General features: G+C 40.7%; 1 protein-coding gene and 1 long non-coding RNA gene across 2 annotated transcripts; one reads left to right on the top strand and one right to left on the bottom strand.

The window, feature by feature from the left end:
• The first annotated feature begins 19,517 nt into the window (after positions 1-19,517).
• Positions 19,518-61,598, top strand: LOC123645634 (methylthioadenosine phosphorylase). Its single transcript, XM_045562089.1, has 8 exons — positions 19,518-19,663; positions 30,528-30,614; positions 32,333-32,391; positions 33,529-33,696; positions 48,147-48,249; positions 51,849-52,088; positions 56,215-56,337; positions 59,265-61,598. Exons 1-8 carry the CDS (start codon positions 19,631-19,633, stop codon positions 59,301-59,303), a joined length of 852 nt encoding a protein of 283 aa, XP_045418045.1. The 5' UTR covers positions 19,518-19,630; the 3' UTR covers positions 59,304-61,598.
• On the bottom strand, positions 26,030-64,816 carry LOC123645635. The gene is made up of 4 exons (XR_006737688.1): positions 64,722-64,816; positions 59,204-59,313; positions 33,498-33,640; positions 26,030-26,144 (listed from the first exon to the last, which is right to left on the bottom strand). It is a non-coding gene; the product is annotated as an uncharacterized LOC123645635 (long non-coding RNA).
• Positions 64,817-72,089: the final 7,273 nt, after the last annotated feature.

Here is a 72,089-nt window from a genome sequence, read left to right as displayed (position 1 = left end):
ATGATAAAAACTTTTGTTAAAAGCTGAAAACAATTTAGCATCTTGTCCCTCAATCCTTCCTCTGCACAAAAATGTAAATCATATCACAGTAGAATCTCCAGCTTAAAACACCTCAAAGCTTTGCATGCCCTATAGAATAAAACTAGAACTCCTTAGAGTGTAATATAAAGATCAGAAAGTACAACATTCACAGGTAAGGAGGAGGAGAGGTCTGGGACAAACTGGGCTGGGCACATGTCATTCATTGACACTATACTGGAAGTAGAGAATGATCTGTCCAGACACTCCAAATTTTCTAAAAAGCCTGGAAATCCAGGTTTTTCATGTATAATAAGATGCTAAATTTTAAATATGGACACCTTATTTTTAAAAACAAATTGAATGAGCCAATGAAACCCATCTAAATTCCCGCCAGGAGTCCCTGGTAGCAATGCTGGACTCTGACCTTCATCTCTCACTCTGTCCCCTTCCACAACCCATGCTCTGATCATATTCCAATACTGGCAGCTCTGGAAATGTAGCACACCCGTTCTTACTTTGGTGCCTTCGATCATGTGTCCCCAACCCCCACCATCAGTCACATGTTCAAAAGCTCCTCCCGTCCCCTTTTGTTTACCTGTAAACACATATTACACAGTTCAGCTCAAGGGCCTTTCTTCAAGGCACCCCCCCCAAGCCAAACTCACCATACTATCCTTGTTGCCCCCACCTCCAAAATCTATATAACCTCCTTATTACACCTATAATAGTCTGTTCTTATTTATTTTTCTGACTCCTATTTAAAGACTCTAAGTTCCCCAAAGGCAGGAATAGCATCTTATCAATCTCTGTATTCTTAGCCTCTAATGTAGTACCTGGCACACCATCATCATCATCATCATCATAATTAACATATATAATACTTACCATGTTCCAAGTGTTTTACAAGTATTAACTTGAATCCCATACCAACCCAGCATAATCATCCTAATTTTACAGATGAAGACACTTATGCAGAGTGTGATGAGATTCCACACCAAGTAGTCTAGAGTCAGACTATGTTGCGACCATGCTTCTCTACCACATTTCCTCCCAAATGGAGCAGTGTTATTTTTTTGAAAAAATAATTTTGTCTAAGGATCATTTCCTAGTAGTTGACCACTCCAGTATTTCCAATCCCTTTCCTATGTATCTTTCAGTTGCTAATCAAATAGAAGGGCTCAGAGATAATTTTGCCAAGAAGGATTTTATTAAAATAGTACTGTTGAAAGACTCTAAACCCACCAAGCCTTCCTGAATTCATCTGCCCTTGATTCAGCTCTGGTGAAAAATAGAGTGCAGCCTGACCCAGTGATAACCCCATTAGGCAGTTTCTTTTGATGCAAACAGCAATTTAAGCAAATATGCTCTTTTGTTTTTTCTAGCGCTCTTTGTTATTGTAGTAAAATCCGAGTTGGGCTTCATGTGGGAAATCAAAGAGCCAAAGACAGAGGGACTTTTCATCATACACAGAAGTGCAACAGAATGCTTTTTATTCCCATTCAAGCCGTTATTACTTATCTGCATGACTAAGGAATGGAAGATCTAAAAAGAAACTAAGTGCTAAACTGGCCTCTGCTCCTTCACTCAGGTGGAAGTTTCACAAGGGTATTTGAAGTTTCGGGTCAAGTGCTGTCACTCTCAAAAACCGGTGAGTCTGCATTTTCCTTTACACTGCAAGGACTACAGACATTGTTCCTGTTTTTATCTGATTATAAATATCCAGCTGAAGTAGTTAAATGTTTAAAAATGGTGAAGAACTGATAATACATAAGAGAATCTGAGGTATTCTGTTGACACTAACATAATGTAACCAAGGACAACCGGAGAAATCATTTAGTGCTATTAATCAGTAATCTAAAAGCATTGTGTATGTGGACAATTGTTTTTCTCTTGACTAACATCTGTGAATTAGTTGATCATTGAAAAATCTGATAAAGGAATATTCTACAAGTATACATTAAAATCCAAATGATTTCTATCAATTACAGCTCACCTTTTGTTAGGCTTAAACTTGACATTTAAAAACATTTTAGTTATCACCTTGCTTCAAAATGAATAATGTACCTGTGGTTAAAATTCTACCTTCCGTTCATTAAGATATTTGAGACTTAGGAGGTTTAATCCTTTACTTAATATTTATTTTGTTTCTGTATTTTTTCTGCAGAAAGGGTGTGAAAGATTTCATTCCCTAGATATGCTTTATTATGCCCCCAAATTTGGTCCTGGTACTGTATTCCTGACCCATGGGGAGTGCTGCCATCTGCTGGTATATAATTGTAGGAACAGCGTGGGGTCCTTCAGGAAAGCACCATGAAAAACCACATGCATTGTTCTAGAAGCAACAAAAGTAAATTACAGTAAAATACAATTATCACTTTAGAATTGACCTTTAAGTTATAACTTCTCTTCCTCCTCCTCCCCCTTTTCTCTCTTTCTTTCTCTTATGGAGCCAATATGACTCAAGGATTAGACCACGTAGACCTGCAGGTTTGAAAAAAAAGCAAACTTTGGCTGCCCCCTGCTGTTCAGGTTCCTTAGCGTTTCTAAGCTTTCATTTCCTTTCACTGAAACTAAAAACACAATAATTAACTAATGTGTTCTTCATTCATTTAGTCATTCACTCATTTATTGATTCAACAAATAGATATAAACCATACCAGGAGCCTATGAATTATGCTCTATTTGAGCCGACCAGATACAAAATAGTGGCCAATGTGACAAGGACAGAAAAACGAAGAATCTCAAGACGAATTTACACGAAAAATCTGTTTTAAAGTGTCCCTAGAGCCCCTCAGTTCAGTTGTGCCAAATCTCCCATGGCTGTCCTTAGTAATAGCCTTTGGCAGAGAGGGAAGGAGGGTAGAGGGGAACGGAAAGCTGAGGGAAGAGAGGACAGACGAGGGGAGGGAGGGGCAGAAGGAAAAGGCGGCCAGCAAAGTGAGCAGGACTTAATCCACTCACAACTGCACAAAGAAGACAACCCGTTGCTTCTTCTTTATTTTAAGTACATTATAACCACAAAACTTTGAAAAAGAGAGCTAGATAAGATTAATGAACAATATTACTTTAGGAGCATGATTTATATCTAATGTTTTAACTTAATTGTGGCAATTACTGTCAGAGGGGCTAGAATAAAATTTTGTGTTTGGTACAAGATCTTTGCAGGGCCCTGTGAAGCTCTCAGCTACACCTTGTTTCCCTTCTCTCATCTCTGCTCCACTGGCCAGCCAGGTATTTTTGCAGTGGGATCAGACACTTCTCCACCGGTCGCCAATACTCCATACCTACTCCTCAATCTAGCCACTTGGAACAACTGGCAGTACCACAGAAGTGCCATATCCCTCTGAAATACTATCTCTTGGCTTGAAACTTGGGCACTTACCTCTCCCTGCCCTCCTCCCTCCCCCTTTACAAGTTACTTAAAGACCACCATCACTTACCACCTCCTTGGGGAAATTTGCCCTGATTCTTCCCAAGCTACTGACATGATTAAGACTCTTCTTCCTGTTAATACCATGAATCACTTTTACTGGTTTGCGTATGTTAAACCATCCTTGCATCCCAAGGATAAATCTCACTTGATTATGGAGAATGTGTCTTTTTAATGTTCTGTTGAATTCAGTTTGTCACCATGTGATTTATCATATTAACAGAATGAAGGACAAAAGCCATAGAATCATCTCAATTCATGCAGTAAAAGCATTTGGCAAAATGTAGCATACCTTAAGGATAGAAAGCCTCAACAAATTAGGTACAGAAAGAATGTTCCTTAATATAATAAAGGCCATATATAACAAATTCAGTGGTAAAAATTTGAAAGCTTTTCCTCTAACATCAGGAACAAGATAAGAATGCCCACTCTCATCACTTCTTTTTTTTCTTTTGTTTTTTTTTTTCTTTTTTTAGAGAGGTGGGGGGGGGGTCTCACTCTTGCTCAGGCTGGTCTCCAACTCCTGAGCTCAAGCAATCCTCCTGCCTCGGCCTCCCAGAGTGCTAGGATTACAAGCGTGAGCCATCACGCCCAGCCTCTACTCTCATCACTTCTATTCAACAAAGTACTGGAAGTCCTAGCCGGAGCAATTAAAAATAAAAAGAAATAAAATGCAACAGAATAGGAAAGTGTAGGGACTAAGGTCCTTGGCCTTCCAAAGGTTTGCTAAAAAAATCACTGACATGAGGCAGATTGATTAATAACAGAAAAGTATACGAATTTATTTAATGTGTGTATATAGGAGCCTTCAGATGAAGACCCAAAGATACAGGGAAAATTGTCCATTTTTATGCTTAAGTTCAATAAAGTAGGCACAGCCATGTAGAAATATGACTGTACAAAAAGAGTATGATCTAATGCTAATAGACTCAGTGGGGAAACTCAGCAAAGACTGTGCGTCTAGATTCTTCTTGGCCTATCTGAGCACCCATTGCTTCTTTCTGGGTATGGGGCAGGACGCTCACTGGAATAGGAGACTTATGACCTACAAACAAGGTATGTCAGATAATTTCTTTATGGCCAGTTTTTACACAGAATGATTTTAGGTTTTATTGTTTTGAGGGGGAAGAGGGAGGGAGTTCTGGCTTTTATGATTATGACCCGCCTGGGGGAGAAAAAGGATTCTACTTTCTCTGGCTAGCCTCAGGGGAGAATGGGACTGAGAGACAGGAAGATATGAGAAGGTCAGAGAAAAACATTTGCTTCTGAGGCCCTCGTCCTGGGTACTGCTTTCTGAGCCTCAACAAAAGGAAAAAGTGAAAGTGTGCTAAAGATTTCACCAAAAAAAAAAAAACTGTTATGACTAATAAATTCAGTAAAGTTGCAGGATGCAAAATCAATGTACAAAAATCAATAGCATTTTTATACACACTAACAACAAACTATGTGAAAAAGAAATTTAAAAAACAATTCCATTTACAACAGCATCAAAAAAAAAAATACTTCTGGGTAAATTTAGCCAAGGAGGTAAAAGATCTGTATACTATAAAGCTACCAAGCATTGATAGAATGTTTAATAGAAGAAATTGAAAACAGAAGCTTTTTAATTTGATCAGGTACCATTTATTAATTTTGTTGCTGCTGTGATTGCTTTTGGGGTCTCCTTCATAAATTCTTTGCCTAGGCCAATGTCTATAAGAGTTTTCCAACATTTTCTTCTAGATTTCTTATGGTTTCATCTCTTAGGTTTAAGTCTGTTATCCACTGAGTTGATTTTTGTGAGTGGTGTGAGGTGCAGATCCTGCTTCAGTCTTCTCCATGTGGCTATTCAATTTTCCCAACACCCATTTATTGAACAGGGATTCTTTTCCCCAGTGTATGTTTTTGTCTGCTTTGTCATAGTTCAGATGGCTGTATGAGGATATTTTTATATCTGGGTTTTCTCTGTTCTGTTCCATTAGTCTATGTCTTTCTTCATGTGCCAGTACCATGCTGTTTTGGTTACTATAGCCTTATAGTATAGCTTGAAGTCTGGTAAATGGTTGCCTCCCAATTCATTCTTTTTTCTTAAGGTTGCTTTGGCTATACGGGCTCTTCTCTGGTTCCATACAAAGCGTAGAATTATTTTTTCTAGATCTATGAAAAATGATGTTGGTGTTTTAATAGGGATTGCATTGAACCTGTAGATAGTAGTAGTACAGACATTTTAACAATGTTGATTTTGCCGACCCATGAGCATGGTATGGTTTTCCACCTGTTTAGATCCTCTGCTATTTCCTTCCTCAGTGTTTCGTCGTTCTCCCTGTATAGCTCTTTCACCTCCTTAGTTAAATATATTCCAAGGTATTTTATTTTCTAGTTTTAGGATGACTTATTACATAAAATTTGAAAATACTAAATGAAGAATCAGAGAGTTAATTCCAGTTCTGCCTCAGCTATTGGTCAGAGCAATGAACTTAATAATTTGTTTAACCTCTCCGCGTCTCAGGACCATCATGCATGTTTGTTGGTCAAACTTGGTGTTTTCAATCTCCATTTTAAGCTCCTTTAAATTTAAGATTCCAGTAAGCAAATGTAGGGGGCAATGAGTGACTAAAATGTTTCTAACACTGCATATCCTGGGCTTCATGTTGAGCAGGCTGTTTACTTCCATTAACTCACATTTATTAAACACCTACTGTATGCTAGGCAATGTAGATATAAAGACACAAAGAGAGACTGCGTTCTCCAGGAGCTCCTACTCTGGCAGAAGAGAGAGTAATGTGGATAACTTACCACACTGTAGAATTGAACAACACAAAAGATGCTGCTAGGGGTGTGTGTGTGGTCAGGATCAGAGAAGATTCTGGGTGGTTCCCTGAGTGAAATTTGAAGAATGAATGTTAAGCATTTAGGCCATTCTACAATCAATAAAATTCATAAATAAATGAACTTGCTATCTCTCTCAGTTCATGATCTCATATGAATCTGTGTGAAGTGGCTCCTTTGATGATAAGACAACCCTTTGGATGGTTGCTACTCAGTAAATAGCTTAGAGCTGCCTCCAGGCAATTCATGTAGGACTATATTTATAAAGTTTTGCAAACTTTATAACAAGACAAACCTTCCACTGCCACTACGGCCTTGCTTATACAGGACTCAATTCCTCACCACTCCCACTAGGCAGGAATAGGGCAGACTCAATGCTATTTTCAGCCAGCAGCCTCTCTCAGATGAGTTACAAAGCAAGGCAGAGCATAGATTCAAAAACAGTAGTCAGAACAGCAAACAGTTCGTATGTGCTATTTTTCAAAGAGCCTAAATTGCTTCAAGTACTACAGGAATGCCACTTAAAATTGACAGGGATAGTGTCTCTTACACTCCAGAAAGCTAAAACCCCTCTCATAACCACCAGTCTCTTCTACAGCCATTGACTTTGGTCTCAAATAGTTTAAAAAAACAGATTACTTGAAAGATGATTTTTCTTTTCAAGCAGTTGTTTCCCCTATTCTAGGCAGAATATTAGAACCCAGGAAGATGTATTATAGTCTGTCTCCTCCCAAGTAGAAGATAGTTAGTAAAAATAATGATAACTACCAATTTTGGAGTCCTATTTCTGAGTCAGTCTCTTTCACAGACATTAGTTAATTTAATTTTCTTGATTATCTGCAATAGCAGGTACTATTTTCCTTGAAGACTATGGCTCAGAGACATTAATTGATCTAATAGCAAGAATATGGTAGTTAAGATATTAAGATATTTATATAGCTAGGAGTCATCCTAAATGCTGGTGGGGTGTTTAGGTTTCTTAGGGTGATATTTCTGGGAATGTGAGCTGGGAATACAGGTTCATCAAAGACCTTATGTTTCCTCTGGAGAGGAGTCCTCTGGAATCCAGTTCCACTGGAGCTGGAGCCAGAGACAGATACAGGCCAGGTAGGATACTTTGGCCAGGCAGGAAAATCTCTGTACATTTTTCATACATGTTGTTAATCTTGCCTTTGTAACTGTTCATATTATCTGTGAATCATGTCCTTCAACTAAGAATACCCTCAACCAAGAGCCAATATTCCATGCATGTTGGCTTTCAAGTGCATTTTCCCATTGCTTGTCAGTGCTAAAAATGGAAATGTATTTAGATAAAGAGAAAAAAGTTTGGATTTTGGACGTAATCAAATGATACTTCAGAGTATATTATACTTTTGAAGAAAGACCCTTCTTAAAAATAATTGCTTGTTTAAAATAAACTATAACACTTCATATATACATGAGAACCCAGAGGGATGTACAAAAATAGCTACAAAAGTAAAATCAATGATATTTAAACTATGAAATTTTCTTATCTTTTCATTTTTAGTTCCTATTTCATATTGCATTTTCCGTAGTGGTAGCAATAAAGGTGTAAAAATTTAGCCAGACTCAAAACACCTCAATGTTTTAAACATTTATATGTATTTTTCATTAGTTTGCTTAGCCTATACTTGAAATTGCATCACTAGATCTTGTCATGACACCCTTTCACAAGAACACCTGTAAACTCTATTTGTTTGTTTTTTATGTGTGTTTAATTATATTCTGCCTTTTCCCTAATGCATAGCAGGAGATTTACAATGGGTACATAAAATGTGATTAAGTACCATAAGTTAGAGATAGAATAAAAAAGTAAAATCAGGGACAAAGAGTAGACAGAAATAGAACAAAAAGTTCATATCACTGTGATCCACCCGTATATTGCGGTAGGGGATAACTTAGGGAGGCAATTTGGCTTGCCAACGCCTAGGTGAAGAAAATGTGGTCAGTTATATGCTTCAGAGGTCATGAGATAAAAACAAACTGACTACTCAGAATTACATCTGTTTTGGGTAGTGAGATCAGGCACGAATTTCTCCCAGGAGTCCTCAAAAAGAGGATGATGTGTGATGTGGAAAATACATTCTCAATAGCAACATTAGAATCCGAGGCTCTTTCTTATAAAGACCCTCAATATAAACTGATGGGATCCCACTGAAGTTCAATTTACTAAGATTACTTGGAAGATCTTTAAAATAATTTTTTTGAGTAGAACAAAATAAAAGCACAGAAAATAAAAAATTGAAGGTTTTGATCCTTCCTTGGCAATAAAGACTCATTTCAATGTCTTTTGTTTGATCCATGTCCAAAAGCTTCCAGGGACCATGTGAAGTTTTCTTTACAATTACTTATTGGTTGCTGTGGTCATTAGAACGATGATTTTTTAATACAGGTAAAATGATGTATCATTGGATGTCACATTGTTAGACTTAATGTTGGGTAAATGTAATGTATTGGAAAGGAGTACACTCAGCTGTATCATTGGATATACAGTAGTTGTGGTGGTTAGAATCTCTCCCCTTCATTACTCTGTTTACAATGCTGGGACTGGGTCTCTGCAAACCACAATTCTCCTTCCCCAGCTCTGTCAACAGGCAGCCCAAAAGGGAGATGAGAAGGCTGAAGGAGGAAGAAGGGACTTGCTCGTTCCTGTATGTTTGCTGTTTCTGCCTGAAATAATTCTCTATCTAGCAGCAGCAGTTGATTCCACAGCAGCAGTTGATTCCAGCTTGCAAATTTCCCTACCTTCCTAGACCCACAAAGTACCCCCTCTCTGAGGTACCAGCACAAGCGTGCAGTGCTCCCTCCTCAGAGAGCTGAGTCTCAGAGCTACCAGGTTCCAGTCACACAGTACCTTCTCCTCAGAAGTTGCTCCAAGCTGCTAACTTCTAATAATCCCAACCTGTTCTTTTCTTCTTCCCAGCCTTAGTGGTGGTATTAATACTATACTTTGTTGAGAAAATTGGGCCATCAGGAGTAATCTCCTTTAGGTCCACAACACCTACTCTTAAATTTTCCAGCACCCACATTCTTACCTCCTTTCTTCCAGTCCTGTGTCTCCATCCTGATATAGGACTATGGTCTCTGCCAGGGCTCCTGATCCCATTCTTCTGGGCTTCTCTGGGATCTCACCCCATTAGCCATAACTCTCTACTAGGACCTCGCATTTTTTCCTCTTTATGAACTTCTTTCCACCTGCTTACAAACATGTTCAAAACTCTCCCATCATTACAAGAAAACAAAACAAGCACCCCATTGATCTCCTATCTGCTGCTAATCATCTCCCACTGTCTCCTCTGTTTTCATTCAAACTTTATGAAGAAGGTATCTGCTGTCTCTTTCCCTCACCTCCAGGCTCTTCTTCACACTCTCAAATTTGCCAGGGTTTCTGTTCTTGATGAAATAGTCAATGTCCGTTTTGTGTTGGTTATTTTTTTTTTAATTTCCCAGGGTCAAATGGAGAAAACCAAGGATTTTGAATCATCACAAATTGAATATGATGAGAAATGTCACCTTCACTTTTTCATTGATTATCGGATTAACTACTTTGGGATTAACATTTCCATGTTGATCAGAATAATTTTCCTCAATACTCTTTTGTAATTATATTCAGTTAAATATTTTCAATAATCTTTTAAAAATTTGACTTATTTAATTTTCAAGCATTTCAAGTTTTTGACAGGACAAATTTACAGCAACTATAAAGAAAATGTTTCCAAGAACTTAGATAATTCTTGAAATAGAATTCATTTACACTCAGAAAATATAACAAATCAAAATATCTTATACAATATGATATTATATAAAAACTTGGTCAAATTATTCTTGCCTTTTAGCTTAAAAATCAGAAGTAAAATCAATTGTATGTTAAATTGGAATTACAAGGATAATCTGTGAAATTCTGTGTATTTTTGCATATTTCATAAAGTTTAAATAAGAAACACCAAGCTCGTTGTGAGGGCATTCTAGCTGTGACATCTGTCACCCCATTGATTGCCAGGGTTGATCTGGCTGATCTGACTGGTTAGGCCAGTGTCCCCTTCCTCCCTCACCACTCCATGTGCGTCCCTCCCGAAGCTACGTGCTCAGTCTGAGGACAACCTTCCCTGATAGAGGAGAACCATTCTTCGGTCAAGGGTACATGAGTAGCTGCGCTCCCCTGCTAGAACCTCCAAACAAGCTCTCAAGAAACAACAAGCTTTTCTCTAAATTTAACACAAAGGTATTAATGCTACATTTGCTTTATTTCATAATTTCTATAATTAATTTAAAACCATCGCATGGTAGAAGGCAGTTATTTAGGGAGAGCATAAAATTTACTTTCTAAACTGGGACACATCTGAGGGGTAAGGGGGGAATGCTAAAAATAATTGAAATGTATTAATTGTCATATATCAGGGATAAACCAGGACTGTCCCAGTGAAGCCAGGCTGATAATCACTCCATACTCATCCAAGGATAGGGATTTGTCTACAATTAGGATGACCCAGAACACTTCCGGGGTCAGGTGTTCATGATCACAATGTGGTTATATATAAGTCAGAGATTGGAGACCAGGACGTAGGACTTGAGAGCCATCTGTTGCCTAAGTGATTTATCTGTGTCACAGGTGGACCTCTGAGGTCTTTTTATAACTGCTCCATCAACCAGGGACTTGAAGTTTACATCCTTCACAGTGATTTTGTGATTTATAACTCCCAACTTCAAGGTATACTCTTTTTTTAGCTTCATTTAAAATTTTATTTTATTTTCTTTTTTAGATTGACAACTAATAACTGTATATATTTATAGGGTGCATAGTGATATTTTGATACATATAATGTATGGTGATCACCTCTGGGTTATTAGTCTATGTATTATCTCAAATAGCCATATTTCTTTGCGTTGGGAACATTCAATATCCTCCTTCTAGCTATTTGAAATTCTAATGCATTATTTGTAACTACAGTTGTCCTATAAGTGCTATAGAACATTAGAACATATTTCTCCCATCTAGCTATAATTCTGTATCTTTTGACAAATCTCTCCCTGTCTCCCTCTTCCCAGCCTCTAGTATCCTCTGTTCTGCTTCTACGAGATCAATTTTTCTTTAGCTTCCACATACAAGTGAGAACATGGTGTTTAACTTTCTGTTCCTGGCTTATTTTACTTAACATAATGTCCTCCAGTTCCATCCATGTTGCCACAAATGACAGGCCTTCATTCTTTTTTATGACTTATTAGTATTCTATGGTGTATATATACCACATTTTTTTAATCCATTCATCTGTTGTTAGACACCTATGTTGATTCCATATCTTGGCTATTGTGATATGTTGCAATAAACATGGGGTTACAGATGTCTCTCTGATATAATAATTTCCTTTCCTTTGGATAAAGTCCCAGTAGTGTGATTCCTGGATCATAGGGTAGTTCTATTTGTAATTTTTGAGAGACCTCCATACTGTTTTCCATGGTGGCTGTACCAGTTCACATTCCCACCAACAGCGTATAAGAGTTCTCTTTTCTCTGCATCCTCACCAGCATTAGGTAACTGAGGTGGAGGTCTGTTGGGGCAGAGAGTGGGTGTGAAGAGAATTGAAGTGCTAGAGACAGTCCTTTTAGATAATTAACTACATGGTTCATTAAGATTAGGAAAGAAAACAATTGATTAGATTTAATTATTAGGAAGTTGTTGGTGACCTTTATCCTTAGCATAAACAAAAGTTTGTTGTTTCAGAGCCAGAAAAAAAAGTATGAAGGAAATACCAAAGCCAATGAGATGACATTAATGACTTTAGAGTTGTGGCCAGTTGGAAACATTAAAAGGAATCCATGATGGTGGTGGTAATGAATTCTATCTACCCAAATCAGGCAATAAAAGAGAGTAAGAAAGAATTAGGTAAGAGCATCAAGGTATACTTTCTAGCACTTCAATTCTCTTCATATCTGTTTTCCTGCACCCACCCCCCAACTGCTAATTTCTTGGCTCATCTCTCAAGACTCAGCTTAGGTATCACTTTCTCCAGGAAGACCTCAAAAGGTGCCCTACTCCGTGCTTTCACAGTATCTAGTCTCGCCCTTACCATGTTGTTTTGTAATATTTGACTTCTCTTTTTGAGTCCTCTCACTAGATTGGGAGTTTCTTAAGGGCTAGAAAGAGTACAGGTCCAACAACTTTCTCTCTTCAGCACTTAGCTTAAGGCCCAGCACATGGCAGGAAGAATCATATAGTAATTTAGAGTTCAGACTTTGCACTTAAGACAGATTTAGGACTGAATCCCAATTACATTAGGCACAGGAATTTAAGGAGACTTCTTTTTTTGTTGTTGTTTATTTTAGTTCAGCTTATTATGGGGGTACAAAAGTTCAGGTTATATATATTTCCCATGCCCCCCCATCCCCCTGAGTCAGAACATTCAAGCGTGTCCATTCCCCAAACAGTGCGCATCGCACTCATCATGCAGGTATACACACATCCCCTCCCCCCAGCCCCCACCTCTGTCTGATACCCAGTTGGTGTTATTCCCAAATGTGCACTTAGGTGATGATCAGGGAAACCAGTTTACTGGTGAGTACATGTGGTGCTTATTTTTCCATTCTTGGGATACTTCACTTAATAGAATGGGTTCCAACTCTCTCCAGGAGAACAAAAGAGATTCTATATCACCGTTATTTCTTATAGATAAGTAATACTCCATGGTATACATAGACCACATTTTGCTAATCCACTCACGAATTGATGGGCATTTGGGTTGATTCCACATCTTTGCAATTGTGAATTGTGCTGCTATAAATATTCAGGTGCAGGTACCTTTGTCATAGAATGTCTTTTGTTCTTTTGGGTAGATGCCCAATAATGGGATTGCTGGATCGAATGGTAGGTCTACTTGTATCTGTTTAAGGTATCTCCATATTGCTTTCCACAGGGGTTGCACTAGTTTGCAGTCCCACCAGCAGTGTATGAGTGTTCCTGTCTCTCTGCATCCACGCCAACATGTATTGTTTTCAGACTTTTTGGTAAAGGCCATTCTTACTGGAGTTAAGTGATATCTCATTGTGGTTTTCATATGCATTTCCCTGATGATTAGAGATTTTGAGCATTTTTTCATATGTTTGTTAGCCATTCTTATATCTTCTTTTGAAAAATTTCTACTCATGTCCTTTGCCCACTTTTTGATAGGATTGTTTGATTTTTTCTTACTGATTTTCCTGAGTTCTAAATAGATTCTTGTTATCAGTCCTTTATCTGATGTGTAGTATGGGAAATTTTTTCCCATTCACGAGAGTAAACAGACAACCTACAGAATAAGGAGACTTCTTAAATGTGTTGAGCCCCATGTTCCTAATGGGATGAGAGTGATGACAACACCCACCCTTGTGCTTTCTCACACATTACTTTCTACCTAGAGTTTGGTTACCTTAGTCAAAGCTTTAATCCTTGTAGAATTCACGGCTCTGGGTGAGGTAACACATTTTAAACTGCTTTTAAACATTTACAACTTAACAGGATTAATAGTTTGATTGACATTGTGATAGGAGAGAGAGCAGGAAGGGGCAGAGGTCCCAAAGAGACAAGGAAGCTTTTGGAAGAGGCAAATAAGCAGAAAAGAGGGCGTGAAGGTGATTCAATGTCTTCCAGTCTTCTCACCTGTAAAACAGGGATTATAATAGCATTCACATCAATAGGTATGAGGAGTAAACGAAGAATACTTGGCTCTGAATAAATATTAGCTATATAATTGTTGCTCTTGAATATGCTCAGAAGATAAACACAACCCCTTTCCCAGTTTATTTTTAGGATTTTATTTCCATACAGCACATGTATTTGGCAGATAAGGAAAGCAACACTCTTAATTTTCTATATTTTAATTTTTCTTCACTGCACACAGGTATGCCTTAAGTTCTAAAAGTGGAATGAAGAGCAAGAACCACACAAAGGATCCTGTTATGGGTCTCTCATTATTGCCCAGATCCTGACATGCTAAGGAGAGAGATTATGTTGCATGTGCAATATTAAAATATATCTGAGTACCTATAACTTTTTGGTCCTTTTCTATACAAAGTACAGAAAGTGAAAACCATGTCTCTTTAGAGCAAGATTGAACATATTCTCTCCTTCACCAAAGGAGGCACAGGATTTAGGGCTTCATCTTGCACTTTGCTTATCCTGTAATAAAAATAGTAATACCTAGCTCATAGGATGTGAGGATTCCAGGATTCCAGGATAGATGGTCATTCTGTCAGCCAGAATGTGTTCTTAATGTGCAACAATATTCTAGGAAAAGTAGAAAACTGGCAAGATTTTACTTTGATAAATCCAAATTATATGCAATGTAAGTCATTTTCAATAGGGCTCCGGAAATGAGGGGATAGATACAATTTGAAGACAAGAAAAGGTGACTTGCAATGGAAGCTATGTCTAGCTATTTCCACGGTCACATGGACTTAGAATAGAAGGAAGGAATGAAGGAAACTATAGCAGTGGAACAGGAATGGATTGTAACAAGACAAATAGAGGAATCTCCAACTATTGGAACACACTAACTTTAAAACAGACTGTCAAAATTGACCTGCTTATCTCATTTCAAAACATATGGCTCTTCCCTCAATCAGAAATACAGATGCCAACTTATGCTTTACTGTTGGACTCTCCACTTTCATTAAATGTCATTATAAGGAATTGCCTTATAATGACAATGTGCTGTCAATATTTTTTGAAGAAGTTATTATATCACTTATAATTCCTTCTATAGATTACCATGAGATAAATGTATTTTAAGAATTGGATTTAAGCAGTATTTTCTTCACCTGTGGCATTCTCCTATGCTTCATCACTCTGATAATAGGAGAATGGAGCATTTTTCTTTGTTTTTTCCTGTTTTCTAAAAATTTTAATGTAACTAATAGTCCCTCAGTGACCTATAAAGACAAGTATAAGAAATTTAGAAAGTTCCAATTAATTAGGCATTTTATGAAAAAAAATCCAAGTCTCTAGTTACTAAAATGTTAATGTTTAAATGGCATTATGATCTATACTGTATGACATCAGAGTAAAGACACATTGCTGTGCATTTTTAATTAATAAAATAATTTAATTTGTTCAGCTATTTACCACAATCAAGAATATTTTTAAAAACTTGGATTGCAGAAACATCTCTTACACATTTACCCAATAATATTCATTTTTTTTTTTTTTTTCAGAATGTTACCTTAGGGCTGGCTTGGTACATATTTGCATATCGTTTGCATCTTATCTTAATAAATACCAGCCACCATTTTCTTTTTAGTATATTTTTTCCCCTTCCTGGGCAGGGTAAGGAGAAGTTAATTATTTTGGGGAATTGCCTGTGAAAAAATTTCTCTGAACACAATTTTATTAAGAGCATTGTGTCTCTTGGGGATTTTTTCCCTAATGGCCACACTCTGTGCAATGATGGCCTTTTTGGGGGTTTTATAATTTGAATTTACACCGATTCAGACATCTTTGGGGTCCTTCCCTGGCTGGAAATTTAAAGATGCGATACAATTTTTAAAATTTAATATTGTCATTATTACCCTTAGTTTTCTTATTGTCTTCTTAAGGCATGTTGTTGACAATGTTCTGCTACATGCAAATTGACTGCTTGCTAATAGACCATTAGCTTTTTCACTAAGCTTCCAATGACAGATACTAATCCACTGACAAAAGTAGTGATGAAAACGTCCCTACCCATTATATCTGTGATATAAGAGTATGGCAAAAAGATCAAGTCGCACAGAATTAGGGATCTGCAAGGACATTCCCAGGTTGCTTATAATTTTTATTTTGGCCCAAATATCTGCAAGGCAGTGGGGAGTTATGTCAGTTGCTTAACCTATGACCGCTTGCCAGCTTTAATACCTCCAGATGAGGAGGGGTTACCAGGCAGTTTGGGACCATTTTGCGATACCCCACTGACAGACACACTGTCTGTGGCAGAGTTGCAACAATTCAATGAGAAGGCTGATAGGCTGGCTGAAGTGATACATTTCATGTATTTGTGTGAATACTGCCTCTTGAAAACTTGAAGATCACAGAATGGTTTGGAGAAGTCTTCAAAAATAGCATGTAATTTAGCCATGGCTAAAGAAGTTACTGTAGGTTCTCCCTTTACAAGGGGATTGTGGGACACTGAAGGATCATTGCTCAAGACCTGATACAGACAGCTACTGGTAACACCATCTCAGTACTTTCTTGGTTAGGAGCTGGAAGTTGGGAGGCATCTATGAGGGATTATCAAAAAAAGGCGAAACTATTGAAATATTTGTATGGTTTTACAATCAGAATTGTTGTAAGGTGGCCTGGGTAGTTCTTTAGAATTATCTTTGGAAAAATAAGTGTACAAGTTAACAGAGGGGAATTTATAGGACAAGAACAGAAGGGTAGGGCAAGATACTACTCTCACGGATACACTGTTGTGACTCCCCTTGTCTCCTTGACATACTAATCAAAAAGGGACACCACTGCCTATTTGGACTTTTGTCCTCTTTTTATTTTAGGGCTTAAGAAAAAAAAAATCCAAAACTTGGAAATAAGGCAAAACTAATACAGCCCACCTTTTTCAAAGATGCCACAGTAAAGCACTATCCAACAAGCTTGCCCAAGGGTCATTTGATTCAGGCACTGCCCTGAGTGGCAAACAATGGCCCCAAACTGCAGCCAAACCCAGCTCTCCACCCGGTTTTGTATAACTGAAAGCTAGTGGGTTTTTACTATTAAATATCTTAAGTGGTTGGAAAAATAGTAGTAGAAAAATATTTTGTCACATGTGAAATTCAAATTTTAGGGTCCATAAATAAAGTTGTATACAGCCATGTTCATTCCATGAGGTATTGTCTATGCTTGTAAGCTTCACGTCCTCCTCAATTTTTGCCTCTTGATAAGCAAGGTTTGCCAAGCCCTTTCCTAAAGGAAGTAACTTTGTTTTATTGTTTCTTATTGATAAGGGTTCAGACTCTGGTGTGTTAGATGTTGTCTCATAGAAGGTTGATAAGTTACAAATGTTTTTTTTTTTTCCCTCAGAGATGCAAATGGTGTCTGTTCATAGAAAAGAACCCTAAAGTTCTTTGTAAAACATAAGCCAGTTTTCTATCCAATTTTTCAATCTTTTCTAGCATTCTCTTTTCTGTTTACTGTTCCAGCTCATTACATCTTTCTTTCAATCAGCTTTGCCATCCTGCTGATCCCTTTATTAATGACTTAAATAAATCTGACAGGCTGACTACATATTTATTTGAATATTATGCTTTTTTAACTTTCTGAAAATGTATTTTGACATATTCTTCTAAAATGGATTATTTTATTAAAAGAATTCTGTGGTGGCCATTGTGATTTCAAATCACCTATAGCTGACCAGTCCCATGCTTCTAAGTGATTACATGATCTTTTGTCATAATACATAACGATGAAAACTGCTGGGGTCCTCTTGGGAGGTGGACCACATTTTCTTGAATTATATGTCCCCATACAGAAAGAACAAAATATCGCCTGACAATCAGCTGGCAGGATGGGTGCTTGGTTTCTTAGAAGAGGCCAGAAAATTGCTTACATTTTGTCTAGAAATGCTAATTTCTTCCCAGAAATGGCTTGAGAATTACATCACTCAGAAAACCAGACCAAATTTGAGACAATTTTCTCCTCACAGACATCACATGTTTAAGAACAAATGCTTCAGCTCTGACCTGCAGGTTATAGTAGAAAAGTCCAGAAGTCTAGTCTAGTCCCCTCCAAGTTTCCAACTCCTCTGTGTAGGGTTCTTCTATGCTCACAGGATCTAATTTGCTTACAGTTTCTAATTTTTGGCAGAGAGGTAATGCTGAGTAGAAACTGGACTTGCTGATAACTTCAGTGCGCGTATGTTGACTAAGATCCCTTACTCACGTAGCAACCATAAAACCCAGGGCATCCGTGCGCCATTCAAGGGTCCACTTCTGGTGGGCTTCCTGGTCCCCAATAGAGCAATCAATAGAGTCCCCTAGAAAAGTAAATTCTCTTCACTCATGAAGGACTCCCAGCACCTTGATCTACTTTTATTCCTGTTTTGCCATTTAATTTTATAACTTAAAAGAAATAGATACTTGTGACAGAAGAAAGAAAAGTTTACATTGTGAGGACATTTGGACCTAAAGCAAGAAATAATGAGACAGCAAAAGTCTACACTCTTTAAGTAAACAGATTACGTCCAGGCTAACAGAAGAGTTATATTTGTAATGAAATTGTACTTGCATTTTATTTCTGAGTTTTGCTGCTGTAGGGAAAGAGGAAATATCTCCTTCCTCAGCCTTCTTTCCCATCCCTAGACTAAATGCCAGCATTTCAACAGAACACCCATTGCCGCCCATGGCTTTGTTTCAGAGAGCTTAATCCATCAGGGAAGGTTAAATTGGATTATCCCGGAAGGGAAAGGATGACAGCTTTGAGAATGAGCGATTACCCCCATAAAGGGGTGGTGGTGGCGGGGGGCGGGGGGGCAAGTTGTGACTCCCACCAGCGATGAGTGACGGAGTCCTAAGTCTGGATTCTGAATCTAGGGGTGTTGGATGCTGCTCCAGGTAGGAAGAGGTAAAGATGGCCTTTGCCTGGTCGAGCCAGGCTGGGAGTCAGGCAGGATCTCCACCCCTTAAAACCTCCCCTCAAATTGAAGATGAGTAAACCGCAGTTTGTAAATCTGAAAGATTATCCAATAGCACGTTACTCTGTTGATTTCCCTTTTGTCATTCCCGAGTCTTGGGTCCCCCAAGCCAGGCCAGCTCTGTGTCTTAGGAATTAAGGGAAACGCGCAATGCCCTGGGTGGCTCGCGGCGGCAGAAAAAGCCAGCCACGCCCCCGCCGGCCCGGCCTGCGCCACCGGCCTAAGGCGCTCTCGGCACAGGGCCGTTTCCTCCCCGTGGGCTTCTCCCTCCCGCGGTGACCTCTGGAGCCGCCCCTGATTCGCCGGTGGCACGGTGAGCACCGGGCCGAGCAGGGAACGCTGCTCTCCCCTACGGGGCTTTTGTGAAAGTTAAGTAAGCTGATTAAACTGCGAAGCACAGAGTCTGGAACGATGCAGCGCTGGATAAGTGGTCTCTATTATTATGATTATTATCATGAACCCGTTAGTTACAACTGGGGATGAAATAAAACAAAAACCCAGAGAACCGGAAAGGTCTCCAAAAGGGGCGGGACGCGGGAACCTGGATTTGAGGAGGGGCAGGCGGGGGCGATCCCGCGAAAGCAGCCAATCCAGCTGTCCCGGGGAGGAAGAGGCGGAGTCAGGGCCCGCCCCGGGACTCCGCGCGGTTCGCCCCCACGCCGTGTGGCCGTCCCCGGGGCCCCGCGCGCTCGCCCACTGCAGTCTCCCCCGCGCAGACATGGCCTCGAGCGCCGCCAGCGCCGCCGTGAAGGTGAGATACGCCGTCCCGATTCGGCGGTCCGCCCTGCCCGGTGCCCTCGCGCCCTCGCCCCGGGGGACCGCGCCTCCGAGCCGCGCGCCCTGCCGGTGCGCCGCCGCCGAGGCGGGGAGGGATTGGGGCGCGGCACTCGGGGCGCACTTGCCCCGCGGGGAGAGGATGCGCTTCCAGGCTGACCCCTCCGGCTTTGGGCTCAGCTGCGTTCGCACCCCGCGGGGCGCAGGCAAGCCCTTTGCAGAGAGGGGCAGTGGGTGGGCTGGGGCTTCCCCCACGCCGCCACCACGCCGGGGCACCACTGTTCTCCGGGAACTGCGCCCGGTAGGAGCCAGCAGGTGTCCCACGTGGCCGGGCGCCTGCCGCTGCTGAGACCTCCGCGTGCCTTGCGGGACTCCGGCTTCCGCTCTCCGACTCCGCTCGCTGCCCGCGGCCCACGTGGGACACCTGCGTACTTGCTCTTTCTGTGCTTCCGGCTTCCTCCGAACTCAGGCCTCTGTGCTGAAGTTTTCCCCTGCAGCGCAACGCTGTGGGGATCCTAAGACTATTTTTTAAACACGGAAAAGGAGCACAGGCTTCCCTTCCTTAGGGCCGCTCCCTGTTTGGAGGCCTCTGGCTTAGAACCTGCTTTATCTGTAACCTTGAAAGTTAGACCTCAGTGTCCTTGTGCCCTGGCTCCTCAGAGGCCCGAGTACAAGGGATCTTTGTGCGGTGGGAAGCTTTGTCCAGAGAGCGCGAGTTCTGAGAGTTGCAGCTAGGCACCCTGGGGGCTTTTAAACACCTCTTTCCTAGTGTCTTGAGAGACTGCAGAATTACAGTACATAGGGAAAAATTGGTGCTAGAACTTAAGATCTTTTCTAGGCTGTTTATTATTGGCCCAGAACGCAGTTAAGTTGTTTGAGTTTTAGAAATTTTTGGCCAAGGGGATAGGAAGGTCTGCGGTCTTCTTCAAGCATATCTCTTGATTACATACGTTCGTCTGCAGTTCGCCCGGGAGAAAGCAAATCTCTACAGTCAGTGTATAATCAGCCAGGTTAGTCTGTTAGGCCCTTGCAGATTTTACTGAGCCACTTATGATGAGGGTGGGGATGTTGCAGTCAGACTTAGACATGAAACTTCTTTTGCCATTTTGAAAAGAATCTTGCATTTAGCAAGTATTTGTAGAGCGCTTCACACACTCCAGTCGGTGGGGACAAGGCAGAGAGGGTTTTCATGAAACTCGTGTGCAAAGTATGTGACTTCCTTGAGGTGCTTGTCCATAAATAAAGTGGGGATTTTTACTGCAAAGTTTGCTAGGATGACTAGAATTATACTGTCTTGTGTTGCACATGGTTGAAGCATATTAAGTGATAATGCTTGTAAGTGGGGTAACTGAGATTAATTTTGAATTCTTTTTTCCAACAATTTAAATTATTGTTAGGTATCATTAGGCCACAGCTTTTCACCTGTCCCTTATAGGCATGTACTTAAAGTGCCATTAAAAATAGAGAGTTATGGTATTTACAACAGTCACACTTTAATGTGGTTAGCATTATCTCTGCCACAGTTTCCCTGCAAAATTAATGCAGTGCATTTAAGTGCAGAATGGGCAATGTGATTCTCAGAGGCCTGATGTAAATATTGAGTAATGTGTATTTTTGGTCTTGGCAAGCTGCTGGGTATAAAAGTAAAAGGCACATGTGGTGCTGGCACTGCCTGCTGATTTCTCTTTTAGGTTAGAACAGATGACAGCTTTGCTGTTAAGAATCCATGATGCCAGCACCGTGTCCCCCAGACTTTAAGGCAACATTCTATGTAGAAAACGTGACTTCCTGGTGTCCAGAGCAAAATGGGTTAAGAATAACCATGTCCTCTTCCCAAATTATAAAATGGTGGAACTGAAATGGTCCTTCAAGACTATATAGCTACACAAACCCCTACAGGTAAAGCTGAGACCCAAAAAGTTCAGGTCATACGTCTAGAATTACACAGCTGGACCTAGGTAATGACAGAATTGGGCCTAGAGCTTGGCCTTCCACCAACTAGATGTGAGGCATTTCTGAAATCGGAAGTATGGTCTCTATGCCCTGTTTTATTGTATGACTTTACAGGACCACTTTATGGGTCATCGGTCCTTGAGGGAGTGCAGAGTGCGTGCATGAAGTAGGCCCCCTCCCCACATCCACTGTGTGCTCCCCAGGTATGGATGTAGGAGCCACATCTGTGTGTCTGAGCCCCATTTATGTCACTGTCAGGGGGTGTGTGTGGTCTGGGGTGGGGGGAAGAGCTGTGGAGCCAGGAGACCCAGCCTCATATCCCAGCACCATCATTTTTCACTAGAAAATTAACCCGCTTGGCCTTAGGGTCCTCAGCTGTAAGGGGAACACTAGTAACACCTGCTTTGGGAGGTCGTTGGATTTAAATACCGTAACGTGTAACACACCCAGCCTGGTTCTAGGCCCTCCGTTAATGTCAGCACCACTACCTCCCTTTTGAAAATGCAGATATTACCAGGGGTTGCACTTTAAATTCATTCCAATTTAAGAGATGCAGTTAGCTCATTCAGGTGAAAAATCCCATTGGGTTTTGTATTGGCAGTATAATATTTGGTATATTGTTCAAAACTAGCTGTTTACAAGCAGAATCCTATCCAAGTATTAACTGTATACCCCAGACACTGGGATGCATCTCTTGAGTATGACAAGGCCTCTATAACTTTATATACTAGTAGGGACAGAAAACCAATTGACACGAGAGTGAAACAACACTTGGGGAAGGGGAATCAGAAAAGGCTAGATGGATTTTAAGCTGTGCAGTGATCTCCCCCCAAAAATCGTATGTTGGAAACTAATCGCCAACGTGATGGTTTTAGGAGATGGTGCTTTTGGGGGTGATTGGGTCATGAGAGTGGAGCCCTCATAGATGGGATTAGTGCCCTTGTAAATGAGGCCCCAGAGAGCTGCCTTTCCACTTCTGCTTAGGGAGAAGTTACCACCTAGGAACCAAAAAGTGGGCCCTCAGCAGACACTGAACGAGCCGGGATCTGGGATTTGCTGGCTTTCAAACTGTGAGAAATAAATTTCTGGTGTTGGTAAGCCATCTAGTCTACGGTATTTTGTTAATGCAGCTCACATGGACTGAAATAAGTTACAGCTGAAATGAGGATACAGAGCCAGGTGAAGACCTGAGGAAAGAATTGGGCAGCTAGAACCGAGGTTCCCGCAGAAGCAGCAAGCTCGTTGGTGTAGGAACAGAAGTCTCAGTGCCGGTGCACAGCGAAAATTGAGTGAGTGCAGCTCGTAGGGCCTTCCTTGTAGACCATCGTAAAAAATTTGAATTTTATTTTAAATGTGTTAGAAGCCATTAAAGGGTTATGAGTAGAGAGGTATCATCTGGTTTCCATTTTAGAATGGTTCCTTTGGCTGCTGTATATAGAATAACCTGTGTTCGGGAGAGCTAGATCAGGCCAGAAGTCACAGCGCTCTTGCTGAAGTGCAGGGTGGGAGCCATGGAAGTAGCGAGAAATACTGGACTAGGGATAGAATTTGTAGGCAGGGCAGAGAGAGGGGTAAGATGTGGGGAGTGCCGGAAAAACAGGGTAATTCCTATTTTTAACCTGAAAAACCCAGAAGATGGTAGTACTGGTGAGTCATTTCAAACTGGGAGATAGGGGACCACCGGTGAGTCTTTGGAGCCAAGACGGGTAAGTGTTGGATTCCTTCCTCTGAGATACTGCCGGTTAGGGGGCCAAGGGTGGGAGATGCTGAGGGTTCCTTTGCTCCAGGTGCAGAGTGGATAGCGAATTGGGGGAGGGAGGAAGCCACCTTGAGTAAGAGTAATTGAGAAAGTTTTTTTGTGGTTCCCTGCAGTGAGAGGTGGTCCGGGCAGGGGGTGCAGATGCCACATGGGAGGTGGGTGGCTACGGAGAGAGGCAGTGGGAGCCAGAGGCTGTAGGAGTAACACCTGCCATTGTCTGGGAGGACCTCAAGGAGACATTGTCCTCCAGCATCAGCCATGGGCAGGTGGTATGCTTGACCACAAGGAGGCCAACAGGTCTTTGCACGCAGACGGAGGGCATTCCGGAGGGTTCCTGCAGTGTCCTCTGGCTCCCCCAGGCAGCTTCCCAGCCATCACTCCAGGAGACTAAAAATACTAACTTGTTAATCATGGTTGCCATGATAAGAAGGGGATATTGTCCCTTTGTGGGTGGGTAGGGGGCTAGAAACACAGTGGTATTAAGGGGTGTGGGTGAGTCATGTGTCTAGGCTGTGGAGGATGGGCCACTAAAGCTCTCCTTTTGGCTGTCTTGAATGTGGAGAGCAAAGGCCTTCAGACTGAAAATGCTTGTGCGGCCAGCTGAAACTGGGGACAACCCACAGGCCCCAATTGAAAATCAAATGACCTACGAGCTGTCTTTTTTTTTTGCCTAGGGACACAATGGCTTTTTAGGCAGGGCATTTCTTCCTTTTGTAGGACTGTCTTGAGCATTGCAGGACATAGAGTACATCCTTAGCCCCTTCTCATGAATGCCTGTGGCAATCCCCCCAGTCATTGTGACCCCATGTTTCCAGGTATCCCGAGGAGAGACTTTTGACACTTGGTTGAGGACCCCTGGGCTATGTCCCTGCCAGACGGGCTGCTGAGCAGAGGCAGAGGGGCAGCCGGGCTTGTGTACCGACCAGGAATAAGGGGTTTTTTGTTGCTTTGAGAAAGTTTATTTTGATTTTGTTTGCTTTTTGCTGCGGTGGTAAAATATACAGAAACAGTAATTGATATTAATGTGTTATTTCACTTGATTCTCACCATTCTATGGATTAAGTGAAAATCTTACTCTTATCAGTACAGATGAGGAAACAGATAATGTAAATTTTTCTAAGTATTGGACCCTGGATCCTCAGCTGTGATTGCGCTCATGGTATTCTAGTCTGTGCCTCGGGAGTGTCCCAAGCAGTGGTTCTCAAAGTGTGTGATGGACTTGCGTCACCCAGTAATTTGTTAGAAATGCGAGTTCTCACCCCAGTCCTACTGAATCAGAAACTCTGGGCTGGGGCACAGTGATCCAGGTTTTAGCCTCAGGATATTCAGATGCCCACTAAATATGACAGCCACTAACCTAGGGAGCTTTGAAAAGGATGGGCATCTGCATTTTTAACAAGCTCTTCAGGGATTCCTACTTTGTATATTAGTTTCCTATCGCTACTGTAACAATTACCACAAACTGAGCAGCTTAAAACAACACAAATGTACTTTCTTACAGTTCTGGAAACGAGAAGTCCAAAATGAGTCATGCAGGGCTAAAATCAAGGTGTCTCTAGGGCCAGTTCCTCTTGGAGGATCTAAGGGAGAATCCATTTCCTTGCCTCTTTCCATCTTCTGGAGGTACTAGCTTTCCTTGGCTCACGTCCCCACGTCACATCCTCTTTCCTCTCCTCTGCCTCCATCATCACTTCACCTTCTTCCTCATTTGACCTCCTGGCCTCCCCTTTACAAGGTCGCCAGTGATTACATTGAGGGCCCACCCCAATAATCCAGCATAACAGCCCCATCCCAAAATGCTTGATTTAATCACATAGAGGTGCCATTCCCAGATGCTGGGGATTATGGTATAGATAGAATCTCTTCTGGGGGCCATTATTCATTCAGCTTACCACACTCAGCTAGTCCTCGCTTCAGAAATTTATGATTTAGGCTCTAGAGCAGGATGCTCAATTCTGGGTGCACTTTAGAACCATCTAAGGAGCTTTAAAAACAAACTATGCCTTGTCCAACTAGTCAGAATTTCTGGAGTCGGGGGCCTGGGCTTTGGTATTGAATGTCCCCTGGGGAGTTCTAGTATCTAGCAGTGGACTGGAGGGAACCTGGATGCATCCTGCCATTGTTCCATAAGTGTGGGAGAGCTCTAACAAATACAGTAAGCTCTGAGGAACATTCCCCTCAAAAAATAATTGGCCATTTCAGGGGGTGAAGTGTATCTTCAAGAGAGTGTCTACCCATTAGACTAATACTCTGACTTTGCAAAAGGGGATTGATCAAATAAAAACCATGGATGTTCTGAGCCCTTAGGTCATCCAGGCTTCTCTGACTAAAATGTAGAGTCACTGTGTTAGTTTGCTAGGGCTGCCGTAACAAAGCACTGCAGACTGGGTGGCTTAGGCAACAGAAACATTTCCTCATAGCTCTGGAGGCTAGATGTGCAAGATCAAGGTGTCATCAGGGTTGGTTTCTTCTGAGATCTTTCTCCTTGGCTTGTAGATGCCCGTGTTCTCCACATGGTCTACACATGGTCTTCCCTCTGTATTTGTCTGTGTCCCAATCTCTTATAAGGACACCAGTTTTTTAGTTTTCTATTGCTATAGCAATACCTGAGACTGGGTAATTTATAAGGAAAAGAGGTTTATTTAGCTCATGGTTCTGCAGGCTGGGAAGTTCAAGATTGCAGCTTCTGGTGAGGGTTTCATGCTGTGTCAAAACATGGTGGAGAAACAGAATGGGGGCCAGGAGCCTGCGAAAAGGGACAAACAAAAGAGAGGCAACCTCGCTTTATAACAATCCGCTCTTTCAGGAACTAATCCAGCCTAAGGAGAGCAAGAACCCACTCTCGTAAGACTGCGTCAGTCCCTTCATGCAGGTGGATCCCTCATGACCCAGATGCCTGGTGAAAGTACCATCTCCCAGTGCTGCCACGTTTGGGGACCAAGCCTCAACATGAGTTTTGGTGGGGACAAACCATAGAACCAGCTATATGGCAGGAGGGCCCATCCCAATGGCTTCATTCAACCCTAATTACCTCTTTAAAAACCCCCGTCTACAAACAGCCACATTCTGAGGTACTGGGACTTAGAACTTCAACATATGAATTTAGAGGGGAACACAATTGATCCCATAACCACTACCTACAGGGGTGGCTTACCGAGGGGGGTGTCTTGTGAGAGATGGAGCCCCAGCTGTTCCTGTGGACCATATTGCAGGTTTTTAACAGTCCTCCCAGGCTGAGACATTTGGCTGCTCCCTCCCCATATGACTGGGCTTCCGGGATTTTGCAAGCACTGCCCCACCCCCAAGCCTCAAAGCCAGGCCAGCCCAATAATGAGCTAATCTCAGCTCTTTGGGGTTATGGTGTTTTGAGAATGCCATCGGAGTGCCGGGTTCCTTGAGGCAGTGTGTCCAGGTCTCGACATGATGGTGAGTGGTTTCTGAGTCTAAGCAGGGTTGGTGAAGTCACTTGCAGCCAGGTACCCGGGGAAATAGACACAGAGTAAGGGGTAGTATGCACCCTGTCCACCTTGCAGGAAATAACCATTCTGGCAGGTGAGCTAGCATTTGGGTACGATGCTTTCATAGTGTTTTTGAGAAGATTTGTTGGGTTGTCCATCTGTGGGAAAGTGTGGGTGGAACCCCTAGCTATAACATCTGGCAATCACCTTGATTGACCAGGGTGGGGGCCTGTTTTAGAACTTGTGTGTTGAAGACGTCCTGGCTGGGCAAAATTCCATTTCAGGTCTTGAACACATTTCCTAGGCAGTCGAGAATTGCCTGTACTGAGGGCAGATGTTTCTGGGCCAGGAGGCCTGGCACAAGGCCTGTCGTTGTTTCTTGAGTATGGATGAGGTCATCGAGGAAGAGTCCTCCCCTCTAGGCTGATTCACCCAGATACCCAGTTTCTGTGCTTGCTCTGTGACCTTGGTCAAGAACTTGACCTCTGTGGGCATGTTACCAAGAAACATGGAGACAAAACTTTTCTAATAGGGTAGCATTAGATAAGTTTTTTTGTTGTTGTTGTTTTAATTTTTGTGCTCTTTTGTAAAATGGATACAGTTCTATAGGGCCCACTTACCAGGGTGGTTGTGATCAAATGAGATAAGGCCACCGAAGCACTTAGCACAGTGCCTATGTCATATAAATACTCAGTTAGTTACTTCATTACCAAGGCAGGTACCGAGTTGACTATTGAACTTACAGGCTCAAGGCTCAAGGGGGTGTGAACAGAGTTGGGCCCTCAGTACTTGGGCACTTCATCCCGGTTGTACTTTTGTGTATAGCCAGCAGGTGGCGACATTGACCACATCTTGGAACTGCTGGCCTCCATCTTAGCGGGCCAGCTCCCTGCCGGGGGCGGGGGCAGTGCTGAGTTGCTACACTTGTGTTATCCCTTGCAAGAGATGGGTTTCCATAAACAGCCAGAGCCAGTTGAGTGACTGGATGGGCTTGCCTGCAGATTTTTCCAGTGCCAGAGTTCCCCTCCTGGTCTTTCTGGAGAGCAGTAGCCACTCTTGCTTTCATGTCCAGCGCTGCACATTCCTTGCTGAGGGCATAGTTGCCCCCTGATGTAGGGTCGCCATGCAGCCAGGGTGGTGTGGACTGAAGCTTGGGGCTGCTGGGGATGAGCGCAAGGACTCTGGTTAGCATTTCTTAACTACTCCTGCATTGCTGGGCTAGCTCACCTAAACTGAGAGGGTGGCTCCAAACAAAGTCATGTTTGGTTTTTGTATAAGAACCTACGGATCCAGTGTTGAACCCAGAATCTGAGATGCCATGGCCCAGTGAACATCTAGAAACAGCCAAGTCAAAGTGATAATAGTATAATAGCGAAAGTGTTGATGAGTAGCTGAATCCCTGAAGAGTGGGCTGTGAGTAATTTCAGAATCAGCAATTCACATCTGTGGCCCAGGGTGAGGACAGGGGCTGGGCCATTTATTAGCCTCCCTGGACCTGCAGTGTTTCAGAGGTACATGAAATGAAGGATGAAATGGAGAAGCCAGGCTAGAGGAAGGGTTAGGATTGCATAAAAGTGTGAGTTTAAAAAAAATTCTATTGAACTGGCATGATTTAAATGTATTGACTTAAGTGAATACTTCTGTTGATTTGAAAAACGCGGGTTAGTCTTTTGCCTGTATATAATGTTGTTACTTGACATGAAATACGTAACCTGCTGTGGTTCCAATAATGTACCACAAGGTGGCGCCAGTGTAAAAAAACTGGCTTATCCTCTTAACCAAATTGTGGGGACACTTTTAAAGTCCCAAATTATATAACCATGTCATGGGAAACTGGGAGAGTTCGTCCGTAAAATCTCACCAAATTGCCCTTATTTTCTTGTTTTGCTGATTTTTCAGGAAACTGAGGGCCAGAAAGGTGACCATTTTTCCACGCGTTGAAAGAACTCAACTGTGTAACCTGACCTAGAAATTATTTAATTTAAATGTTCAATTGATTCTTAACTCTGGAATTTTTTTCTCAAGGAGCTACTTTCTTTTATTTAGTAGAAATTTTACCCAAGTGACAGGAGATTTAAAGTTTTTCATTGAGAGGTTTTTTTTTTGTTTGTTTGTTTGTTTTGAGACAGTCTCACTCTGTTGCCCCAGATAGAGTGCAGTGGCATCAGTCAGGCTAGCTCACAGCAACCTCGAACCCCTGGGCTCCAGCGATCCTCCTGCCTCGGCCTCCCCAGTAGCTCGGACTACAGGCATGCGCCACCATGCCCAGCTAATTTTTCTTTTTTTTTCTTTTTGAGACAGAGTCTCACTCTGTTGCCCGGGCTAGAATGCTGTGGCGTCAGCCTAGCTCACAGCAACCTCAGACTCCTGGGCTCAAGTGATCCTCCTGCCTCAGCTTCCCGAGTAGCTGGGACTACAGGCATGTGCCACCATGCCTGGCTAATTTTTTCTATATATTTTAAGTTGTCCAGCTAAATTCTTTCTAATTTTTTTAGTAGAGATGGGATCTCGCTCTTGTTCAGGCTGGTCTCCAACTCCTGAGCTCAAGCCATCTCCCCACCTCAGCCTCCCAGAGTGCTAAGATTATAGGTGTGAGCCACTGCCTGGCCTTCGTTGAGAGTTTAAGAAAAAAAAAAAAAAAAACATGTCACTGTCCATTATGTTTCCAGTAAAGTGTCATATCGTTAGCCTGTGGCTGATGAAATACTTTCTCCTTTAGGAAGTTATCAGGCCAGAGAAAGTTTCCCAATGATTTCAGTGATTCAATCTTTAGTGTTAACATTTTAGTTAATATTTATGTGTCTTTGTTATTGTTCTTGTTTGTGTTTCTTGGTTATTAGTTTAGATTAACTCTTAGAGGGTAGTGCTGGGTTTCTTTAAAGCAGATTAGTCCCTGAGGACAGAGACTTTCAAGATAATCTATGAAAAATGCAATACAACGCTTGAACTTAAAAAATTTTGACTGCTTTTGAATTACTTATTTATACTCATGTAGATCTATGAATTTACAGTATATGCAGTTTATATGAATATACTGTATATATTTACTGTATGTAAACATGAATTTGCATACATGTCTGAATCATAGTTTGATTTCATAAATATGTGAGAGTAACTTCTCATGCTATTCAGTGTCCTCTGTCTGGATTCCCTTCCAGGTCTGTGATTCTAGTGGCATAGGAAAGAGGGTCTCTCATTTCTTTATCAAAAGGGGTAGTGAGGAGAAGTCATTACCAAGTCGATATACCTAATATTTTATATCCCAGTATCTTTTGAACATTCTTTATTTCATAGTCCCCATTTGGTGGAGAAAATGAAATTGGTTAGAAAGTACTTTCCATAACTGTATTTGCCTACTTTTAGGTTTGATTTTCTAACTTATGCTAGTTAAAGTATTCTTCTGTGCTTATTTGTAATTCAAACAGTCATAAATAAATGTGATATAGTCCAAAAAGGTGGCCTACATTTTGGTTATTTCTGGAATACAGGCAGGCTTCAAATGTTTCCTGATTGTTGTTTAGTAATTTTCAGATTTTTAAATAACTAGGGCTTAGCAGGAATACAGAAGAGTATATGAGTGTGAATAAGTGAATTTGCTTAAAATAATTTTGTTTCTAATAAAAAATGACCAAAAATGATAAATCTTTTTTCTCCATCTTTTTCTCCTGTAGATTGGAATAATAGGTGGAACAGGCCTGGATGATCCAGAAATTTTAGAAGGAAGAACTGAAAAATATGTGGATACTCCATTTGGCAAGGTTAATATCCAATTAGCGGAGACGTGTGCTTTTCTGTTTCTCCTTGCTTGCTTGATTTTTAAGTCAAAAAACAAATTGCTTCTTTATTGATTTGTTTTGGCCGGGGCTATCTGTTGCAGACAGAGAGAGCCAGGAGTCCCGCCGTTGGGCTCCCTCGGCTGGGAAGGTGTCCATAGGATGCCTCGGACTTCGCTGTTCTGAGAACATGGCTTGAAAAATCACTCTGCAATTCTGTTGCTAGAAGCCAGATACTCATTTCAGACATAGCAACTTTCATATTCAAATCAGCTTCTAATCTGGGGCCAGTAGGTCACACCACATAATTGCGGTGGTCCCCAGCCTTTTTGGCACCAGGGACCGGTTTCACGGAAAACAATTTTTCCAGGGACCCGGGGGTGTGGGGATGGTGCAGAGCTCAGGTGGTGATGCGTGGCCGGTTTCCTAACAGGCCACAGACTGGTACCCGGCAGCTGCCCCGGGGGTTGGGGACCGCAGATTTAGAGGACAGTTTGATGACTAATAAGATGAAGTATCATTACAAAGTTGCATTTTCTGAGTGAGCCCTGGCCCAAAGGAGGATTGTCTGGGGAATCCAGAACACGGTTGACATTTGTTGAATGTGTACCTGAACTGGAAATAAAACACTCCTGCTTTTCTGGGAGAGGCTGCTGGTTCTCCAAGCCCCTGTGCCACCCAGCCTAGGCCAGGCTGAGGGTATCTGCCTTCTCCTAATTCCATATTGCTACTTCCTGCTGTAGCTCTCCTGATCTTCCTGTGACATCTCTGCATCTGGCCTTTCTAACCACACCCTCCTTTTCCGCCAAGTTCTCAGGGTGACCTCGTGTCCTCTAAGTCCTGCTATCATCTCTTTGGCCCACTTTCTTGACCTCCTTGATTCTAAGGGCCTTTTAAGCCCCCATTACCTCAAGTCATTCCGCGGCCATATTAGACCTGGTTAACACAAGCAGACAGGTCCGCTGCTGCACAACAGTGGCCTCTTATCCTTTCTGCCTTTCACTCTTGCACCTGTTCTTTTTATTTATTTATTTATTTATTTTTTTTGAGACAGATTCTCACTCTGTTGCCCGGGCTAGAGTGCCGTGGCTTCAGCCTAGCTCACAGCAACCTCAAACTCCTGGGCTCAAGCAATCCTCCTGCCTCAGCCTCCTGAGTAGCTGGGACTACAGGCAGGTGCCACCATGCCCAGCTAATTTTTCTATATATATTTTTAGCTGTCCATATAATTTATTTCTATTTTTAGCAGAGATGGGGTCTCGCTCTTGCTCAGGCTGGTCTTGAACTCCTGAGCTCAGACAATCCACCCGCCTCGGCCTCCCTGAGTGCTAGGATTACAGGCATGAGCCACCGTGCCCGGCCTCACACCTGTTCTTGAACCTGCCGGATACCCTTGATAGATCCAAATTTGACCAGTCTACTGTCAGAGTCCCCTGGGGTACTTGCTACAAACAAGTCTTACTGTATGGAACCTACGTGGACACCCAAGTGCTTCAGAGTCCTGTGAATCTCTGTGCCTATGGAGAGCTCAGTAAATATTGATCGAATGATCATGTTGATATCAAATATATAGCCTCTTCTGTAAGCTGTATCCGTGAACTCCAAGTTTCCATGAATCCAACTGTAGTTGAACAGTTTTAATTGTTTATATACATGTTTTAAAATCACTGAGTTAAAATATAATCCTTTTTCGTTGTGTGCAGCCATCTGATGCCTTAATTTTGGGGAAGATAAAAAACATTGATTGCGTCCTCCTTGCAAGGTATGGCTTTTTTGTTGTTTTTTTTTTAAGCTATCTGATTGTTACTACTACAGGAGAATTTAAATTTAACTTAAATTTTGGAAAGAGTAATGATACAGGTATGAGTTTTTGTGTGTTGGTGTAGTTAGAACATCTTAAGTCACCTTTATTTACCATGTGTGGTTTTGGGTAAGTAATATTGACTTAGGAGATCAAAGATGTTATGCCCTCCACCTTGGATTGGAAAAGTAGATCAGGTATCTAAAGTTGAAGCTCTGGTTTCGGTTCCAGCTGCAAGAAGAAATGTTTCCTTTTTTTCCCTTCTAATTATCAAGATAAACAATGCTTCATTCATGACCCCTTGTTAGTAGTAGTTGTATGTTTATGGGAAGCGGGTTTGGGGTCTCCAAAGTGGGTTACTTGTACTGTGTACACCGTTGTTTTCTTGATAAGGCTAGTGCTGCTCCATTATAATAGAGGAGGCAATAGGGTTTTTTATCACATAGTTAGAAATTAGTCAAACTATATGTATTAGTTTTCTATTGCTGAGTAACAAATTACTGCAAATTTAGCAGCTTAAAATAGCACACATTATGCCGCAATTTCTGTGAGCCAGGAGTTTGGCACAGCTTAGTTGGATCCTCTCCTTGGGGTTGCACAATGTATACTCAAGGGCTGTGTTCTCACCTTGTTCAAGCTTATGTGGTGTGGCAGAATTCCGGTCCTCGTGGTTGCAGGACCCTCACATTGCAGGACTGGGGCCTTCAGCTCTTAGAGGTGGTCCTCATTCCCTGCCACGTGGGCCTCTTCACAGGCAGTTCACGCAATGGCAACTTGCTTCTGCAAGGCTGATAGGAGTCTCTCGAGGGAGTGGTTTCCCGTGCCTTTGCCATATTCTAATGGTTAGAAGCAAGTCTTGGGTTCACCCACACTTTACACAGGGCATAAAACAGGGACCATGCTAGGATCTGTCTGTCGCTCTATATTTTTAAAATGGAAGTGGCTTCTTAGAATCCAGTAAATCTAAATTTTTGTTTTACATGGTCACTGGGGTGGGTGTCTGTGATCATTGCTACAGAGTCACTTGATTTTTTCCAGGCTCTAGGAGGAAGCGGTGTGGTACTCACCTGTCTGCCATTTCTCCTCTCCTCCTCTTAGGCACGGGAGGCAGCACACCATTGTGCCTTCAAAAATCAACTACCAGGCGAACATCTGGGCTTTGAAGGAAGAGGGTTGTACACATGTCATAGTGACCACAGCATGCGGTTCCCTGAGGGAGGAGATTCAGCCCGGTGATATAGTTATCATCGATCAGTTCATTGACAGGTGAGCAGGATCTAAAATGCTTTAGGCCCTTGGAGCTGGTCATTCCCAGCTCAAACAGATGATATATGGGAACCAGGGGAAGCAGGGAGGGCAGGGCCACACCACAGACTTCCTTATTTTTTTTTTTTTTGAGACAGAGTCTCGCTCTGTTGCCCGGGCTAGAGTGAGTGCCGTGGCATCAGCCTAGCTCACAGCAACCTCAAACTCCTGGGCTTAAGCGATCCTACTGCCTCAGCCTCCCGAGTAGCTGGGACTACAGGCATGTGCCACTATGCCCGGCTAATTTTTTCTATATATATTTTTAGTTGGCCAGATAATTTCTTTCTATTTTTAGTAGAGACGGGGTCTCGCTCAGGCTGGTCTTGAACTCCTGACCTCGAGCGATCCACCCGCCTGGCCCTCACAGACTTCCTTTAAGCTTTTCATTATGAAAGGTTTTTTTTTTTTATTTTTTAATTGACAGATAATAATTGTGTATTTTATATGTGTATACATTTTTTGATTTGTCAATCTAATTAACATATCCTCTCAGATACTTACCATCTTTGATAGTAAGAACATTTGATTTTTACTTTCCTAGCAACTTTGAAATACATAATACATTGTTGTTAACTATAATCACCATGCTGTACAATAGATCTCAAAAACTTATTGCTCCGAACTGAAATTTTGTGTCCTTTGATCAGTATCTTCTCACCATCCCCTGGCAACCACCATTCTACTCTCTACTTCTATTTTTGACTGAATTCTGCATATAGGGGAGCTCATGCCGTATTTGTCTTTCTGTGACTGGCTTATTTCTCTTAATTGTCAATGTTGTAGCCATTGATAGAATTTCCTTGTTTAAGGCTAAATAGCATTCCATTGTGTAAATATACCGCATTTTCTTTATCCACTCATCTGTTGATGAACACTTAGGTTGCTTCCACGTATTGGCTGTGATGAGTGATGCCTCAGTGACCATGGGAGTGCAGGTATTTCATACTGATTTCACCTCCTTTGGATGCATATGTGAAAATGGGATTGCTGAGTCATACAGTGTTTCTATTTTTTTTTTTTTTTTTGAGGAAGCTCCATACTGTTTTCCAAAACGGCCGTACTAATTTATATTCCCACCAACAATGTACAAGCATTCCCTTTTGTCCACAGCTTCACCGACATTTGTTCTCTTTGATCTTTTTGATAATAGCCATTCTGACAGGCATGAGCTGACAGGCATGATTGATGGTCCTGAGCATTCTCTGTATAGCTGTTGGCCATTTGTGTGTCTTTTGAGAAATGTCTATTCAAGCCCTTTGCCCGTTTTTTAATCAGGTTGTTAGTTTCCTTGCTATTTAGTTACGTTCCTTATATATTTTGGATATTAACCCCTTACCAGATGTATAGTTTGCAGATATTTTTTCCCAATCTATAGGTTGTCTCTATACTGTGGGAGTTTTTAAACACATGTACAATAGAATAATCATGAACTCTCAAGTTCCTAATTCCCAGCTTTAACATTTATCAATTCACTGCAATGTGTAACTTAAAAGATAAGGGCATTTTTATTTTTAAAAAAGGATAAGTTAACATTTTCTTAATATTATATATGTAAGCACATATATATAGTTTTCTGTATTGTTTCATGAACTTTTTTTTTTTTTTTTTACAATTGATTTACTCAAATAAGGGTCAAGAGAAGATCTCTCGTTACACGCGTGCACTTTAATAAGCCTTCTAGTCTGGAGGTTTCTACCCTCTTTACCGTTTTTGTTTTGGCTTGTGGCACCTCCCCACATCCTGAGTTTTACTGATTGCATCCTTAGGTGTCATTTAGTGTCTTCCCCATCCCCTTAGCCCTGGAGACCTGCACAGAACCAAGTTTGAATTCTTGGCAGGAATCTTTCTGGCTGCATCATATCAGAGTCATGTAATGCCTGGTTTTCTCTTCACGGTGTGATTGATTAGGTGGCTCAGGTGCTGGGGTTTTTGTCATTTAATGGCACAAGTAATGTTCCTTTACCAAAAAAGTCAAATAATAACAGATTGCCAATTTCTTGGGCCTCTTCTGTGTTTAGAAGTAGTTGAAGAACTCACAGGGGAAGTGATGGTCTCTAGAACCACCCCCTTGCCCCATTCTTGGTGGAAGTAACTGCCTCTCAGTTGTTTTGGATGGAGGCAAGAGCCTGTGGGGTGAGAGGGTGGGAGGAGTAAGTACCTCAGTTGAACCATTTGGTGGCTCCTCTCTCTGTCCCCCATCCAGTCACCCTAACTAGCACCTCAGAGCATCTTCCTCCTCCCTCTGATCCTATTACATCCAAAGGCTGCTTCTGCCTCTGTCTGCTATGGGAGAGAGGGTTATCCAGGCCAGTTCTGTGTGTCTTCTACCTTTCAGGGACTCTTCATTTCTGGTCCATCACAAGCATTTTTGACTGTTTCTTGATGGAATGAAACCATTATGAAATTGCTCAATCTGTAGGTCAGAAATGGTTGAGTATTGGCAATTTCATGTGGTTCAACCTAATAAATAATGGGGATTAAACTAAAATCATTACATGCTCCTCAGCCTGCGTTTTTCCCCTATAATTTATTTATATCTGACACTATGTATTTATTATTGGTATCTTTCTTTTCTTCTAGAGCAGCAGTCTCCAACCTTTGTGGTACCAGGGACTGGTTTCATGGAAGACAGTTTTTCCACAGACTGACAGTGGAGGGGGAGGGGACGGTTTTGGGATGATTAAGGTGCATTACATTTATTGTGCACTTTATTTCTATTATTAGTACATTGTAACATATAATGAAATAATTATGCAAATCACCATAATGCGACCTCTCTGCTGATGACAGTCTGTATTTGCAGCTGCTCCCCAGTGCTAGTATCACCACCTCAGCTCCACCTCAGACCATCAGGCGCTAGATTCTTACAAGGAGCACACAACCTAGATCCCTCGCATGCACAGTTCACAGTGGGGTTCCTGCTCCTATGAGAATCTAATGCTGCCACTGATGTCACAGGAGGCAGAGCTCGGGTAGTGACATGAGTGACGGGGAGCGGCTGTAAATACAGAGGAAGCTTTACTCAGCCACCCACCGCTCACCTCCTGTGCGGCCCAGTTCCTCACAGACCACGGACTGGTCCTGGTCCTGGTCCTCAGCCTGGGGGTTGGGGACCACAGCTCTAGAGTATAAGCCATGCAAGGGCAAAGACCCTCTCTGTCCTATTTGTACCTAATCACAACAGTGCCTGGCCCATATTTGCTCAGTCAGTATTTTTTTGAATAATATAACTAGGCATTCAAAGCAAAGGATATGCTGTTGGTTTGTGTTTAGGAAACATCTTGATCAAAATCTCTAGGGCTACAGCCAGGCGTGGTGGCTCACACCTGTAATCCTAACACTCTGGGAGGCCAAGGCGGGAGGATAAGGAGTTTGAGACTAGTCTGAGAAAGAGCGAGACCCTGTCTCTATTAAAAAATAGAAAGAAATTATCTGGACAACTAAAAATATATAGAAAAAATTAGCTAGGCATGGTGGCACATGCCTGTAGTCCCAGCTACTCGAAGGCTGAGGCGGGAGGATTGCTTGAGCCCAGGAGTTTGAGGTTGCTGTGAGCTAGGCTGACACCACGGCACTCTAGCCGGACAACAGAGTCAGACTCTGTCTCAAAAAAAAAAAAAAAAGAAAAGAAAAATTAGCTGTGCATCATGGCACATGCCTGTAGTCAGAGCTACTGGGGAGGCTGAGGCAGGAGGATCACTTGAGCCCAGGAGTTTGAGGTTGCTGTGTGCTAGCCTGACTGATGCCACTGCACTCTATCTGGGGCAACAGAGTGACACTCTGTCTCCCCCAAAAAAAAAATCTCTAGGGCTGTCAAAGTCCATGTGTTGGGAGGTCATGACTTAAGGAAGTGATGATAATATTTAATAAAGCAGAATATAAAACTCCATATTCAGAATGATCCACATTTATAAAGTAGTATAGATGATACTGGAAAGAAAAGTCTGAATTGGGCAGTCAACCTAGGATTAATTTGTCACTTACGTGGTATAACAGTACACTGTTAACTTTTTCCAGATCTTTTACTCAACATGCTGTAAATGTAGATGTTTCACATACTGGCTCTCGCAAGAAAACAGTTTGTCCAGAAAGATGATAACTAGTAAGAGAATAGGTATTGTCATTAGATCAGGTTTCATTCTGTGTTGGCTCTTAGCCATGCGACCATAAAATCTTCCAGTATTTGTTTTGTTTTTATGAGCCAAGTGGATAACCTGCCTTCCATTTTTTTTTTTTAAATTTTTGAGAAAGGTTCACACTCTTGCCCAGGCTAGAGTACAGTGGCCTGATCATAGCTCACTGAAACCTCAAACTCCTGGCCTCAAGCGATCCTCCCACTTTGGCCTCCCAAAGTGCTAGGATTATAGGTGTGAGCCACTATGCCCAGCTAACCTGCCTTCATAATGTTTCCTTGGAAAAGTTAAAAGTCTCTAATAACTACCTTTTATGGGATCTAGGATGTGTTAACCTGCTCAATAACTGGGTACCACTATTGAGAGTGTGGGCTGGAGGGTCTGGTGGTTAACAACAGGAGGAAGAAACTGTTAAAAGGATCCCCAAGGGAATATCATTTAGCATAAAATATCAATTTTTATATTGATTACATATTACAGTGATTTTTTGATATATTAGGTTAGATAAGATTTCAAAGCTAATTTTACCTGTTTCTCTTTTACTCATTTAATGTGGCCACTAGAAATTTTAAAATTACGTATGTGGCTCATATCATGTTGTCGGATGAATCTTCTAAATACTGCCCCTGGTTGAGCTGAGTGGCTTCCATTAAGCAGGCTTGGGTATCACGTAAATGATTTACCATGTGTTTGAATATCTCACAGGGGAAGAAAATCAGAACTTTTTACTTTGTGGCTACTACCTTATACGTGTTGTCCTGATAGCACATTTCTTCATAAAGTGAATCTTGGTATGTTGAGGCAGGCACCTGATACCTCCCTCCACTTGGTGCTGTCCCCAGACACAATGGTCAGCTAAGGGCTGTGCTGTTTTTAGTCTGAGGTTCCCAGACCCATACCCACTGCCTCAACTTGTAACATTCTGTGAAGCTGGCCGGTGGATTATAGAACTCCAGGGCAGGAGCCCTTGATCGGGAGGTTGCATCTTGGCTCTGTTTGGCCTTGGGCAGATCACTTCACCCACCTGCATGTTGGTTCCGTCTTCAAAATGGAGGATTGAACTTCCCCCAGCGCTGCCTGCATGTAGATCTAGAAACATATACTTGACCTATTGCCGTAACTTTGCCAGCACATTGTCTCAGAAAAAACATCCTCATCCTAAAGTGGTCTTCAAAGGCTAGAGAGATTGTTTAACAGTATGGCTATTTCTATTTTATAGGTAGCAGAACTTAAAGCATGTTGTTTTCTCTTCCCAGTGCTCAGCATAAGGGGGTGGGAGGGAACCAACCCTATGTGTACCGTGTGATGCGCACCTTAGAGCATGTTAAGATTTAAGAGTGACAGGTGGCTCTGATTTTTAGGGCTGTTTTTAGAAACATGAGGTTTCTGCTCTAATAATGAAATACACCCTTGAAGGAATCTGACGTGGCTGGAAGCTCTTTTAAGAAAATAGGGTTATTCGTTTCTGAAAATTATATTTTTTTCCTCATGCCACCTTCTAGCCAGTGAAGTTAAAAAACCTAGGCTTGAGAAAAGAGGAGTCCTGGGTGTGACTGTCCTAGAGAAAGCAGGTGGAGAGGGCAGAGGGTCCAGGTGTGTTTGTGTGTGTGCAGTCAGTCCTTGTGTCTGTTTCTCAAACATGCAAGGAAATGCCGAAGCATTTGAAGTTAAAATCATCATTTTTCATTTGTGACTAGGGCATCTATGGAAAGCAAAGTATATGTTGGTCTACAAACAAGAATCTGTTATCTTTTTCATTTTCCTATTTTTGTTGCACAGTGACAAGTTTCCTGATTCTTCCCTTGCCCGAGGCCCTGGACTCTGTGGCACCGTTCTTCTTCACAAACCAAACATTAAAAATCAGAAAATAGGAATTCATACCAAGGACATGTAGGAAGCTTGTTCACAGCAGGTTTCTACAGTGTCTTATGCCTCCTGCTGTATTGGGTCTGATTAATCCATTTCTTTTATCTTATAGAAGGTCCCCATTGTCACAGCCACAAGTCATTTGGCATTGAGTATAAAACATGGTTAAGACCGGGATTTGTTTCACTTCTTCACGGTCATTAAACAGTTAATTTGAACTGGGGAAAGAATTGACATTTTGTACTTAAAGAAAGTGGTCAGGCTATTTATACTTTAAAAGAATCTTGTAAGATATATATTCCAAGATTCATAATTTTCGTGTTTGTCTTGTTTGTATGTGCTGGGGACACCTGGCTCTCACTGTGTCACCTATGGGGAACTGAAGCCAGATGTTCTGTAAGTGGGGAAGAAAAAAAAAAAACAAAAAGACTTCATAAGGGAGTCAAAGTAATCTGTCCTCAGAATCTGGCTTTGCTATGTGAGACAGGGTCAGCATTCTGAAACCTCAACTACTCTGACGGTTCCAGTTAGGCTTTTTAGATTGTTTCTCCATTGATCTTTGCATGTTTTTATCCTGGCATCTTGTCTTCCATGTCTATTCGCCACTGTCCAAGGAGCAGTTGGGAGAGACGTCTGTCCCCTTGCTTACTGATTGGTTCTATGGTTACCGCCTTCCCTAGTGGAAACTATTCTGTTAGGTTGGTGCAAAAGTAATTGCAGTTTTAGCATTGTTGAAATTTGCTGTTTGATATTGGAATACACTCTTAAATAAATGTGGTTATGTTATATATCACTTTAATGCACATTTCTCCCTTTTTTTTACTAATGACTTATTACTTGCTATTTATTTGATATTTATTTTAGAGTATGGAAATGATATTAGACAAAAAGCAAATTCTAATGGTAATTCTTATTCGAATTCAAAATGGGTCATAAAGCAGCGGAGACCACTCACAATATCAACAACGCATTTGGCCCAGGAACTGCTAACGAATGTACAGAGCAGTGGTGGTTCAAGAAGTTTTGCAGAGGAGATGAGAGCCTTGAAGATGAGGAGCACAGTGGCCGGCCATCGGAAGTTGAGAGCAATCACTGAAGCTAATCCTCTCAGAACTACAAGAGAAGTTGCCGAAGAACTCAACGTTGACCATTCTATGGTTGTTCCGCATTTGAAGCAAATTGGAAGGGTGAAAAGCTCGATAAGTGGGTGCCTCGTGAGCTGAACGTAAATCAAAAAAATCGTCATTTTGAAGTGTCCGCCATTTCTTGATTGGATTGTGACGTGCGAAGAAAAGTGGATTCTCTATGACAAGCGACGACCAGCTCAGTGATTGGACCAAGAAGCTCAAAAGCACTTACGAAAGCCAAACTTGTACCAAAAAATGGTCATGATCACTGTTTGGTGGTCTGCTGCCAGTGCGATCCACTACAGCTTTCTGAATCCTGGCAAAACCATTCCATCTGAGAAGTATGCTCAGCAAATCAATGAGATGCACCGAAAACTGCAACACCTGCAGCTGGCATTGCTCAACAGAAAGGGCCTAGTTCTTCTCCATGACATCACCCAACCACATGTTGCACAACCAACACTTCAAAAGTTGAACGAATCGGGCTTTGAAGTTTTACCTCATCCGCCATATTCACCTGACCTCTCTGCAACTTTCTGCAGGTAAAATGCTTCCACAACCAGCAGGATACAGAAAATGCTTTCCAAGAGTTCATGGAATCCCAAAGCATGGGACTACAGGAATAAACAAACTTATTTCTCATTGGCAAAAATGTGTTGATTGTAATGGTTCCTATTTTGATGAATAAAGATGTGTTTGATCCAGTTGTAATGATTTAAAATTCATAGTCCAAAACCCCAATTTCCTTTGCACCGACCTAATGCAAAGGGCTTTAAAGATACAACTTCCTCTTTTGAGCCCAGCAGGGTCAGTGATGGGTGTGCTATTACATGAAGCGTGGTACTCATACCTCATCCCTGCCTGTGGGTTGTCAAGGGCCCTGTGTCAACCTAACCAAATTCTAAGATGAGACTTAGAGCGATTTAGAAGCATGATTATTCATTGCTTGGCCTTTGTTTTGTTTTCACTTACCAGCCTTGTAACTAAAGAAAGGCATGATTCTCCTGCCTCTCACACCCACCCCACTTGTAAAGCTTGACTTGAACGATACATTATAAAGTGGTGCACAAGAGTGGTTTCTAAAGAGATTTTTGCCATTGGAGCAAAGCAAGACTGTTTCCCTATTTTTCAAAAAGGCATTCTGTTGTCTCTTCCTCTTTTCCTTGTACATGGTCCCTCTGTTTTCTAACCCAGTTGTTAGATATGTCTGTATATTCATGTCTGCATGGGGTAACTGATGATACGGCCTTTCTTTCACCCCAAACTGCTAAATATCCATGCCATGGGCAGAGGATTCCAGCAATTTCTACACTTGACCTTCTTCCTCTTAATTCTTCAGATTATTATAGGAATTCAATTCACCGTATTTATTATACAAGTATAAAAAGGAACAACTATCAATAGATCTGTAAACTGGAAGGGTGCCCACATTATATTAGGTTTTGGGTTTGTTTGTTTTTTTTTTAAGGATCAGAGCAGTAGGACCTACTAAACCGCATCGATTACTCTCAGAAATACCTCAAGGTGATACTGTTCTGCATGAGGCCCATGGTTAATGGCTCTGCTTCAAGAAAGCAGTGAAACAAACCTTGGAAGTGAGGACATCTAAAACGTTTCCTGGCTCTGCCCTCAAATCCCTCTGTCACTTAGTGTCCTTATCTGCTAAATGAGGGTGTTGGATTGATTCCTAAGAAGGTGTCCTCCTCCTTCAGATTATTTCTTCATCAGCTTATTTTCTTGCTAGAAGAACTGGGAGAGGCTCGAGTGAGCTTTTGTGATGCGTTCTTACTCATCAGGAAAGTCCCGCTGTAAACACACTGTGCTGATCAGTCGTGTCAGTTTGTTTCCTTCTCCCATAGAGAGGCCCTGCCTGGGGCTTCCCCCATGATGTCACAGTGCACAGCACTGGGCCCTTGGGCCAGGGCCATGCTCTGAAGTCAAGTATGTTGTCAGTATCTTTGCACCCCATGTGGACTAAAAATAGTGTTCTATGGTAAAGAATTGCCCAGCAAGCCTTTGCATGGCCTTTTCTCCCATCCCTGTCAGCAGCTATTTTTAACTCTTTCTGTTCCCACAGCTGCCTGCCAATCCCCCTCTCTCTCGGCCTAGAATGTCTCCCCCCACGTTTGTAGAGAAAACAGAAGCTGTTAGGCATAACTCACCTTCTCCCTTTGCCTTCCCTTTCACTAGTTACTTGCATCCCCTTTTGTTATCTTCCTGCCTTGAATTGGGGTCAGCTACTCCCCTGTATGAGATGTTCGTTCTTATGTTCTGTTCCATAACCTAGTTCTGTTCTTCTTACCTCCTCGCCATACATCCTATAATGAAAAATGCCAAGCTCCCGGTTTCTTAGTTCCTACTAGGTGCCACAGTCAGTTAATCCCATTTATCGCATACAACGATCATTTCCCCAGTTTAGAGTTGTGCAAACAGATCTTTCCTGTGTTTCAGACACTGCTAATTACCACAGCTCTGGGAGACATCCGCCATGTACCTTGTTATTCCCTTTTACAGGTGAGGAAACTGAGGCCCAAAGAGATTATCGTCACCACCTGTGTCAGAGCTAGGACTTTTGTTCTTGTGCTCTTGCTCAGCATGCTGTTTATCAAGACCATGAAAAATACTGGAACAGAAGGGAAAATGTGTAACCTGTTTGTGGAGCTGTCTTTCCTCACTGGGCTATAAACAGCTATTGGTGTTTCTCCTTCCTATGGCACCATAAGCGATGAGGGGCTCTCATGAGACAGGAGTGGGAAGAGCTTAATGATGTTGGTTCAAATTCATAACTTTGCGGTTCCTTCTGTTTAATAGGACAGACTCACTCCACTTCTTAACCTGTTGCTTGCTGTTTATGTCCAGATTGCCTCTGTCTTGTCGCTATCCCTGCACATTAGTACTGGACTGTTTGAATAACCTTTTAAATGAGAGTAGAATCACTTCCCTGAAACCACCTTTCTTACGAGAAGCCATCCTGGTCTGCCAGTAGATTAATTGACTCACGTTCCTGCGTGTTGAGGCTTGTGGACACAGACAGGTGTTTGCTCTCAACTTGTTTACAACTCTGCATTTCCTCAAAGGAAACATTAACAAATGGCTATCTTCAAGCTGATTTAACATCTTGATTCAAGAAACAACCTGTCGGTCAATATTTCTCTGGACTTTTCTCCCCCTCTGTGTCTGAAAGTGCCCCGTGTTCTCTCCTTGGCTGTCTTGAACTCATTTCTCTCATTTTGTCTCGCTCACTCTTCCACGGGCAGTTTTTATTTGTTTGTGCACTAACTTTTCTCAGCACATATCCCTGCTTGACAGTTGTGAGCCATTTGTTGGGTACTATGACATCAAAATGTCGTACTTTGAGGCGGGCAGGAGAGACATACAGAAGCAGATTTTCCATAAACGGTAGTTACTAGTGCCAAGCACTTGCTTCAGCTTGTCTTGTTCAGTCCTCACGTGGACCATGTAAGGTAAATGATGTTACTCTCACTTTAAATATGAGGACACCAATATCATGGAGGTGCAGAAGTGACTCTGCCAGGGGCCACAGCTAGTGAGTGGTAGAGCCCCAGATCAGTCGGTCCCCGACATCTGTGTTTTCCAGTGGGATCCCACGCTGAATAGTCTCCTTGCATAGGTAGAGGGGTTTGCTGGTAGAAGCAAGAGTAGGGGGCAGACCTTCAGCATCGGTACTTTATTACTGGAGAAACCATATCTCAAACCGTATCAGAGTGTGTATTAGCTTCCTATTGCTGCTGCAAGAAGTTATCACAAACTTAGTGGCTTAAACAAGACAAATGTATTATCTTTTAGTTCTATAGGTTAGGAGTCTAACATGGGTCTCACTGTGTTTTTTTTTAAAAAGGGTGTAGGCAGGGCCGTATCCTTTCCTGGAGGCCCAGGGGAGAATCCATTTCCTTGCCCTTTGTCACTTGCATTCCTTGGCTCAGAGCCCCTATCCATCTTCAAAGCCGGCATTGGCGGATGGGGTCCTTCTCATCACTGTGGTGTTGACACCTTTCCTGCCTCTGTCCACATGTGTGAACCCTTCTGATGACATTGCACCCACCTAGTTAATCCAGAATCAACTTTTTTTTTTTTTACCTTTCTATTTTAAGGTCAGCTTGTTAGCATCCTTAATTCCCCTTTGCCATGTGTGGTGACATAGTCCCAGGTTCTAGGAGTGGCATGTGTACACCTTTCCAGGGTGGGGTGGGCATTATTTAACATAAAATGGAGATGTCATTACATTACAGTCTGTTGGGATATAGCCACCAGAGGTTTTTGCAGCCTTGTTTTTATATTTAAACAAGGGCGTAAGTGGGTGTCTTAGTCTGTTCAGGCTGATTGAACAGAGTACCATAGACTAGGTCGCTTCTGAACAACAGAAATTTGTTTCTCACGGTTGTGGAGGCTGGGAAGTCCAAGGCAAGTTGCCGGCAGATTCCGGTGTTTGGTGAGGACTGGCTTTCTCATAGCTGGCACCGTCCCGCTGTGTGCTCACACGGTAGCCCGGAGCAACTAGCCTTCTGAGACCTCTTTTATAAGGGCATTAATCCCACTCATGAGGGCTTTGCCTAATCACCTTCAAAAAGTTCTACCTTCAAAATAGGTAGAATTAGGGATTAGGATTTCAACAGAGGAGTTTTGGAGGGACAGACCTTCAGACCATAGCAGTGGGGATGTTGCTAATACCTTGTGAAGAAAGAACTTGTGAAGTCATTTGCCCAAGACCCCACAAACATTCAGTGATAAGATTCAAATTCAGGGGCAAAACTACATTTCCTGTGTTTTCTCCATGTCACTCAGAAAACCTTGCAATGAGGGTAAACTATGGTTCTGAATATAGCAGAGCTGTTTTGGCTGGAAATGGGCAGTGAGCTGACAGGCTTAATTGGGTAACAGCCCCTGCTTTGTGGTACATGACTGGCAAGTTTATTCCAGGCTTCTTGCTGAATTGTAAGATCTTGGATTTCTCAGAAGATCCTCAGGAGGAGGACAGGTGCTATTAAAATTACACATGTTTCATTCTAGAATTTCTTTTGGGTGGTATCATCCACTCTGCTCCACTGTGGTTGTAAAACCTCATTGCTCTTGGTCAGCATTAACAATGCCTCTTCATTTCATGCCGTACTGGTATTGCTGTTTCTAGAGATTGGAGTTTAGATCACTAAACGGTTCACTGAATGTGTTGATACTCAAGTTAGCAATTTGGAACAACTCAAATAGGTTGGGCAGACTGTAAAGAGGCGTTTCTCATTTGTACCTTCCCTTCTAGTATCTTGGTAGTATAGCCCCAGAACTATTAGAAACTTGTTTCTAAGCCCTGTTTCTTCTCCGGGGCCACTTGCCCCTTTCAAGGTCATGTGCTCTGAGGCCCCATGTGGTGCTCACTCCCAATTCTGTCTCTGGCCCAGCCCACACTTCTGAGCTGCTGTAGGTTATCTGGGCATCTTGGTTGACTTAATCCTAATGCCCTTCCGAGTAGGTAGATGAATACTATGTTTTATGATTCAGATATGGGGAATCAAAAAGATATGATAATTTGCTATAAGCCACATAGTTAGTAGCTAGGGAGTTGTGTTGAAAGTAAAATGCAAAATATTCCACCTGAGAGAAGGAATTAAGACTGAAGTCAATAAGTATCACAGGTATGTGACGTAGCATAAAGGTTGTTTTAAACACATGATATGTCTTAAGGTAAAAAAAGTTCAAAGCAAAGGGAGGAGTGACAAGGCAAAGGGTGGGCACAGACAGGAGAGAGGGTGGAGATAGGTAAGGGGATGTTTCGTGTGGACATCTGTTGGGGTCTAGCCACTGGAGGGTTTTGTGGTCCTGTTTTCATAACCACAGTTGTGAGCGGGAATATTGCTAATGCTTGACTCATCAAAGGCTGAAACCAAGCCAGAGCTGGAATTAAGTGCGTGGCATCATTTTATTGATCAGTCTTTCAAAAAGAGAAAAGCCTCTATTTATACAGGCTGGAATTGTCATTTGGCCTCTTCTTCAACCCCGTCTGGAAGCGCGTGGGGGTTAACTTAGCATTTCCCCTAAGGTGGCACCTGTGACTAAGGTTTGGGAGATTCGCGCTGTTTTCATTCCTTCAGAGCCCTGAGGCCTCTTCTCCAAGGGATGGCTTCCATGCCAGCTAGTGTCCCTGTTTAGCATATGATATCATTAGAGTAACAGGTGAATTTTGGTCAGTGGACATGGAGCTGTGTAAATGGGACCAGTGAGACTGGTTCTCTGAGCTGTCCCTCACTCTTCTACCCCTGGAAGAGGACATCACATCGTCTTCCTTCCCCTGTTGGCTTCCTTTGCCCATGCCTCTCCTGTTCTCCCTCTGTAGGAAAGATTGAGGACCCCCTTTCCTGTGTTACTTGTGAGTTTAAATTTAGAACAATTTAATGGACAGAGAAAGTAGCTTGTTTGGAAAAATTCTGGCGAGAAATTTCTGGGCGACTTGTCACTGGGTTAATTTTAGCCTCTCTTTTGTGGATTCAAAACTGTTTTACCAATAACTTGAACTAAGAGACTTTAGAACTAATTATGGCTGGGAAAGGAATAAGCTCAATTATGAGGCAGCAAACAAGACAGATTCCCGAATGCGCGGCAGGATGACAGCTGCTTTCTTCAATGGGTCAGTGGCATGAAAAAATACAGATGGGGCTAAGGGCAGGAACTACCCTTAAAGACATGACAGTTAAATGCAAAGTAAGTACCTTGTTTGTGCCTTGAAACCAGTTGCTTTTAAACGAAACAACTGTTTAAAAATAATTTTCTTGGAAGACATCAGGGAAATTTGCATATGCTCTGAGTCAAAGCCTGGAATTTGCAACCATAAAAGAGCTAACAGATGAAGCAAGTTTGACAAAGTTTTAGAAATTGTTGAATCTGGGTAATGGGTATGTGGGGTTGACTGTATAATTTTCTACATAGTTGATGATGAAACATTTTCACATCCGCTTCTTAAGTCTTTTACCCGGCCTTCCTGAGCCCACAGTTGAGTTGTACCTATAATCCAAGTGGTTACCTTGTCACAGCTGCCAGGCCACAGACACTTTAACTCCCATTGAGTAGCATTTGCCACCAGCCTAGCACCAGAAAAACTGAATACCAGCCTGAAGCTGCTTTTTAAACAATTGCCTTCAGCTTATTCAGAGCTATTGATTCTGGAGTGAAGACCAAGATGTTGATCTAGATACATTTGATTTGCCAGTCCTCAGAGGATGGAGAGATGGCTTTCAAAAAAAAAGAAAAAAGATTATTTTTCCCCCACTTTATTTTGTAGGACCACCATGAGGCCTCAGACCTTCTATGATGGAAGTCATTCCTGTGCCAGAGGAGTATGCCATATTCCCATGGCTGAGCCGTTTTGCCCCAAAACGAGAGAGGTACGTAATCTTTCTGGAAGGTGTTCCAGAATAAGTCATAAGGACTTGGGGCAGCATCAGTGTTAGGTTAATCGGCTGAGCAGGTGGTCCCTCTAGCCCCCTTAAGTTTGCTTTTTATGCAAGGTTTTATGAAGAGTTGTTTCCCTGTGCTAATAATGTCTTCACTACTCTCAGTCATTTGTAAGTTGAACCATAGTTGCAATCTACCTTTTAATAAGTTTTGATTTTGCTGTCAGGATATCTTTTAAATAATTTACTATCGGACAGCGTGTTACTCAAAAGTATACAGTCAGGAGCCGGATTACTTAGGATCAAATCTCTGCTCTTCAGCTTAATAGCTGTGGGTTACTGGACAAATTATTTAATGTTTCTGGGCTTTAATTATCTCATTTGTAAAATGAAAATAATGATAGCTTGTACCTCATAGGACTGTGCAAGGGATGAAAGAATTAATATTTATGAAATGCTTTGAACCATGCCTGTCCGTTATGGAACATCCAATGACTAGGAACTGCCTTTATGAATTAGATTACTATCATTGAGTATCTGGAAATGGTCAGATTAGCATCTTTTGCCTTTGAGCTGAGCTTGGCCATTACTGCCCGACCTCCTTCAACATTACAGCAAAATGTGAGAATGTGGGGCAGCCCCCCAAGGGTGAATGGTGGCATAAGGTGAGGAGACCAAGCCATAGCTCCCCAGGAACAGAAATGGTGACCACAACTCAAAAGTCCATCATTTGGTCTAGATGCGCTACTTTTACAATCCCAGGTTTGAAAGATCAGAAGTATTGTCAGAGGTGAACTGCCTCATGAAATCTACCTTGTGAATTAGCTTAGAGACTATAAATACCTAAACATGTTAGTCATTCAGATAATTTTAGCACCTGCATGTAGAGAATAGATGATTTCTTTTAGCATTTACATTCAACACTACATAATCCTGGAAAACCTGTTTCCTTGTAGTTAAGAGCAAGGGCACTTTAACCTCACTCTGGCCTCAAACAAAAAAGATGTACCACTGCACATTGATTCTCTCTGACTTCCATGAAAGTATGTTTGTTGTTTAAAAAAAAAAAAAAGGCAGGTGAAGTTTGTATGTGTCTATATAGTACGTGTTTCTGGATAGTTCTCAACAGAATGTATCAGAATGGTACTAGTAACACAGATCTGCCCACATAATAAAGCTGCTATTGCTATCCAGGGGAAATAAAGTGTCAATAAGGCTCTTGTCCATTTCAAAATGGGGGCAGCTTGGGAAAAAAGTAGGCTAAGAAGAGAATCTGCGTTAGCATGAATCGGAGCCCTGGTGCAGTGCAGAATACAGAGACTTGGGGAACCGGGAGTGGAGGTGGGTGGGGAAAGCATGAATGAGCTATACAGAGCACATGTAAACGTGGCACTGGGGTGCTGGTTTCCAATAATCGAGTTTAGCCTCCTGTGAAACCACATTAATCTAGCTTTAGGACCCCACATAAAGACTGAGAATGTGGGGGAAGGCGGTTTAAGAAAATGACAGAAATAAGCCTTCAGAATATTTCTTTGCAAATAGAGTATTTTTGGAAAGTTAACAAAAAAAAAAAAAAAAAAAAACCCTTGGTAACCCCAGTGGTTTCCCTTGGGGAGGTGAAGTGGGTTCCTAGGACACAGGGTGGGGGAAATGTTTTTCCAGAATAATTTCCTTTTGCACTATTGAAGTTTTATACCATGTACAAGTATTACCTCTTCCAAAAATGGTGTCACTCCTATTCAGTTTTTCACTTCTATTTCATCTGAAACTTCTGAAAGTTCTGACACATTAACTATATTTAGCCTGGTGATCTAACATTGCCAGGGGATTTTTTGTGTGTGTGTAGATTGTAGTGGTTTCGGTAGTTCCATTGTGATTACTCCATACAAGAAAATGAAATCATCTCAGCCTCAGACCCAGAGGTTGCTTGTGGTTTGTATTTTCTGCTACCTTATCATGGTGTAATCCGTTCTTGTGCGAGTGCAAAGTGCTGGTTCTGGTGGCCGACCCATATCCATAGCCTCCGTCTCCTCCTCACAATCATGGCACCTATCTCCCGGGGTGGTGGTGATGACATAATGTCACAGGCCACGGTGCACAGTACTTGTGACCTTCCTTTATTCATCTCTAGAAGCACTCTGAAGTTCAGCCAACACGTACAGTTCAGTTATTCAGGATCTTTAAAGACATTTAATGAACCAGCAGGATTGGACTAGTTATGTCTTAACTTTGGGGAGAAAAGACAGGGGAAGGGAGGTAGAGATTTAGGACCTTGCATTTAAAACCTGTACTTTTTAGGGAAAAGTGTTGATGAAGCATAATCTTATTTTCAGTATTTATGAGATAAACATTATGTAGCATCAGCTGTTCATTGTCCATAGCTTGTCTTGGTTCTGAATTTGGAGTTGCTGAGGCTCTTGTTAAAATTCTTTTCCCATTGCTGTGGCATAGTATAAGTCACTTTTTAAGGAAATAAGTTAATTTGCTTATGTGATTAAGACATGTGCAGATAAGACTTTGACCTAGATTGGAGCCTTCTATTGGCTTTGAGTGACTCTGCTGTACATATGTATACACACACACACACTATCCCAGGAACTTTTACCAAACATGTGTAGAAGCTGCCAGTGTTAATAATCATTAGAAGACCAGCTTCACATTTATATATACGGTGTTTACAGTGTGCCTGGGATGATTCTGTGCTTGTATATACCTTAGTTCATTTAATCCTCCCTATATCTTGTTATGCAATATTATTATTCCTAATTTACAATTGAGAAAACAGGCACACAGAGGTTCAGTGACTTTGTAACAATGCTTCCACAGGTTAATAACTAAGTTGGTTGAAAAGACTTTTTAATTAAAAGGGAATATTGAAGCATCAGCTAAGAAAAAAATGAAATTAATGACCTGAAGATTAGATGTGTATTATTAATTAAAACACTGGAAAAACTGATCAGACGTTTTAATGGTATATGTAAAAATCTGTGCTTGGCTCTAAAGGAATGACAGAATAAATTTATCATTGAACAGAAAAAAAAATCACAACCTCATTCTGTTTTCACCTATGGTCCTTGGAGAGACAGCGGGCAAGAGAAATCACTTTGTAACCAAAAAAAGCTTTACAAAAGTCTTCAGATTCTATATAAAAAAGCAATGAAAATTAACTTCTCAGGGGCTTGGAAGTAGAACTCAGCACATTTGTATGAGGAGATCTGAGTGGTGAGAGGTTAAGACCTAAGGCTCAGGTCTATTCACAAACCAGTTAGTCTCTTAGAGTTGTTCAGAAGTAAGTGAAATGAAAGCATCTAAACAAATGCCTGGTGCACAGAAAAAGCTCAGGGTTTGCTCTTATAGCTGTGAGCTTCCTTGTGCAAAGGGCTGGGGAACAGGATTATGTAAATGAGGTTAGGGCCTAGGAAACACCAGTGTGTGGTCTTCTGGGTTCTGAGGGCCTGGCGGGTACTTGGGATTTATAGTGAAAAATCTTCTCTAATTGAGTAATTAACTTGTTAAACATTAGGGAACAATAAAATTTTGAGTTGTATATATGCTTGAATGTTTTGAGTTTCTGGTTCTTTCTTTTCTAGGTTCTCATAGAGACTGCTAAGAAGCTGGGACTCCGGTGCCACTCAAAGGGGACGATGGTCACAATCGAAGGACCTCGTTTTAGCTCCCGGGCAGAAAGCTTCATGTTCCGCACCTGGGGGGCAGATGTCATCAACATGACCACAGTTCCAGAGGTGGTTCTTGCCAAGGAGGCAGGAATCTGCTATGCAAGTATCGCCATGGCAACAGATTATGATTGCTGGAAGGAGCACGAGGAAGCAGTAGGTGGAATTCTCTTCTGAGCATGTATGGCATGGGTTTCTGGGTGCCGTAAGCTAATACGAGAATGTCTTAACTGTTTGTTTCTGTTACACTAGTTTAAGAAAGTACTTTTCAATAAGGTTTGAAGTTAGGCATTACCAGATATATTCTAGAACAGATACGTTCTATAATTGCCATTGGAATATAAGAACAAAGATCTTCATAGGCAAAGAAAGAGACCCTTTTATCCAGGATCAACAGTGAACAGTATATCGTAGGCATAGAGATGTGTTGGGAATCCTATGGAGACGTGGGCCTTGTTTTAAGGATAAAGCTGTATTTTGGTTGTAATTCCTTCTGCTATGCTGTTGTTTGTTTTCAAGGGGGGGAGGAAAAACTATTACACTTTCCTGGTAAAAGGACTCTATGCTTATATCCATCTGTTTAACCTACCATGGCTGGATTCTGTCCTCTGGCATAGAAAAGTGACAGCAAACAGACAAGACCTTAAAGAGCCAATATTCTGTTTGGGAAGATAGTGGTTAAGCAAACCAGTGTAAGAAAGCTCACGGTTATAAAGAAATAGTGTGGTGTGAGGTACAGGAGTATCTATCCAGTTGACTGAGCCAAATATTTAAAGTCTGAGAAGGCTTCCTGGTTTAAGTGTGATTGGATAGAGTGGAGAGGAGGTGGTGGATGGTGGGGGGAGAGATGCAGTGTGGCAGGGCCACATAGACCCCATGATAGGGGTTTCAGATGGGAGGTCAGGGAGGGCTTTTAGGCCGGGCAGACAGCAAGGTCCAGCTGGAATGTGAGAGCACTGGAACAATGAGGTCACCCTTCCAAAACAAACATTTTCTTTGTGGAAAACTAAACATCTGCAAAAGTAGAGAGTATAGTATAATGAATCCCAGGTACCCATCTCCCAGCTTCCACAGTTATCAAACATGGACAGTCTTGCATCATGTATGTGCCCCTACCCACTTCTCTCTCCCCTGCCCTCATTTTGAAGTTAATATTTTTCTAAAAGGCCTCTTAAAAAAAAAAAACAAAACAAAACCACAACACCATTATTGTACAAAAAATGCTGATATTAATTTCTTAATATAATCAAATATCCAGACTCTTTACATTTTCCCTCTGATCTCATAATTTTTAAGTTTGATCAAGTCAGGATCCCTGGCAATTCACACATTGCATTTAATGTAAGTCTCTTTTCAAAGGAGGAAATATAGGAGTGAGTATTCTGAAAACATCTCCAAACAGGCCCTTAATGCCATCTCAGAGAGTTGCTTGTTTCACCGTCCAGTTTCACATAAGACAGGGTTAGATATTCTTGCCCCTGTTGTCCATCCGTGTATATGGTACTTGGCCATAGATGAGCACAGGTTCTTTGTTTTTCATGAATGCCTTTTTCTGACTCCACAGCGTAATAAACTTAAGAAACAGGGTACATTTTATGCGAGAGATTTTGTAAATTCTGACTTTAAATCACAACATAATATCTGGTTTGGCAGCTTTGGCAACCTAAGGGACAGCTCAACCGCATGATGTCAAGAAGTTGCTTCTAATTAATTGGAAACTCCAGCCCCTGCCACTCCCTGAAAGCAGATTGTTTCTTCCTGCTTGTGGCTTTCTGCTCAGTCTAGTAACATGGTCCTTTCCAGAACCTGCGGTGATTTCCTTTAGTAAGCCAAATGAGGTTCAGAAAGCAGTCAGACCTATTTTATTTAAAAACAGAGAAACTAAGCTCTGTATAAGTGGTACGGCTTGAAGACGATAATGTTAACGCCACAAGGAAGGCACAGATAAAGATAGCATCGTCCCAACCAACCATGTGCGTCACTGCACTTTAAACCAGATGTGCAGCCTGGCATGGCAAGAAGGGTTTGGAATTGCCTAAAGCCACCTTCAGATTCTAGTTGCTCCATTTACTCGTGGCACTAGGCAAGTTATTGAACCTTTGTACTCTTCTATAGAATGAAGCCAGGGGTTGGAGGTTGTGTAGTTATTATTCTGACCTTGTAGTATTACTGGGAGAATTAAAGCACATGGTATATGTATAATAGAACAACTGGTATAGTGCTGACTCATAGGAGGGAGGCCATGAGATGGTAGCTGTGATGCGGGTGTGAGGGGTAGGCAGTAGCAAGGAAAGGCATCGAAGATGGTAACTTGAGATTTGAGCTGGACCTTGAACAGAAGGTTCATTGTGAGAAGGTCAGTAGGAGGGGTGGAGCCCAACAGAAGCAAAGAAGAGGGAGGTCAGTGTCTATATAGATGTATCAGTCATAGCAAAAGTGAAGGAAATGAGTAAATGTAAGGCAAATCTCTTGGATGCTTCATGTCTTTGCATTCAGAGACTCAGCTTAAAACCTGTCTTTTGCATGTACCTGGCAGATACCCAACTGGGCACTGCTATGTGTCCCCTTGGTCATAGAAACTCCCCTCTGCTACAGTGCTCATAACTTTTTTCTAAAGACATCTTGGTGTTTGTGGAAGGGATCTGGAAGGAAAGAGAAAAGTGTAATCTTTGTGTCCCTGAATGTTGGATTTCTTTTGAGCACAGTAGAGTACGACAAGTACTATGTCTCTGGTCAGTTTCTATTCATGTATTTTTTTCAGCTTTTCCTGGTGAAAGAATTTCAGTCATTTACGAAAGTAGACAACAATATGATTTTCCATTAATCCAATATCCAGCTTCAACCATTTCATATCAACTATGGGCAATCACAGTTCATCTATACTCCCATCTGTAATTTTAGGAGGTATCTAACATAACCACATTATCATGATCATATTCCAACAATAATTCTTTAATATACTTAGCCAAAGTTCAAATATCTAATTAAATGTCATAAATGATTTTTTTTTCTTGCAAGTTTTCTTTAAAAGAACCAGGTCATTTGTCCTGTTAAATTTCCCACAGTCTGAATTGCAGAAATCATCTCCTTGGTGTAGTTTAACAGGTTTCTCTATCCTCTGTATTTTCTGTAAATTGGTAGCTCGATTTAGAGATTTGATCAGATTCAGCTGTGTATTTTGTCTGTTTTGTTTTTCTATCAAGAAGCACATATAGGCTGGGGCACAGTGGCTCACGCCTGTAATCCTAGCACCCTTAGAGGCCGAAGCAGGAGGATTGCTTGAGGCCAGGAATTCAAGACCAGCCTGAGCAAGGGTGATACGCCATCTCTACCAAAAAAATAGAAAAATTAGCCAGGTGTGGTGGCACGGGCCTGTAGTCCCAGCTACTGTAGAGGCTGAGGCAGGAGGATCACTTGAGCCCAGGGATTTGAAGTTGCAGTGAGCTATGATGAGAGCCACTGCACTTGGGTGACAGAACAAGACTCTGTCTCAAAAAAAAAAAAGCAGCAGCAGCACATATGAGTGGTTTGTTGGTTTGGAGTTTTTAAAATTGGTTTGTGATGTTAGCCAACCCATTAATTCATTGGAAGCCATAAAAATGGTGACACTTTGATTCTGTAATTTTTTTTTCTTTATTTAAAAGCTGGAATACTTTTCTAAAAAGAAATGTACTTATCTTCTGTTTGGTTATCCAATATGGCAACAGTTTTAAGACTGGAATCCAGTCTACTATGGATGTGGGAAGAATAGCCACATCTTTCTAGACCATGCTTAACCCATCATGCATCTGAAATATTTTCTCAGATACCATATTGAAATCTGACAGTGCTTTTCAGAGATGTCATTGGGTTTCTCCAAGACCATCTTGCTAAGTGCAGAGGTTGAGGTCAGGGGATTGAATGGAGTAAACAGACTTCACAGGGCAGGTTTCTGAGTGTGTTTGGGCTGCTATAACAAAATACCACAGACTGGGTAGCTTCTAAACAAGTTTATTTCTCACTGTTCTGGAAGTCCAAGATCAAGGCACTGGCAGATACAGTGGAAGGGGTGAGGAATCTCTCTGGGGCTTCCTTTATAAGGGCTATAATGCCATTCGTGAGGGTTCTGCCTTTATGACCTAATCACCTCCCAAATGCCCTACATTGGGGAGCAGGTTTCAGCAGATGAATTTGAAGAAGACACAAACATTTAGACCATGGTGAGGTTGGAATGCAGGAAATGTTTTGCGAAGAACAGTGGAATTTTAAGTTCTAGTAACATCGTGTGCTGTTGTTTCTCTAGGTTTCAGTGGACCGGGTCTTAAAGACCCTGAAAGAAAATGCCAATAAAGCCAAAAGTTTACTTCTGACTACCATACCTCAGATAGGGTCCATGGAATGGTCAGAAACCCTCCATAACATGAAGGTAAGTGTCCTCAGCCATCTACAAGAAGATACTTCCATAGATCCTCAGCTGCCACTTTCTCTTATTTGCATTTTACCCTTGGTCTATGTCCTCGTGTATTTTATGGTAGCTTGTATGTTTTCAGCAAGTTTTCATGCCATCTACTACCATACCCAACCACTTGTGAAATTGACTAGTTATATTTTCCGGCTGATAATGCAAGAACATTGGAAGCAGAGGTAGAGAGAGTTTTATTATCTGGTGTACCAGGTTCTTCACATTGTCCTGCTCTGTAGTGTATCCCTCAGTCTTACATCAGAAGATTGATAATGGTTTCTATGTGTATGGCTTATTGTTGACAAAGCTATTTTTTTCTTCGGCAGATCCATGCAAAGTGGTAGCAGGCCTTTAAAGCCAAAACTCTGGCATAGCAATACCAAAATGGTGCCAGGGATTATCTGCTTAAGGTTAATGTTGCATCAAACTAAGACAGTAATTAATAGTAAATATGGGATCAGATGGATTGCAGATTAGTTTTCCAACTCTAGTATTAACTCCCAGGATATAATTTAAACTAACTGCTAAGCTCAGAGGTGCATAATTTTTATTTAGACATTTTGTGACTCTTTCACTTAACCACATGGATGTGAGGAGTTGCCTCAAATTGATCAGATATTGCATTCCCCTAGTATCCAAAGAGAAGCATATCTTGAGGTCTCCTAGAACACACCTATACTCTTGCTCTTAGGGCAGTAGTTGAGAGAGGATTTGAAAGGTTGATAGAATTTGGCCCTCCCTACCTGAATTACCACCAAGGAGATATGGAATGAGACAACCACAATTTTAATGTGATGAGAATAACTGCTGGCCATGGTGGAGCCATGATTTGCAATGCTTGCTGATTTATGTTGTATAAATGCTCCAGCATGGCCAATTTCAAGCTACCAACAACATGAAGCACTGATAAGATGGGAAGTGATAAACACACTCAAGCAGGCTACAGCACCCCACTGTCACTAAATTGTCTCTCAGCCTTTAGGACTGGCAAAGTCAGGAATGTTGGAATTCATAGTCTATCTTCCATACTAGGAAACATACCTGTTTGTTCCAAAACTGTATACTTGGGAGATAATGACAGCCCCTTTCCCCCATGAAGTATTTTATCATAATTAAAGTACAGGAAGCCCTTGCAATTATGCAGAAAAGGGAAACAAAAAATTCTGAGAATTGGGGAATGTCAGTTTAAACTAGAAACAGGTGGCCTTTTGGGTTTTATCGTAAAAGCAGTTACATTCAGCTTCATATAATGGATATAATACAGTGGGGCAGCACAGCTATAGCTTGTGTAACAGACACACGTGGGTTTGCTGGAACTATGACTCACACTTGTGCTCTTGCCGAGCCGATGTTAACACAAAAGATGTCATAAAGCAGTGGTCCCCAACCTTGTTGGCACCAGGGACTTGTTCTCATGGAAGACACTTTTTTGCATGGACTGAGGAGGGGGCAGATGGTTTCAGGATGATTCAAGCGCATTACATTTATTTTTTAATTTTTTTTTTTGAGACAGAGTCTTGCGCTGTTGCCCAGGCTAGAGTGAGTACCGTGGCGTCAGCCTAGCTCACAGCAACCTCACACTCCTGGGCTTAAGTGATCCTACTGCCTCAGCCTCCCGAGTAGCTGGGACTACAGGCATGTGCCGCCATGCCCAGCTAATTTATATATATTACATTATATATATATATTTTTAGTTGGCCAGATAATTTCTTTCTATTTTTTTTTAGTAGAGACGGGAGTCTTGAACTCCTGACATCGAGTGATCCACCCACCTCAGCCTCCCAGAGTGCTAGGATTACAGGTGTGAGCCACCGCACCCAGCCAAGCGCATTACATTTATTGTGCACTTTATTTCTATTATTCTTACATTGTAATATATGATGAAATAATTATACAACTCACCATAGGTTGGGAACTCCTGTCATAAAGGTTTATTTATTTATTTTTTAAAGGACTTCAGGAGGTTTATTTTTAGGTCTTCCAACCGACCCCACTTTGAATACAGTCTCTTGAGAACTTCAAGATAGTTTCTCAAGCAATAATGTATTGGTTTAGCTTCATTTTTAGTAAAAGTGCTTGGATGGTAGAAATCAGTGTTCTCCTTTCCTATCCTGAAGCTTCTAAAATTGTGGGTTGAAAGGGTATGTTTTCGAATGCATGCATTTTTATAGAGGCTTAGGGATGTGTACCTCTCATCTGATTTTCAAAGGGAGATATATGACCTAAAGAGAAAAAAATGAAAATTTGCTGCTCTAGACAAAATTAAGAATCGTGGCCTCCATTCTGTACCATTAAGGAACACCATACCAATAATCCCTTATTCTAGGGTAGTATTTTCAGTCCTCTAACCATTGAAATGTATATCATTTATTCACTCACTAATTCATTTCAGAAACACTTAGCGTGCATTATATATTAATGTCTGGTTTACAAAGATACTTAAAAGACTTGAAGATGATGATCCTGTTCTGTTTGGAGATAAGAGACACATTTTTTTTTTTTTTTACAGTAAGATAAGGATAAGGGATGGAGGTTGCATAAACAATAATCCTAGGTGGGTATTGGTATATAAATTGTGTCCTAGTGGATACAAAAGTAGATGTAAATCTGATTATCAGAACAAACCTGAGATCAGCATCTTTAACCTCATTTTACAGGAAAGCCAAATGAGGAACCAAGACTTTAGAATTGCACGTAAAATCCCACATTTGGTTAGTGAACATGCATATTATCTGGAGCGGTTATTTAAAATGTTAGTTTAAAGTGAATTCTCACTTTATATAATCAAAATTTGGTTTTTAACAGATACTCTAGTAACGAGTATACTCACCCACACGTGAGCATCACTGCCTACAGTTCTTTGTCATCTGTGCCCGCTTTCTTCCTTTCAGAATATGGCCCAGTTTTCTGTTTTATTACCAAGACATTAAAACAGCATGGCTGCACAGAAGAAAAGAAGACTTACTAACTCCAGTTGCTTTGAGAATTCTTGCTTAACTTGAAAAAAACATGCAGCTGTTACACCCTTGCCTGTGGAAGAACAGGTGATAAGACGAGAGACACTTCTAAAAGACTTGAACTGCTTCAGAACACGGAAGAAAAGCAAATGACCAGCAAACGTGTGGGGAGAAAATTTACATTTTAGGAAAAAACCCAAGAAGATACCATTTTTCTCCCCTTATTAAATTTGCAACAATAAAGGGTTATGGGTAATATCCAGTTTCCTGTGTTGCCAAGGAATATGAGGAAGAAATCGGACTTTGGTTATTTATTGATATGACTGTAAATCGGTACAATATTTCTGGAGGGCAGTGTGGTGAAATGCATCAAATAGCTTAAAAATACTTAGGTACAACTTATCAGATACAAAGGATTTTGTATAAAAAGGAATGGATAATGGTATTATAATAGCAAATATTTAAAATAATCTGAATACTCAACAATGGGAGGTGATTTTGATTATAATTAGATTGTGAATCAGCCAATTGAAAATCCTTTTCACATAATATTTCAATGTCCTAGAGAAATGGTTGCTCTATAATATGAAATGAAAAGGGATATGTAAGCATTTTACAGCAATGGTTTTGTTTTAAAATGCTGTGAAAATGTACAAAAGACTAGAAAGAAATATAATCTTACCATTGAGAACACTTTCTGGTATTGAAGTGAAATTTAAGGTGGTAATATTAAGGTGGCAAGTGTTGTTTAAGGGTGTTACATCTTTATTCTGTTAAAAAAAATTGATTTCTGTACAGTCAAAACAATACTTGGGTTTTGCAACAGCTTTCTGAGAAAAGTTAGGTGTTTAATACTGAAGTAGTCTAAAAGTTAAACTATTTAAAAGACATTATGCTGTAAGATATTTTAAAAATTAATGTTTGATTGCATTTATGCTTTTTATTAAGTTGATGAATTATTTTACATGAGTTGGTGATTTTTCTTAATAAGAAAATGGAAGAGTGCTTTTTTACACTCTGGTTTTTATTGTTAACTTTATAGGAACACTTTTTGTTAAGTTTTCTATCACAGGGAGATCTTTTTTCCCCTCAGAATTATTTTCTTCTCACTGTAGTCTGTTACAAGATACTTTAAGATCCGTGTATAAGAGCTTTTGTTTAAAGAATTTGTAAAGTCAATATGTTTGTGTCTATGAGATTGACTTCAAGATATTCAGCTGCTAATTGTAAACAATAAAATAAACTGTTACCTTCCAGTGTTAATCTTGAGCCATTTGGGTCACCTATGATATGACTCTTGGAAGCCCTGATGCATTCTGATTGCAACACTGGTTATCTGTTAGAGGTCCGTGGAGAATCTAGTGAACTTGAACCGAGGGTTCCCTAGCTCTGTAAGCTGTTTTCACTATAGTATGATATAGACAGTACCTCACTTTCTCTGGTTCTTAGTAGGTGTCTGAGAATATCAAAGCAAAAACGTGGGTATTTTTCTTGCTGTCTTCAGAAAGTACAATTCTCTCTACTTGCAGAAGGACTTTTCTTGGCCCAGAGCCTTTTCTAGCAACCTCATTTTCAGACTTCTCAAATGCATGGAATATACTCCTGTTTTCTTTGTTACTAGTCATTCACTCCTTATATAAAGCCAATATAATTTTCCTTATACTTTATGCTTGAAGATGTTGATCGCTTCCTGGAATGGTTCTCATTTCTATGATACTACACTTTTTTTTTTTTAAGCTACTAAATTAAGTGAACATCATGGTCAGTTTTGAGCATTTTTAAATTTCCCCAGCGGATGGTGGGCATAATAGGAAAGCTCTAGTTTAGTGACTTAGCCCCTTATTAGTTAATGAATTGCATCTTCTTAGAGAGGAGTCTTTGTTGGCATTATTATCTACTGTTGTGTTTGACATCGATTTTCATGGGTCTGAGAATGACAGCCTGAATCTTTTATATGCAGAGTGTTTAACCACAAAAATTGAAAAAGGCTGGAACAGCAGGGATACATGTGATTAACTAAAAATGTTTTGCAGATTAACCTAAAGTGCATCCTGGAATTGTGTGTAATAAGCAAAAGCTTGGTAATGGCTAAAATTCTCAGAGGCATGGGATTGTCTAAATAAACCAAGGTGCATCAATTCAAATAAATAATGTGCAGTTAAAAAGAACAAAGATATATCTTTATGCACCAGTATGGAACAATGTTTGTGATAAAAGTGGAAATGAGAAAAATATGTAAAGTAAAATAAATGTGCAGTTTGTATCTGTATGGCATATTTGTATTTTGTGTTCATGGAAAGTTTCTGGAAAGAAACTTAGTGATAACCTCTAAGGTGTGAACCAGGGACTTACTGTATACCTTTCTGTACTTGCCAAGCTTTTTCCTTAGGCATCTATTCCTTTAATTTGTACAATTTGAGGAGTGGAGACTAGAGGAGACCTGGCTTCACAGCAGTTCATGTAACATGAGGTTAAATATCTGAGTGGTGAATTAAATTAAATTCTGATAGGTTATGTTTGGAACACTATCCAGGTCTGGGCACAGTGTTTTCAGGGAAACACTGACCATTTAAAAACACCGATAGAAGGATGAGGGGTCTGGGAAAACCATGCCACATAAGTAACAGTTAAAGGAATTGAGTATATCTAACCATTTAAAAGAAAACCTTGAGTGAGAACTTCAGATAAAGGTCTGTCATTCAGTTATACATCTCCCTCAGTACTCAGTAAGCCTCCATAAAACAGGAACTTTGAAAACTTATCAGTGTAGGATCCTCTGTTCCTTGTACTTAGCACAAGTTCAACAAAGAATTGTGTAAATGAAAACCTGATCATATCTCTTTCCTACTTAAAACCCTTTATCAGCTCTCCCAAACACCTCTCCCACCTTTACTTTCAGCAGGTAAACTTAGTTCTTTCTTCACTGACAAAACAAGCATCAGCAGAGAATTTGCAAGGACCCCCCCCAACACACACACACACACACTCTTCCCCCCCCACCCCACAACTCTGTTTTCCCTCCTGTTACCATCTGTGACAGTGCTTATCAAGTTTGAGCCTGGAGGGCTTGTTAAAACAGATTACGGAGCCTCATCTGAGTTTCTGACTCACAAGGTCTGGAGAAGGGCCTGATAATTTGCATTTCCAACAAGTTCCAAGTGATGCTGCTGGTTTAGGAGGCACACGTCGGGAAATGCTAGCATAGATGTTTCTCCCCTATCATTCTCTTATGCACCAGGTCCCATACCTCTCACCTAATGAGGGACATCACTCTAGCAATTGCCCCTTTCATAATCAATTTTTCCCTTTGTTACTGTTACCATTTCTCTCAGCACACAAACATACTCTATTTCTCCCATTACAATTCTTGCCCCAAATTCTTTGTGCTGTCTCATTTCTTTGCCTTTCACTAGAATAAAACCGCTTGAGGAGTTATTTATTCTCACTGCCTCCAGTTCCTCTTCTCCAGTCTTTGTTTAGCCCACTCTGATTCAGATTTTGCCAACAACCCATTTTCCACACCACCAAAATTATTCTCAAAGTTACCTCTTTACTAAATTAATTTTCAGACTTCACCCTTTTTGTATCAGTTGCGTTTGATATACTTTTTTGGGGGGGAGACAGAGTGTTACTGTCCCCTGGGCAAGAGTGCCATGGCGTCAGCGTAGCTCACTGCAATCTCAAACTCCTGGGCTCAAGCGATCCTCCTGCCTCAGCCTCTGGAGTAGCTGGGACTACAGGTGCATGCTACCACGCCTAGCTAGTTTTTTCTATTTTTTTCTTTAGTGGAGACAGGGTTTCAACTCTTGCTCAAGCTGGAGCATTTCATACACTTGATTCTTCCCTCCCTCCTTGAGCAGCTTTCTTTACTTGGCTTCCAAGGAGCCTGCACCCTTGATTTTCCTTTTTTCTCAGTGTTTGCTGCTTCTCATTCTCCTTTGCTGGTTCCTGGTCCTCTCCCTGATCTTGCCTACCCCAGGACTCAGTCCTTGGACTTCATCTTCACTCCCTCCTTGGTTATCACTCCTCAACTTCCCACTAAACCACCTCTCCCATCTCAGTTGTTGGCAGTTCCATCCTTCCAGTTCCTAGGACCAAAAACTTGGAGTCATCCTTGACTCTCCTCTTCAAAACCCATATTCAGAGAAGTTATTCAGAATGTAGAGGCAGGAGTATTGTTTGAGCCCAGGAATTTGAGAACAGCCTGGGCAACATAGTGAGACCCCATCTCTTAAAAAATTCAACCCAGAAAATTTTTATTCCCTCTACCATCCAAATATATTGAGAACTGACTTTCTCACTGCTGCTGCTTCCACCCTGCTCTGAGCCACGCTCATCTCACCTGGATACTGTAGTAACCTCCTAACAGGTCTTCCTCCTTCCACTTTTGCTCCCTCCAGCAAGCAATCCAGGAGCCAGAATGACCTTTTTAAAACATGTCATTCTGCTTCTCAAAATGCTATTTCACTCATGTTAAAAGCCCGGATCCTCATGATAGGCTGTGAATCCCCATGTGATCTTCTGCACTTGCCCTCTCTCTCTGACCTCACTCGCCCTGCTGCAGCCTCACAGACGTTGCTTTTCCTGGAACTTGCCAGGCCCTCTCCTGCCCTTAACATTGGCACGTTTGGTTTGTGTTCTTTCTACCTTGAAAACTCTTCCCCCAGACAACCACGTGGCTCACTACAGCACCTCCTTCGAATCTTTGCTCAAAAATCGCCTTAGTGGGTCCACCCCAACCATCACATTTTAACAGATGGTGATGCTCCTCACTTCACACCTCCAGTGCTCCTGAGGACTTAAGAGTCAACCATTTTTCCCATAGCTCTTAAGTTCTCCCAACATACTTTAGTATTTGTATGTATTTGCTTATTGTGTGTTGACCCCCCACACACATACACATGCACTTCCCACTAAAATGTAAGCTGTGAGGACAGGAATCTTGTCATTCACTGATATCTCAAATGACCAGAATAGTGCCTGCCATGTAGTAAGGCTTTCAGCCAATACTATTTAGAATGTACAGCTTCCCAACCCTGCATGTTCTGGCATGTTCTGACTTCCACCTCTTTCTCACCTCCCACACCTCATTACATTCTAGACCAGTGCTGTCCAATAGAAATACAGTGTGAGCCAATATGTAATTTTAATTTTCTAGGAGCCACATTGACAAAGTAAAATGAAACCAGTAAAATTGTAATAATATATTTAACCTAATGTATTTAAAATATTATGGAAACATGTAATCAATATAAAAAATTATGAATTTTACTTTCCTTTTCAAATACTAAGTATTGGGAATAAGGTGTATATTTTACACCAACAGTACATCTCAATTCAGATGCTAAATGTAAATGAGAAATATTTGTATCAAAATTTTGTAAAACTTACTTTGAAAGAGTAGATTTGGTGGCCGGGCGCAGTGGCTCACGCGTGTAATCCTAGCACTCTGGGAGGCCAAGGTGGGCAGATTGTTTGAGCTCAGGAATTCGAGACCAGCCTGAGCAAGAGCGAGACCCCATCTCTACTAAAAATAGAAAGAAATTATATGGACAGCTAAATATATATTATATATATATATACACACACACATACACATATATATATATATATATATACACACATATATAAATTAGCCGGGCATGGTGGCACATGCCTGTAGTCCCAGCTACCTCAGGAGGCTGAGGCAGGAGGATCGCTTGAGCCCAGGAGTTTGAGGTTGCTGTGAGACTGATGCCACGGCACTCTAGCCCGGGAAAGAGTGAGACTCTGTCTCAAAAAAAAAAAAAAAAGTAGATTTGCATACTGAAGTTCCAGGTATATTGAAGTGGATATCTATTTTTAAATATAAGTTAATTAAAACTAAGATTATAAATTCATTTTCTCAGTTGCTACATTGAACACTTACAGCTATGTTTTAAGTGTTCAACAGCCATATGTGGCTAATGACTACTGGACAGCATGACTATGAGACCTCAGCCCCAAGCTTACTTCCTCGTGCCCTGGCCTTTTGCAACTTTTGTCCCTCCACCTGGAAGATTGTCCTGCTTCACCCTACCCGCCTTTGTCTGACTCACTGTCTGAGTTAGCTCTTTCTCTGAACTCCCCAAACACCCTGTTCTATTTATGTTACTTATAACACGGTATTATAATTGTCTGATTCATTGTTGGAACAGGGATTATATTTATTTTTTTCACTTTGGTGTTCCCAGGCTCGGCATAGTAACTCTCACATAAGTACTGTGTATGTATTTGTTAAATAAATGTGTAAATCTATGAAATTCCTTGCCTATTGAAATTTTAGCCTTCCTCCTATTTCCAGCTCAATCACTTCTACCTAGGAACCTTGTCAGACCAGCTCACAGTAAATATTCCCTTCTTTGTACTCTGAATCCACCTGGAGTCCACATTACTCACAAGCCGTTTGTTATACATGATTTTACTATGCACAGATTCTACCTCCCTAAGTAGATAACGAAAACTAGAAGAGCAGGGATTCTGGAAAAGAAAATGACTTACATATTGGGTGTTCAGTAAAAGTCAAATGATCTATTTACTGTACTGCCTGATTTGAGTTGCGTCTGGTGATGGCTTTTCCCCAAATAATCCAGTGAAACACTTTTTCCTGCTTTAACTATGATGTTAAAAAACATATGTTCTCAATCTTTTGATTGGATTTTAAACCCAATATTTTTTTTTAAAAGGAAAACACTTCCTGACTCAAAAAGAAACATTGAATTATGAAACTGCTACCAAAACCTGTGTAATGTAGAGAAGTATTAGTAACCTTTCTCTTTTACTAGCTTGAAGGATATAAGAGAGATGAGTGGGAACAATTACTGTAGACAGGCCATCATCCTAATGATAACCCCAGAGACAATGTGGGACCTGCCTCGTGGGTCGGTGTGAGCCCAGTGTCTGGCTCTAACAATTCAATTCATGACAAGGAATTTGATGTCCTGGCATGGCAGACACCAAAAGCCCACATCTTCCAAGGAGGGAAAGAATATGTTTACAAATACTACGTTGATGCCTTAATGCTACCAGAGCCCTCTTTCCATTTTTTCCTATTTTCTCAATTCATGCCTCCTTGTTACTTCAGCAGAGGTGGGGGTTAATCAGGATGTAATAGGATTGAAAAAGTACCTAGGATGGAGAGAATTAGGAATTCTGAGTATTCTGAATTGGAAAATATATATATGTGTATGTGTATATATATATTTTTTTGTTTTGGCAGTTGTTTATATCTTGCAGTTTTTCATCTTGTCATATAATTTGTTTTCTTTGAGACTGTAGGCATCTATAAATTGTGGACTGATTTAGATGCCACTCCCAAGGGCCTGGCACATGCCTTACATTTAATAAGCAGCTGCTATGGTCTGAATGTATCCTCCTAAAATTCATATATTGAAACCTAACCTCCAATGCAACAGTATCAAGAGGTGAAGACTTTGGAAGATGATTAAGTCATGAGAGTGCCTCCTTCATGAATGAGATTCACATCCTTATAAATGCGGCACGAGGGAGCTCTTTTGCCCCCTCTGCCATGTGAGGACACAGCTAGAAGGGGAGTGCCCTCTATGAAGCAGAGAGTGCACCCTCACCAGACACTGAATCTGTTAGTGCGTTGATCTCTTGGACTTCCAGCCTCCAGAACTGTTGTTTAATAAGTTACCCAGTCTAAGATATTTTGTTACAGCAGCCCAAATGGACTAAGATAGCAGCCAATAAAAAGTTATTTTACCTCAATCAGTAATTTAAAATGAACAACCCTGGAAATTGAACACCAATCATACAGGATCCTAAGGAAATAATTTTTGAAAAACTACAAACATCAAAATGCGTAAGTGTTTCAGAATTCAGCATGTAACTGAAGAAGGGACATGTGCCTGGTTTCATAATTATTTTGTTGCAGAGCACATTTTTTTCCAGAATAAAAACATTTGATGATTTCATTTAGGGAAGATTAACAGGAAATGGCTAGTGTTTTCAAACTATGTCCTCAGTTTTATACATGATTCAATCTTAAAAAGTCTTCACATTGGAATGTGATGATGTGTTCATTAGCTGCTCTCTTTTTGACCTCACTTTAGTTTACAAATTCCTTCCCTGTAAGAATCAAGATTACAAGGCCAAAGCAATAATAGGAAAGTCAACTTCAAATATATACAAAAATACAAAGAACAGTATAATGAACCCCTATATCCACCACCCAGCTTCAAGAATTATCTCATAGATAACCTATTTTGTCTATAATCCCACCTATTATCTTCCTCCCACATTAGTTTGAAGCATTTGTCATATATAATTTCATTGATGACTATTTCAATGCTACTTCTAAAGGATTAATATTTTTAAAATAGCCACAGTACCATTAGCACATGTTTAAGAAAGAAGAGAAATTCCTTAATGTCAGCAAATATTTAGTGAATATTCAAAAGTTCAAATGCCTAATAAATGTCATTTTTACATGTTGTTTTGGAATTAGGATCCAGTTAAAGTCTACACATTGCAATTGGTTAATATGTATTTTGTGTTTCTTTCATTCTAGAGGATTGCAATCTTGTCTTTCACTCTCTCTTTTCAAAATTCATTTTTTGAAGAAACACAGTTGTTTGTCCTGGAGAGTTTCAAACAGTCTAGGTTTTTCTAACCACATCTCAAAATGTGGCTTAAAATATTCTTCTGTATTTCCTCTAAGTTTATAAATTGAATCTAGACAAATTATTTTTTTCAAGGCTACTTCAGAGGTGATGTGTTGCTCCATAAGGAAGCACATAATGTCTCCTTTCTTTGATGTTAACAGCATTAACTTTCAATGCCTCTATCCATTTTAATATGGGCTACCAAAATAACTGATATTCTAATTCAAAGTTACCTCCATTTAAACACATGAAAAATAAAGTGAAAGTCTCTATATTTTAATTAAGATTAAAAACATCTAAATATACTCAGAGTGTTTTATAAAATTTAGCAGACATCCATGGCAAACAAGCTTAGTAAATGAGGGACCAAAATTCCTTAGAATTTAAGAATATATCATATATACACATACACTGTGAAATACGTATGTGATAAATGATTAAGAACAAAGCCATAGGAAGAGAAAACATAGCAAGACTCTATCCTGAATACTAGACAGATTTTTAAAAAGAACTAAATAGTACTGAAGGAAGTTTAAAATACAATCAAAATGAGAAACTCAAAAGAAAGTTAATCTGAACATTAGAGTTGAAGAGAAAATTGGTGAGCTGAAAAATGGACTAAAGAAATAACCTGGGATGAACAGAGAAGTAAAAAGATAGAAAATATGATAAGGAACTCAAAATATAGCAGAAGTTCCAACTTAAATTTTATTACAGGGAATACATGTCCCAAAAAGAAGGGAAAAAAGAAAATGGATGTGACTCTGACTTCCAGCATGACAGTGAAAGGAACCTCTGTGGATTTGCTTCCTGGCAAAACTAGTGAAAATTATTTAAAAGCATCCATTTAAAATCTCTGGAAATAGCTCAATGACATGCAGCAAGTTAAGAAACATTCAAAACCATTTACTAAAATTCTTTAAGAACAGTGAGAATCTGTGGTATTTGAACTGAAATCTGCTTCCTCCTTCCTCCCCCCAACTCAGCAAGATGGAAGCTTCACACCAGACTAGTGCAGCTAAGAACACAGGCTCCATCTCCCACAGCTCCCAGTTGGAGGATTATCCTCCCAGGAGGGACAGGATGTCAGTATTTCTCATCCTGCCTCCAACTATATATTGCTGAAGCTAAGTTACAGGCAAGTTCAAGTGAGACCAAGGGGCTCTTTTCTTCTGCCCAGCTCCCACTTTTGTGGGAAGGAGGCTCTTCTTTGGGTGTAGTGCCACTGAGAATACTGGAGCCCCAGCTGCCTTTGTCCAAGCTTGTAAGGCAGTGATTCCATGCTGCGATAGGCAAGCCAAGAGGAACTAAACATATTGTTCCCTTTCCTCTATCTCTTCTCCCCACTGAGCACTCAGCTCCTAAACTGGGAATGTCACTCAGAGTGAAGCACGCTATTGCCCCCACTCCCAGCTCCATAGCCATAGCTCAGAGATTTTGCCTGGAAGGAGATTAAAGCCATAAACCAGAGAGCTCTTAATCTTTCCCCAATGGAACTGACTTTATTTGCAACACAGTGTGGAGATGTTCAAGCCTAAAATTACTCCCAAAGACAGTAGTTTTATTGTTGAAAGTGATAAAACAGCTATCCAGCAATTAGAGGAGCTTAACAGCCAGGTATGGCCAGGGGGGAAAAATAGCCAAAGACAGCTCTGCCAAAACCACTGTTAAAAGCTGACTTCCCAGCAGAAACAAGGGAGGAAACAAGGGAGGCCAGAAAGCAGTGGGATAATTTGTTCCAAGTGCTTAAAGGAAGAAACTGCTAACCAAGAATCCTATATTCAGCAAATATATCTTTCAAAAATGAAAGAAAATTAAAGATATTCCCAGATAAACAGAGAATTTGTTACTAACAGACCCTCCTTACAAGAAATTCTAAAAGTTCTTCAGGTTGAAAGTAAGTGACCTAGATGATAATTTAATTAAAAAAAAACAAAGAACACTGATAATAGTCACTATGTAATTATAAAAGACAGTGTAGATGCATTTTTTCTCCATCTTTTAACCAATTTAAGAAGCAACTTATAAAACAAGATGTATATGATGTATTTTTGGTTCTATAACATATAGAAATGTGATCTATTTGCTGATAACAGCACAAAGGAGGTGGGTGGAATAAAGTTGTATTGAGCTAAGAAAACTATTTCAGACTGTAACTGGTATCCACAAGAATAACTAAAGAGAAACAGAAATGAAAAATAAAAAGGTTAATGTAACAAAAGCTATAAATAAATGTATACTTGTTCTTCTCTCAGCTAGTTTAAAATATATAAAATTATGTAAAGTAATAATTATAACAATGTATTTTGGGGGTTATAACATTTATATATTACTGTGTATAAGTATAATAACACAAAACAAGAGAAAGGAAATAGAGCTATATAAGAATAATGTTTCTAAATCTCACAAGAATTAAGTTATTAAATAATATAAACCTGAAGCTGATTCTGATAAGTTATGATGTATATAGTAATAAAGCAACCACTAAGGAAGTTACTAAAAATACATATAGTGAAAAATTATTAAAGAAATCAAAATGCTACTTAAATACTTATATACTGCAAAACAAGGAATAAAGGAGGAATAAAGGAATCAAAAAGGCATGAGACACATAGAAAACAAAGTAAAATGACAGACATAAATCCAACTATATCAGTAGTAACATTAAATGTGACCAGATTAAACAATTCAATCAAAAGGCATAGACAGGCTGGGCGTGGTGGCTCACACCTGTAATCCTAGCACTCTGGGAGGCCGAGGTGGGTGGATCGCTCAAGGTCAGGAGTTCGAGACCAGCCTGAGCAAGAGCGAGACCCCGTCTCTACTAAAAATAGAAAGAAATGATCTGGCCAACTAAAATATATATAGAAAAAATTAGCTGGGCATGGTGGCGCATGCCTGTAGTCCCAGCTACTCGGGAGGCTGAGGCAGTAGGATCGCTTAAGCCCGGGAGTTCGAGGTTGCTGTGAGCTAGCCTGATGCCATGGCACTCACTCTAGCCAGGGCAACAAAGCGAGATTCTGTCTCAAAAAAAAAAAAAAAAAAAAAAACAGCATAGAGTGGATTAAAAAAAGAAAACTGCAAGATGCCAACTATATGCTGTCTACAGGAGACACACTTTAGATTCAAAATACAAATTTAAAGTAAAGGGATATAAAAAATATATCATGCAAACAGCAACCACAAGAAAGAGTGGCTATACTAACACTGGGGGAAAAAAACATTACAAAATGTTGCTATATATAAAGAGAGACACATTATAATAAAAAAAAAAATCAGTCCATGAAGAAGATATAACAATTATAAACATATATGCACCTAATAAGAAGCCATGAAAATATATGAAGCAAAACTGAGAAAAATGAAGGGAAAAATACATAAGTCAACAATAGAGATTTTAATAACCCACTTTCAATAATGGATAGAACAACTAGCTAAAATACTCAAAAGGAAACAGAAGACCTTAACAACACTATAAACCAACTATACCTAACAGATATTTATAGAACATTTCATGGAATAAAAGCAGAATATAAATTCTTCTCAAGTATACATGGAACATTCTCTAGGATAGACCAGATAAAACAAAGTTCAATAAATTTAAAGTATGAAGGATAGAAATAAAAGATTAAAAGGATAGAAATAATATATGTTTTGCAATTACATGGAAAAAACTAGAAATCAGTAACAGAGGGAAAATTAGAAAATTCACAAATATGTATAAATTAAGCAGCACATTCTCAAATAACTGATAGGTCAAGGAAGAAATTGAAAGGGAAATTAGAAAATACCTTGTGATGTACAAAAATAAAGACACATACCAAAACTTATGGGATGCAGCAAAAGCAGTGTTCACAGAGAAATTTATATGTGCAAATATATACATCTGCAAATTTATACCTGTTAAGAAAGAGCTCAAGCCAATAACCTAAATTTTCACTTTAATATACTGGGAAAAAAGAGCAAAATAAACCCAAAGCAAGCAGAAAGAAGAAAGTAGTAGATTAGTGCAGAAATTAATGAAATAGAGAATATAAAAACAAAAGAGAAAAAAAAAAATCAATGAAACCAAAAGCTGTTTTTTTTTAAAAAAGATCAACAAAATTGACAAAAC

Source organism: Lemur catta, chromosome 10 (assembly GCF_020740605.2).
Source record: "Lemur catta isolate mLemCat1 chromosome 10, mLemCat1.pri, whole genome shotgun sequence".
NCBI lineage: Eukaryota > Metazoa > Chordata > Mammalia > Primates > Lemuridae > Lemur > Lemur catta.
Note: the sequence above shows the minus strand (reverse complement) of the source record. Positions and strands in the feature narration are given on the sequence as shown.

Bases quoted from the DNA above. Each gene is read 5' to 3' on its own strand.
- LOC123645634 (XM_045562089.1), top strand. From the start codon at position 19,631: ATGGCCTCGAGCGCCGCCAGCGCCGCCGTGAAG. The intron at 19,664-30,527 runs GTGAGATACGCC...TTTCTCCTGTAG, and splicing joins CCGCCAGCGCCGCCGTGAAG to ATTGGAATAATAGGTGGAAC. The intron at 48,250-51,848 runs GTACGTAATCTT...TTTCTTTTCTAG, and splicing joins TTTGCCCCAAAACGAGAGAG to GTTCTCATAGAGACTGCTAA.